The 71910-nt window shown below is 50.2% G+C and overlaps 2 long non-coding RNA genes across 2 annotated transcripts; both read left to right on the top strand.

Annotated features, from left to right (window-relative positions):
• Positions 1–10764: 10764 nt before the first annotated feature.
• Positions 10765–10979, top strand: LOC144329174 (uncharacterized). Its single transcript, XR_013394587.1, has 2 exons — positions 10765–10797; positions 10934–10979. It is a non-coding gene; the product is annotated as an uncharacterized LOC144329174 (long non-coding RNA).
• A 27288-nt stretch (positions 10980–38267) lies between these two features.
• On the top strand, positions 38268–38486 carry LOC144329173 (uncharacterized). Its single transcript, XR_013394586.1, has 2 exons — positions 38268–38305; positions 38441–38486. It is a non-coding gene; the product is annotated as an uncharacterized LOC144329173 (long non-coding RNA).
• The last annotated feature ends 33424 nt before the right edge of the window (positions 38487–71910 follow it).

Raw genomic sequence — 71910 nt, 5'->3', positions numbered from 1 at the left:
CCTTTTGACCGTTTCCTCGCTCTCTGATGCAGGCGTGGCTAACCCTGACTCATGTCCTTCCGCTGACGGAAAGCTGCCTGCTGCCGATGCCTGGGGCTCCTCCCCCCTACTGCTCTCCGGTGGGGAAGCTGGTCCCGATTTCCAGCTGCTGCTCTCTGAGTCCCCTCTGGCCCCTCCTTCCTGAGGTGTTCCCTCTGGCAACCCCCTAGCTCTGACCACGGGAGCCCCTTTCTGTGAATCCTCTGATTCGCTGGAGAGACTTAGAGACCTCGGACGGCTATCATCGCTGACCTCTCCCTCGGATTCCTCTCCCTCGGTCTCTAATTCCTCCCTTTCCTGTCCCTCTGCTCCTGAACCCCTGACATCCATCCCCCCCTCGAAGCCCCCCCTTCCCCCCTCCCCTCCTTCCGGTGTGGGTACTGGGTGCTCCGTAGTAGCGGGGGTGCGTGCAGGATACAGTTCGTCCCCCATGTACTCGTCGACGTCGCTCTCCTCTGCTTCCATCTCTCTGCCTCCTTGCTCGAACCCGTCTTCCCCCAACACGTCCATGTCCGTCTCGCCCCCGTTCCCCTCTGCGGGTGATTCCTGCCAAGGACCCCTCAGCCACTTCCTGCGCCACTGCTCCGCTGGTCGATCGTCCCACCAATAAGAGCGGTCTGAGGCAGACCCCGGTGGCGAACCCTCCGGGGAGCTTGTGACTGGGGCCTGTTCCTCGTCCGAGGCGAACCCCTGGAAGGTGCTGGCTGAAAGAGTGGGTGTGAAGAGCCAGTCGTCGAAATACTCGGCTGGCATGGGCCTGTGTGGGAAGAGGGCATGAAACTCCTCTTTGAGCAGAGGCTCCTCCAAGGCATAGTCCGGTACCCAGCTGTTGGCACTGGCCGAGGTACCCTCTCTGGCTAGGAGATATTCTACTCCCTCTTCCCCCCATCTCGAGTCTAAAATCTCTGTGACCTCGTTGATGTGCCCCCTTCTTGGCGACCCCCCCTTTCTGGGCCCTTCTCTGAGCGGGTCTGGTGCTGTGTCTGGCTCCTGAAATCTATGAGGTGCTTTGTAGGGCGTGAGCACCGATCTATGGAACACCGGATGCATTCTGGAACCCTCCGGAAGAGCCAACCGGAAGGCCACTGGATTGACCTGTGCCTGGACTTGGTAAGGTCCTAGCTGCTTATGTCCTAGCTTCTTCTTCGCTAACGATCTGGTCGGCACTGCTTGCGCTGCTAACCAGACCCAGTCTCCCACCTGTATGTCTTCCCCAACTCTTCTGTGTCTGTCGGCCTGCACTTTGCATGCGTGCTTTGCTAGTTCTAACTGCCTCCTAAGCTGTTCGTGAACTTCCTGCAACTCCGATGCGAAGGCTTCCGCTGCCTGTGGCTCCCCCTCCCCCACTCTCTCTAAACCCGGGAAGGTTCTGGGATGCCTCCCGTTGTTGGCGAAGAACGCCGTCACCCCCGTCGACACGTGCTTCGTATTGTTGTAAGCGAACTCGGCGAGTGGCAGGTAGTCCACCCATGTCGTGGGCTGCTGATTGGCGTAGCATCTCAGGTACTGCTGCATGATGGCGTTGACCCTCTCCGCTTGCCCGTTGGTCTGTGGGTGTCTCGCCGACGCTAAATTGACTTTGACGTTCAGAATGCCCATCAGCTTCTGCCAGAAGTTCGAGATGAACTGTCGCCCCCGGTCGGAGAGAATAGACCGTGGCAGACCGTGGACTTTGAACACGTGGTCTATGAACAGTTTGGCGGTCTGCTCTGCCGTGGCTACCTTCGCACACGGAATGAAGTGTGCCATTTTGGTAAACATGTCCACCACCACTAGCACTGCTGTCTTTCCCCTCGAACTGGGCAGATCCGTGATGAAGTCCAGGGCCACCCTCTCCCACGGTTCAGACGGTGTCTGCAGCGGTTCCAGCAGTCCCGCCGGCGGTTTGTGAACTGACTTGGCCCTTTGGCAGGTGTCACATCTCGAGACGTAATCCGCTACTTCCCCCCGCATCTTGGGCCACCAAAAGTCTCTGGCTACTAGTTCGACAGTCTTTTCTTTGCCAAAGTGCCCGGCGGTGGGAGCGTCGTGTAGCTGCTGCAGTACCCTTGCGCGGAGGTCGTCTCCCGGCACGTAGAGTGCTCCCTTGTGGAGGAGCAACCCATCGCGTATCTGGAACTCGTCGGCCTTCGCTGTGCCCCTCTGCACCTCCTCCATCTTGGCCTGTGCGAAGGGGTCTTCCCGCAGCGCGCGATGTACGGCGTCCAGGTCCACGGTTGCCGACGCGCATGCCCACGCTTCCGGTGCGAAAATGTGCTTGGCCGCCGACGGTGCCGCCTCCTCAAGGTATTGCGGCTTTCTGGACAATGCATCCGCCATCACGTTGTTGTCGCCTGGAATGTACTCTATCTTGAAGTCGAAGTCCGCGAAGAACTCTGCCCATCTAATGTGTCTCTGGTTGAGGAACCTAGCCGTGCGCCAGTACTCCAGATTCTTGTGGTCCGTGTGGACCTGCACTGTGTGTCTGGCTCCGATAAGGAAGTGCCGCCATGCCTTGAACGCTGCGTGGATGGCTAGCAACTCCCTGTCCCAGATGGTATAATTCTGCTCCGACTTGCTGAGCTTCCTCGAGTAGAAGGCGCACGGCCTCCAGTCCCCCTGCTGGTCTTGTTGCAACAGGACAGCTCCCACGGCTCTGTCTGAGGCGTCTGTCTCCACCCTCATGGGTCTGCTGGGATTCACATGCAGCAGCTGCTCTTCGGACGCGAAGAGACGCTTGAGTTTCTGAAAGGACTGCTCCGCTTGCTCCGTCCAGATGAATTTCTTCTTCTTGGAGCTGAGCGTGTCGGTGATGGCCGCTGTCTGCATGGCAAATCCCTTGATGAACTTGCGGTAAAAGTTGGCAAAGCCGACAAACCGCTGGACTTCCTTCCGATTGCGTGGGCTTTTCCAGTCTAAAACTGCGCGAACCTTGGCGCTGTCCATGGCGAGCCCCTTGTCCGACAACTTGTAGCCCAGGAAATCCACCTCCGACATGTCGAACTGGCACTTCTCCAGCTTGGCGTACAGCCTGTGCTCCTTCAGTCTCTGCAGAACTTCCCTGACATCCCTCTCGTGCGCCTCTCGCGATTCTGAAAAAATCAGGATGTCGTCCAGGAAGCATACGCACTTCTTGTAAAGGAGTCCCGCCAGCACATGATGCATAAAGGCTTGGAAACAGTGAGAGCCATTTTGTAATCCGAAGGGCATAACTCTGTATTCGTAGGTGCCCAGTGGCGTGAACATGGCCGTCTTCCACTCGTCGCCTTCGCGCATGCGAATCAGGTTGTACGCCCCACGTAGATCCAACTTGGTGAAAACGCGTCCTTTCCTCACCGTCGCGAGCAGGTCGTCTATCTTGGGCATGGGGAAGGCTGAGGGCTTGGTTTTCGAGTTTAAAATTCGATAGTCCACCACCAGCCTCTTTTGGGGCGTGTCCCGCTTCTTCACAAAGAATACTGGACTGCCTCCCACAGCTTTTGACTCCCGGATGAACCCACGCTTCAAATTGTGATCTATGAACTCCCTGAGTTCCTGCAGTTCATCCTCAGACATGGAGTACAGTTTCCCAGTTGGCAGCGTCGCCCCCGGCAGGAGGTCAATCTTGCAGTCATAGGGTCTGTGAGGAGGTAGCTTGTCCGCCTCCTTCTCGCAGAATACCTCCAAAAACTCCGCATACTTGAGGGGTACTGCTTGCAGCGTGCCCAACTGTAACTGCGGGTCTTCCTCTTCCCCTTCTGGGCTGGGTATAATGCAGTGTTCCGCACAGTAGGAGGAGCCAAAAGTCAGTTGGCGCTGGTACCAAGCCAATGCTGGGCTGTGCCTGTGCAGCCAACTCATGCCTAATACTACAGGCGTGTCCGACAGTTGGGTGACATTGAAGCTGATGACCTCCCGGTGATTCCCAATTTGCATCACCATCGGCGGCGTCTGCTGTACCACCTGCCCCCCTAGCAGTTCCCTGCCATCCACCGTGACAACCTTCAGGGGCAGCGTGGCTGGCAGTAGCGCTACGTTGTGTTGTTGAATGAACTCCATCCTATAAAGTCTGCATTACTGCCAGAGTCAATTGTAATAGGCACTTCTAAGGTGAGTCCATTGGGCAGCTGGAGCGATGCGGTGAGCTGCACCACTGGTTTGGGCGGGAGGGGGTCTGTGGGCTGCAAAATCTCTGGGGACTTCCTCACTGACTCGTCTGGCTGGGCCCCAGTGCCTCCGTTTCCAGCCAGACTCCGTCGTTTCCCTGCTGTGGTTCTCTCTGCTGAGTTGCTTCCATTACTGTCACTGAAGCTGCAGTGTGCTTGTGGAGCCTCTGGGGACACTCTTTCGCCATGTGCTGTCCACTATCACATATATAGCACTTCCTGTTCCCTCTAGGCAGCTTCGGTTTGACTGCTCCCGGTGTTAAGGCTCTGGTAGCTGAGTGAGCCCTAGCACCGCCAATCTCCATCGGCTCTTCGCCCCCTCCCTGTGGAGGCGTGGACTGCGCACGCGCTGCATCCCTGGGCAAGAGGGGGGGCACTCTCGCTGGTGTGCGTCCCCAACGCCCTTCTTCTTTGCTCCATGGGCGTTCTTCCTGCCTCACCCCAATCGTTAGCGCTCTTTCAACCACTTGCTGAGTGGTTTTGGGTCTCTCTCCCCGTGCCATCTCATCCTTGATCTGTGGGCTCAATCCCTCCAAAATAAGGTCTCTAACTGGCGGAGAATCCTTATCCCAATTCAGCGCGTGACCAATGCAAAAAACCGGGAATGATACTGCCTTACGCTGGCTTTCCCTTGTCTTAGCCCAAATATGTCTTTCCGGGCAATGTCAATGTCTATGTTTGATAAGAAACAGGAATCCATTGCCTTAATGAATGCATTTGCGCTTTGGAGCGCTGGATCCTTATCCCTCCACAGATTGCGCAGCCATGCTTTCGCGTCCCCATGCAAATGGGACAAGATAAACCCCACTTTCTCTTGCTCATCTCTAAAGTCTCTATCCAGCAGCTGCAGCGCAAACAGCACGTCTGCTCGGAAATTGGGGTACTGCTGTAAATTCCCATCAAAATGAGATACAATACTGCCTCCTCTCTTCCCCAACCCAATCCCCTCGGATCTGGGTCCCGGTAGCCCCTGCTTCGCAAGCCCTTCCAACCTGGCTTGAAGATCTTTGCAGGCAGCCGCCGCTTCTTCTTCTCTCTTCCTGGATGCGATTATTTCAGCGCTGAGTTGTGTCACCGCTTCTTGCAGGGAAGCTATTTTCTGTTCTGTAGTCATCTCGCCTGACTTTTGTGAGCTCGCAAGGCACCAGTCTTCTGCCCTCCCTGCCTCGCTCCCGTAGCGATGCTTGAGGCGAAGAAAACCGATGAAATGTGAGACGAGGCTTACTGTCAGAGACTGCCTCCAGGTCCCAGCTCACAGAAGACCAACGCTAGCCAGCAGAACTGTACAAAAGTCTTTATTGAAGTTTAGTTTCCATTTTCAAGCCCTAGCGTGCGTCTCTACGTCTAGACCCTAGACCAGCGAAGCCTCGTCTGAGTCTCCGCCCCCTGTACACCAGTTTAAGACTCTAGCCTTACTCCACCTTCTTCGTTTCTCCTTCCGCCTCTGGGTCCTACTACCCCCCGGGGTGCCTTCCTTCCTGGACGCCTCGGATGCGGACCCCTCGGACTCCTCCCCCTCTCTTCGGCGGGCTTTGGGACCCGGCTCCCTCTCCGGGCTGCTCATTGCGCCACCCTCTTGTACATTTGAACTTGGCGCGCGCTGCCCCTGACCTTCCTTTTGACCGTTTCCTCGCTCTCTGATGCAGGCGTGGCTAACCCTGACTCATGTCCTTCCGCTGACGGAAAGCTGCCTGCTGCCGATGCCTGGGGCTCCTCCCCCCTACTGCTCTCCGGTGGGGAAGCTGGTCCCGATTTCCAGCTGCTGCTCTCTGAGTCCCCTCTGGCCCCTCCTTCCTGAGGTGTTCCCTCTGGCAACCCCCTAGCTCTGACCACGGGAGCCCCTTTCTGTGAATCCTCTGATTCGCTGGAGAGACTTAGAGACCTCGGACGGCTATCATCGCTGACCTCTCCCTCAGATTCCTCTCCCTCGGTCTCTAATTCCTCCCTTTCCTGTCCCTCTGCTCCTGAACCCCTGACACATACACTTTGCGATTTCTGGGTTAATGTTGCATTAACACCAAAGAACACAACTTGAAAGAAGCGAAATCCAAGATTCTTCTTTCTATGTAGTTGGAAGGAAAACAACCTCTTTTGCGTAGTTTACACTTATTACACTTTGCTTTGCTATTTGTGAGTGAATGAACACTGAAAGAACAATTAAAGCTTGTTCTCCTCTTTCTATTGAGAGGGAACCAAGACACCTATGCTTGATTTGGGCTGATAACAAACATTTAACTCTGCGGTTTTTGGGTGAATGTGCATTCTATCCCCCAAAACAACAATTGGAAATGAGCCCAATCAGAGCTTTATCATCTTCATTTTATGTAGATGGAACCCAAAACACCTTTTTGCTTTCGTTGGGGGCTACTCTGGTGCACACCCAAAAACCACCATGCAATTTGAAATAAGCCCAATCAAAGCATATTCGTCTTTCTACGCATATGGAAGCGAAAAGACGGTGTTTTTTTATACTGGTCTCATTACATACCTTTTGCGATTTCTGGGTTAATGTTGCATTAACACCAAAGAACACAACTTGAAATAAGCGAAATCCAAGATTCTTCTTTCTATGTAGTTGGAACGCAAAACAACCTCTTTTGCCTAGACTTATTACACTTTGCTTTGCTATTTGTGGGTGAATGAACACCGAAAGAACAATTAAAGCTTGTTCGTCCTCTTTCTATTGCGATGGAACTAAAACACCTATGCTTGATTTGGGCTGATAACAAACATTTAACTGCGGTTTTTGGGTGAATGTGCATTCTATCCCCAAAAACACCAATTTGAAATAACCCCAATCAGAGCTTTAACATCTACTTTTATCCAGCTGGAACCCAAAACGCCTTTTTGCTTTTTGGGGGGGGTGATTCTGGTGCACACCCAAACAACACCATGCGAATTGAAATAAGCCAAATCAAACCTTATTCGTCTTCTTTCTACGCATATGGAAGCAAAAAGACAGTGTTTTGCTATACTGGTCTCATTACATTGTGATTTCTGGCTTAATGTTGCATTAACACCAAAGAACACAACTTGAAATAAGCGAAATCCAAGATTCTTCTTTCTATGTAGTTGGAAGGAAAAATTTGCTTTGCTATTTGTGGGTGAATGAACACCGAAAGAACAATTAAAGCTTGTTCTCCTCTTTCTATTGAGAGGGAACCAAAACACCTATGCTTGATTTGGGCTGATAACAAACATTTAACTCTGCGGTTTTTGGGTGAATGTGCATTCTATCCCCCAAAACAACAATTGGAAATAAGCCCATCTTCTTTTTAAGTAGTTGGAACCCAAAAATCCTTTCTGCTTTGGTTGGGGGTGATTCTGGTGCACACCCAAACACCATGCGAATTGAAATAAGCCAAATCAAACCTTATTCGTCTTCTTTCTACGCATATGGAAGCAAAAAGACAGTGTTTTGCTATACTGGTCTCATTACATACCTTTTGCGATTTCTGGGTTAATGTTGCATTAACACCAAAGAACACAACTTGAAATAAGCGAAATCCAAGATTCTTCTTTTTATGTAGACATCATGGTGGCTTTCCCCAGGGAAGCGATATCCCTGAGAAAGACTAATGCAAAAAAATTAATGGGCAACCTATAGAGAGTTGCTTATGGAAGTAGAGCAACCATTGAAATTGAAAAAGTTTTGAGGATATAAGACAGTAACAGACTGGTTGCAATATTAATTAAATGATGTTGTCAGAGACTGCCTATAGGTCCCAGCTCACAGAGGACCAACGCTAGCCAGTAGTAATGTACAAAAGTCTTTATTGCAGTACAGTTTCCATTTTCAAGCCCTAGCGTGCGTCTCTACGTCTAGAGACTAGACCGGTGAAGCTCCGTCTGAATCTCCGCCCCCTGTACACCAGCTTAAGACTCTAACCTTACTCCACCTCTTCCGTCTCTCCTTCCGCCTCTGGGTCCTACTACCCCCCGGGGTCCCTTCCTTCCTGGACGCTTCGGACGCGGACCCCTCTGACTCTTCCCCCTCCCTTCGGCGGGCTTTAGGACCTGGCTCCCTTTCCGGGCTGCTCACTGCGCCACCCTCTTGTACGTTTGAACTTGGCGCGCGCGCCCAGTCTCCAACCTTCCTTTTGACCGTTTCCTCGCTCTCTGATGCAGGCGTGGCCAATCCTGACTCATGTCCTTCCGCTGACGGAGAGCTGCCTGATGTCGATACCTGGGACTCCTCCCCCCTACTGCTCTTTGGTGGGGAAGCTGGTCCCGATTTCCAACTGCTGCTCTCTGAGTCCCCTCTGGCCCCTCCTTCCTGGGGTGTTCCCCTTGGCAACCCCTTTGCTCTGACCACGGGAGCCCCCTTCTGTGAATCCTCCGATTCACTGGAAAGACTTAGAGACCTAGGGCGGCTGTCATCGCTAACCTCTCCCTCGGATTCCTCCCCCTCGGTCTCTATCTCCTCCCTTTCCTGTGCCTCTGCTCCTGAACCCCTGACAGATGTGTTTAAAATAGATAAGAAAATTGGATTCAGTAAAGAAATTTCAAGGTTTGAAAAATCTTTAATGGAAAATAATGTGGTTACTTTCTAAAATGTATAAATTGTTGCTAAAGTGGCATACCAAAGATGAAAAAGTTAAATCGGTAATGATACATTTGGCACAAGATATTGGGCATAATATCCAATTTTCATCTTGGGAAAAATTATGGAGGGTTAGAACTGCTTCAATTGTTTGTTGGAAATGCAAAGAGAAAGAAATGTGGTAGACAAAAGCATTCTGAGAAATGATTTATAATAAATTGAAAAAAATGTTTAAAGTAACGTTTGTGAAAAATCCAGAGTCTTTTATTAGGTGTTAAATAGTGGGTAGACATAGCAGACAACACAGCAATTTCTCCAAAGCAGCTCTTTATTTGTAAGCTGGAACAGAACAGAATAGCAAACAGCTCAGCCGGCCTGCTTTTATAGGCAGCCGGCTGTCAACATTGTAGCAACAACAACCCAGGGTTTCCCGCCTAAAGTAACTGATGTGGATCTGTGTGAAAACTATATACTATACACGATACTCCAGGTGGCCAGGGTGAGAACTTCAATACATAACACCAGGTATTTTAGGTGCAGAAATTCCAAAGGAGCAGAAATGACTATTTATGTAGGCGATGACAGCAGTGTGGATACTATTGCAAAGAAGATAAAGTCCTGAGCAGAGATGAATGGTTGATATGGCGAAATTGGAAATTGACTGGGAAAATCAGAAACCAGGAAGAGACTAAATTTAAGAAAGAATAGGAAAAAATTATATTGTATAAGCTACTAAAAACTTTAGCAGGATTTGAGAAATGCTTGTAATGTACCAAAAAAATGGTAGAAAGATTGTTTTTATATTAAAAAAAGAGATAAAATAAAGGAAGCAGCTGGAGAGGGAGATTGATAATGGGAACCATGGAAGGGTGGAGGGGAGTCGAAGGATTCAGGGAATCCTAAATGATGATTAATGTCTGAATTTAAATTTGTTATGTAAAACTTAATAAAAATATGTTTTCATTTAAAAAAAGGATAATGTTCCAAGTATAATAATACTTTATTATAATAATAAAGTGCAAATATATGGATATAGCTAGCAGTATGCAGTAGAGCTGCATACCAAATTTGGTCAAATCCCAAACTCAATCAAACCAGTTCAAGGCACAGATCCACCTTCCCTGATAAGGGTTCCATGACAAATCTAAGCTCCAATTCCCTCCACACAAAGCAGCCCATCATATGCCCATCAAAGCACTTTGCCCATTCAGTGACCGGAATGGGATGCTCTATCCCATACCAATAGTCAACTGAGGGCCAGATAACAGTTGACCTTAACTGCATAGTTCTGTGCAGGTTTCTTTTCTTCATCCCTTCACAAACTGCAGATGCAGAGTTCCTGATTTAGTTTGCAAATTGAGCATATAGGAGGACCTTGCTGTGGCCCTGGCCCCTGACTCTGGGGTTGCGGCACTCATCTCGCTTTACTGGCTGAGGGAGCCAGCGTTTGTCTGCAGACAGCTTCCGAGTCATGTGGACAGCATGACAAAGCCGCTTCTGGCGAACCAGAGCAGCACACGGAAACGCCATTTACCTTCCTGCCGGAGTGGTACCTATTTATCTACTTGCACTTGACGTGCTTTCAATCTGCTAGGTTGGCAGGAGCAGGGACCGAGCAATGGGAGCTCACCCTGTCATGGGGATATGAACCACGGACCTTCTGATTGGCAAACCCTAGGCCCTGTGGTTTAGACCACAGCACCATCCATGTCCCAGTCCACCCTAACCTTATACCGTAACCCTAAACCCTACCCCCAACCTGACCCTAACTCCTAAACCGTAGGACACCCCTTACCCCCTAAACCACAGATACTTCTTGCACCATTAGGGTTAGGGTTGGGTTTGAGTTAGGGTTAGGGCCAGGGTTAGGGTAATGATTACAATCAGGGTTAGGGTTATGTTAAGAGTTAGGTTTAAATTAGAATTAGGGTTAAGGTTAGGTTTAGGGTTAAATTAGGCTTAGGTTTAGGCTTAGGCTTAAGTTTGGGTTAGGGTTAAGGTTAAGGTTCGGGATAGGGTTGGGTTTAAGTTAATATTAGTGAGCGCTAGGGTGAGGGTGAGGGTTAGGTTTGAGTTAGGGTGAGCATTAAGGTTAAGACAAAAAAAAATTCCTTCCAGTAGCACCTTAAAGACCAACTAAGTTAGTTCTTGCACACTTCTTCAGTGTGGAAGGAATTTTTTTTGTTTTGACTATGGCAGACCAACACGGCTACCTATCTGTATTAAGGTTAAGGTTTGGGATAGGGTTGGGTTTGAGTAAGAGAAGAACAGCAGCAGGAGCAATATAATTATATTATTTATACTCCACCCATCTGGCTGCGTTTCCCAAGTCACTTGTGGCCACTTTCACTAAAAGGTAAAAACATGAGCGGATGCTCATGAATTTAGAAACTCTCAATTCCCATAGAATTCCCAAAGAAGACCTGGGAATTGTAGCTCTGAGCTTCTTTACAGAGGGTTGGACTAGATGACCCTTGGTTTCCCTTCCATCTCTACCATTCCATCTCTACCATTCTAGGATGCTCCCTCTCTCTCTCTCGATGTTGGGCGAGGGCAGGGGTATCGGAAGGAGGTGCCGCCGGAGGAGAGGCAAGAGGACAGGAAGGGGAGGGAAACGGGCGAGGGCAGGGATACCGGAAGTAGGTTCCAACCGGAGAAGAGACGAGCGGAAAGGGAGGGGAAAGGGCGGAAGAGGCGCTGCGACGCTGGGCCAGCAGAAACGTGCCGAGCCAGGCTGGCCCTCTCTCTTTCTCCCAGCCGCTCTCTCTCGACCCCGCTCTCCCCAGGGTGCAGCCCTGCCCCCCGCCCCGCCCGCACCTGCCTTTCTCCCCCAGTGGCTTTCTTCTAGGGCCGCCATTTTGGGCTGTGCTGCCGCCATGTTGAGCGAGGGCAGGGGTACCGGAAGGAGGTGCCACAGGAGAGGCAAGAGGACAGGAAGGAGAGGGAACTGGGCGGAAGACGCTGTGCTGCCGCCATGTTGGGCGAGGGCAGGAGTACCGGAAGGAGGTGCCAGCGAAGGAGAGGCAAGAGGACAGGAAGGGGAGGGGAAAGGGGGGAAGAGGCGCTGCGACGTTGGGCCAGCAGAGACGTGCCGAGCCAGGCTGGCCCTCTCTCTTTCTCCCAGCCGCTCTCTCTCTCGACCCCGCTCTCCCCAGGGTGCAGCCCTGCCCCCCTCCTCGTCCTCACCTGCCTTTCTCCCCCAGTGGCTTTCTTCTAGGGCCGCCATTTTGGGCTGTGCTGCCGCCATGTTGGGCGAGGGCAGGAGTACCGGAAGGAGGTGCCACAGGAGAGGCAAGAGGACAGGAAGGGGAGGGGAAGGTGAGGGGAAAGGGGGGGGGGAGAGGCGCTGCGACGCTGGGCCAGCAGAGACGTGCCGAGCCAGGCTGGCCCTCTCTCTTTCTCCCAGCCGCTCTCTCTCGACCCCGCTCTCCCCAGGGGGCAGCCCTGCCCCCCGCCCCGCCCCCACCTGCCTTTCTCCCCCAGTGGCCTTCCTCTCGTGCCCATTTGTGGAGGGATGGTGCAGGTGGGCTGCGGAAGCCAAACGGAGCCTCTCGTGGGCGAGGAACTGCAGCTTGCCGCCCCTGCCTCACGCGCGACCACAACAGCAACACGCGCGAAGGTGGGGGCCGGCCTTCTCCCTCGCAGGAGAGAGCGACTCTGCGCGCGCATAGGGTTCGCGCATCTCATATATGCTTACACAGGAAGGGAGGTATTTTGTTAAGAGCATTCAAAAAATATGATGTCATGCCTACCAATGGAAGTGACACAGTCCAGAATCAAGCTACCTGCACCTGCCACCTCACTCTGGCAGGCTGGGGTGGGGAACCTGGGGTCCTCCAAAAGTCGCAGGACTAGGACTCCCATCAGCTTCAGCCAGCATGCTCAGTGGCCAGGGACAAATGGGAGATGCAGCGCCCAGAATTGCAGCTATGCATCTTTGGCTCGCCTGTCCATTGCCCCATCCCCATCCTCTTGCATGTCATCTTACCACATGTTACATGGACTGCCACTTTCACAAAGAAGTCAAACTACAACAATTGGAAATGAGCCCAATCAGAGCTTTATCATCTTCATTTTATGTAGATGGAACCCAAAACTCCTTTTTGCTTTCGTTGGGGGCTACTCTGGTGCACACCCAAAAACCACCATGCGATTTGAAATAAGCCCAATCAAAGCTTATTCGTCTTTCTACGCATATGGAAGCGAAAAGACGGTGTTTTGTTATTTTGGTATGCCTTTTGCGATTTGGTATGCCTAATTCACTCTGTGATTTCTGGGTGAATGTGCACTCTAACCAACAAAACAACAATTGGAAATGAGCCCAATCAGAGCTTTATCATCTTCATTTTATGTAGATGGAACCCAAAACACCTTTTTGCTTTCGTTTGGGGCTACTCTGGTGCACACCCAAAAACCACCATGCAATTTGAAATAAGCCCAATCAAAGCATATTCGTCTTTCTACGCATATGGAAGCGAAAAGACCGTGTTTTGTTATTTTGGTCTCATTACATACCTTTTCCGATTTCTGGGTTAATTTTGCATTAACACCAAAGAACACAACTTGAAATAAGCGAAATCAAGATTCTTCTTTCTACGGAATTGGAACGCAAAACAACCTCTTTTGCATAGTTTAGACTTATTACACTTTGCTGTTTGTGGGTGAATGAACAAAGAAAGAAAAATCAAAGCTGATTCGTCCACTTTCTATTGCGATGGAAACAAAACACCTATGCATGAATTTGGCTGATAACAAACATTTCACTCTGTGATTTCTTTGTGAATGTGCATTCTAACCCCAAAAACACCAATTTGAAATAACCCCAATCAGAGCTTTAACATCTACCTTTATGCAGATGGAACCCAAAACGCCTTTTTGCTTTGGTTGGGGGTGATTCTGGTGCACACCCAAACAACACCATGCGAATTGAAATAAGCCAAATCAAACCTTATTCGTCTTCTTTCTACACATATGGAAGCAAAAAGACGGTGTTTTGTTATACTGGTGTCATTACATACACTTTGCGATTTCTGGGTTAATGTTGCATTAACACCAAAGAACACAACTTGAAATAAGCGAAATCCAAGATTCTTCTTTCTATGTAGTTGGAACGCAAAACAACCTCTTTTGCCTAGTTTAGACCTATTACACTTTGCTTTGCTATTTGTGGGTTAATGAACACCGATAGAACGATTAAAGCTTGTTCATCCTCTTTCTATTGAGTTGGAACCAAAACACCTATTCTTGTTTTGGGCTGATAACAAACATTTAACTGCGGTTTTTGGGTGAATGTGCATTCCATCCCCCAAAACAACAATTGGAAATAAACCCACCTTCTTTTTATGTAGATGGAACCCAAAACTCCTTTTTGCTTTGGTTGGGGGCGATTCTGGTGCACACCCAGAAAGCACCATGCGAATTGAAATAAGCCAAATCAAACCTTATTCGTCTTCTTTCTACGCATATGGAAGCGAAGAGACGGTGTTTTGATATCTTGGTCCCATTACATACCTTTTGCGATTTCTGGGTCAATGTTGCATTAACACCAAAGAACACAACTTGAAATAAGCGAAATCCAAGATTCTTCTTTCTATGTAGTTGGAACGTAAAACAACCTCTTTTGCCTAGTTTAGACTTATTACACTTTGCTTTGCTATTTGTGGGTGAATGAACAAAGAAAGAACAATTAAAGCTTGTTCGTTCTCTTTCTATTGCGATGGAACTAAAACATCTATGCTTGATTTGGGCTGTTAACAGGCATTTCACTCTGCGATTTCTGGGTGAATGTGCATTCTAACCCCAAAAACACGAATTTGAAATAACCCCAATCAGAGCTTTAACATCTACCCCAATCAGAGCTTTAACATCTACTTTTATGCATATGGAACCCAAAACGCCTTTTTGCTTTGGTTGGGGGTGATTCTGGTGCACACCCAATCAACACCATGCGAATTGAAATAAGCCAAATCAAACCTTATTCGTCTTCTTTCTACGCATATGGAAGCAAAAAGACAGTGTTTTGCTATACTGGTCTCATTACATTGCGATTTCTGGCTTAATGTTGCATTAACACCAAAGAACACAACTTGAAATAAGCGAAATCCAAGATTCTTCTTTCTATGTAGTTGGAACGTAAAACAACCTCTTTTGCCTAGTTTATACCTCTTACACCTTGCTTTGCTATTTGTGGGTGAATGAACACCGATAGAACAATTAAAGCTTGTTCGTCCTCTTTCTATTGAGTTGGAACCAAAACACCTATTCTTGTTTTGGGCTGATAACAAACATTTAACTGCGGTTTTTGGGTGAATGTGCATTCCATCCCCCAAAACAACAATTGGAAATAAACCCACCTTCTTTTTATGTAGATGGAACTCAAAACTCCTTTTTGCTTTGGTTGGGGGCGATTCTGGTGCACACCCAGAAAGCACCATGCGAATTGAAATAAGCCAAAGCAAACCTTATTCGTCTTCTTTCTAGGCATATGGAAGTGAAAAGATGGTGTTTTGTTATTTTGGTCTCATTGCATACCTTTTGCGATTTCTGGGTCAATGTTGCATTAACACCAAAGAACACAACTTGCAATAAGCGAAATCCAAGATTCTTCTTTCTATGTAGTTGGAACGTAAAACAACCTCTTTTGCCTAGTTTAGACTTATTACACTTTGCTTTGCTATTTGTGGGTGAATGAACAAAGAAAGAACAATTAAAGCTTGTTCGTTCTCTTTCTATTGCGATGGAACTAAAACATCTATGCTTGATTTGGGCTGTTAACAGGCATTTCACTCTGCGATTTCTGGGTGAATGTGCATTCTAACCCCAAAAACACGAATTTGAAATAACCCCAATCAGAGCTTTAACATCTACCCCAATCAGAGCTTTAACATCTACTTTTATGCATATGGAACCCAAAACGCCTTTTTGCTTTGGTTGGGGGTGATTCTGGTGCACACCCAATCAACACCATGCGAATTGAAATAAGCCAAATCAAACCTTATTCGTCTTCTTTCTACGCATATGGAAGCAAAAAGACAGTGTTTTGCTATACTGGTCTCATTACATTGCGATTTCTGGCTTAATGTTGCATTAACACCAAAGAACACAACTTGAAATAAGCGAAATCCAAGATTCTTCTTTCTATGTAGTTGGAACGTAAAACAACCTCTTTTGCCTAGTTTATACCTCTTACACCTTGCTTTGCTATTTGTGGGTGAATGAACACCGATAGAACAATTAAAGCTTGTTCGTCCTCTTTCTATTGAGGTGGAACCAAAACACCTATTCTTGTTTTGGGCTGATAACAAACATTTAACTGCGGTTTTTGGGTGAATGTGCATTCCATCCCCCAAAACAACAATTGGAAATAAACCCACCTTCTTTTTATGTAGATGGAACTCAAAACTCCTTTTTGCTTTGGTTGGGGGCGATTCTGGTGCACACCCAGAAAGCACCATGCGAATTGAAATAAGCCAAAGCAAACATTCGTCTTCTTTCTAGGCATATGGAAGTGAAAAGATGGTGTTTTGTTATTTTGGTCTCATTGCATACTTTTTGCGATTTCTGGGTCAATGTTGCATTAACACCAAAGAACACAACTTGAAATAAGCGAAATCCAAGATTCTTCTTTCTATGTAGTTGGAACGTAAAACAACCTCTTTTGCCTAGTTTAGACTTATTACACTTTGCTTTGCTATTTGTGGGTGAATGAACAAAGAAAGAACAATTAAAGCTTGTTCGTTCTCTTTCTATTGCAATGGAACTAAAACATCTATGCTTGATTTGGGCTGTTAACAGGCATTTCACTCTGCGATTTCTGGGTGAATGTGCATTCTAACCCCAAAAACACGAATTTGAAATAACCCCAATCAGAGCTTTAACATCTACCCCAATCAGAGCTTTAACATCTACTTTTATGCATATGGAACCCAAAACGCCTTTTTGCTTTGGTTGGGGGTGATTCTGGTGCACACCCAATCAACACCATGCGAATTGAAATAAGCCAAATCAAACCTTATTCGTCTTCTTTCTATGCATATGGAAGCAAAAAGACAGTGTTTTGCTATACTGGTCTCATTACATTGCGATTTCTGGCTTAATGTTGCATTAACACCAAAGAACACAACTTGAAATAAGCGAAATCCAAGATTCTTCTTTCTATGTAGTTGGAACGCAAAACCTCTTTTGCCTAGTTTACACTTATTACACTTTGCTTTGCTATTTGTGGGTGAATGAACACCGAAAGAACAATTAAAGCTTGTTCGTCCTCTTTCTATTGCGATGGAACTAAAACACCTATGCTTGATTTGGGCTGATAACAAACATTTAACTGCGGTTTTTGGGTGAATGTGCATTCTATCCCCAAAACAACAATTGGAAATAACCCCATCTTCTTTTTATGTAGTTGGAACCCAAAACTCCTTTTTGCTTTGGTTGGGGGTGATTCTGGTGCACACCCAAACACCATGCGAATTGAAATAAGCCAAATCAAACTTTATTCGTCTTCTTTCTACGCATATGGAAGCGAAAAGACGGTGTTTTGCTATTTTGGTCTCACATACTGTCAGGGGTTCAGGAGCAGAGGCAAGGGCAAGGGAGGAAACAGAGAGCGAAGGGGAGGAGGCAGAAGAAAAGATGAGTGATGACGACGACCCGAGATCTCCGAGTCTTTCCAGTGAATCGGAGGATTCACAGAAAGGAGCACCAGTGGCCAAGGCAAGGGGGGAGTTTAGGGGGGCACCCCAGGAAGATAGAGCCAGAGGGGACTCAGAGGAGAGCAGTTGGAGATCGGGACCAGCGTCACCGCCAGAGAACAGGGAAGAAGAAGGGAGCCAGGGGGCAAGCGCTGGCAGCTCACAACAGGAGGGAGGGCACGAGTCAGGGGTGGCCACACCTCCATCTGGGAGCGAAGAGACGGTTAGACGGAAGGTGGAAGGTTGGGCGCGCGCGCCAAGTTCAAATGCACAGGAAGGCGGCGCAGTAGGCAGACCGGAAAGGGAGCCAGGTCCTAAAGCCCGGCGCAAGGAGACAGGAGGGTCCGGGGGGTCAGCGTCAGAAGAATCCCGGAAGGAAGAGACCCAGGGGGGCAGAGGGACCCAGAGAAGAACAGTCAGGCGGAAAAGGTGGAGCAGGGCTAGGATATTAAGTTGGTGTACAAGGGGCGGAGATTCAGACGGAGCTTCGCCGATCTAGCTACTAGACGTAGAGTTGCACGCAGCAGCTTGAGAATGGAAACTGTAACTCAATAAAGACTTTTACTTAATGACCGTTGGCTAGCGTGATCCTCTGTGAGCTAGGATCTTGAAGCAACTCTGACACATACACTTTGCGATTTCTGGCTTAATGTTGCATTAACACCAAAGAACACAACTTGAAAGAAGCGAAATCCAAGATTCTTCTTTCTATGTAGTTGGAACGCAAAACAACCTCTTTTGCCTAGTTTAGACTTATTACACTTTTGCTTTGTGGGTGAATAAACACCGAAAGAACAATTACAGCTTGTTCGTCCTCTTTGTATTGCGATGGAACTAAAACACCTATGCTTGATTTGGGCTGATAACAAGCATTTCACTCTACGATTTCTGGGTGAATGTGCATTCTAACCCCAAAAACACCAATTTGAAATAACCCCAATCAGAGCTTTAACATCTACTTTTATCCAGCTGGAACCCAAAACGCCTTTTGGTATTTTGGGGGTGATTCTGGTGCACACCCAAACAACACCATGCGAATTGAAATAAGCCAAATCAAACCTTATTCTTCTTCTTTCTACGCATATGGAAGCAAAAAGACAGTGTTTTGCTATACTGGTCTCATTACATACACTTTGCGATTTCTGGCTTAATGTTGCATTAACACCAAAGAACACAACTTGAAATAAGCGAAATCCAAGATTCTTCTTTCTATGTAGTTGAACGCAAAACAACCTCTTTTGCCTAGACATTACACTTTGCTTTGCTATTTGTGGGTGAATGAACACCGAACGAACAATTAAAGCTTGTTCGTCCTCTTTCTATTGCGATGGAACTAAAACACCTATGCTTGATTTGGGCTGATAACAAGCATTTCACTCTGCGATTTCTGGGTGAATGTGCATTCTAACCCCAAAAACACCAATCTGAAATAACCCCAATCAGAGCTTTAACATCTACTTTTATCCAGCTGGAACCCAAAACGCCTTTTTGCTATTTTGGGGGGTGATTCTGGTGCACACCCAAACAACACCATGCGAACTGAAATAAGCCAAATCAAACCTTATTCGTCTTCTTTCTACGCATATGGAAGCAAAAAGACAGTGTTTTGCTATACTGGTCTCATTACATTGCGATTTCTGGCTTAATGTTGCATTAACACCAAAGAACACAACTTGAAAGAAGCGAAATCCAAGATTCTTCTTTCTATGTAGTTGGAAGGAAAACAACCTCTTTTGCCTAGTTTACACTTATTACACTTTGCTTTGCTATTTGTGGGTGAATGAACACCGAAAGAACAATTAAAGCTTGTTCTCCTCTTTCTATTGAGAGGGAACCAAAACACCTATGCTTGATTTGGGCTGATAACAAACATTTAACTGCGGTTTTGGGGTGAATGTGCATTCTATCCCCCAAAACAACAATTGGAAATGAGCCCAATCAGAGCTTTATCATCTTCATTTTATGTAGATGGAACCCAAAACACCTTTTTGCTTTCGTTGGGGGCTACTCTGGTGCAAACCCAAAAACCACCATACAATTTGAAATAAGCCAAATCAAAGCATATTCGTCTTTCTACGCATATGGAAGCGAAAAGACGGTGTTTTGCTATACTGGTCTCATTACACTGCGATTTCTGGCTTAATGTTGCATTAACACCAAAGAACACAACTTTAAATAAGCGAAATCCAAGATTCTTCTTTCTATGTAGTTGGAAGGCAAAACAACCTCTTTTGCCTAGACTTATTACACTTTGCTTTGCTATTTGTGGGTGAATGAACACCGAAAGAACAATTAAAGCTTGTTCGTCCTCTTTCTATTGCGATGGACCTAAAACACCTATGCTTGATTTGGGCTGATAACAAGCATTTCACTGCGTTTTTTGGCTGAATGTGCATTCTAACACCAAAAACACCAATTGGAAATAACCCCAATCAGAGCTTTAACATCTACTTTTATCCAGCTGGAACCCAAAACGACTTTTTGCTTTGGGGGTGATTCTGGTGCACACCCAAACAACACCATGCGAATTGAAATAAGCCAAATCAAACCTTATTCGTCTTCTTTCTACGCATATGGAAGCAAAAAGACGGTGTTTTGTTATACTGGTCTCATTACATACACTTTGCGATTTCTGGCTTAATGTTGCATTAACACCAAAGAACACAACTTGAAATAAGCGAAATCCAAGATTCTTCTTTCTATGTAGTTGGAACGCAAAACAACCTCTTTTGCCTAGTTTAGACTTATTACACTTTGCTTTGCTATTTGTGGGTGAATGAACACCGAAAGAACAATTACAGCTTGTTCGTCCTCTTTCTATTGCGATGGAACTAAAACACCTATGCTTGATTTGGGCTGATAACAAGCATTTCACTCTGCGATTTCTGGGTGAATGTGCATTCTAACCCCAAAAACACCAATCTGAAATAACCCCAATCAGAGCTTTAACATCTACTTTTATCCAGCTGGAACCCAAAACGCCTTTTTGCTATTTTGGGGGTGATTCTGGTGCACACCCAAACAACACCATGCGAATTGAAATAAGCCAAATCAAACCTTATTCGTCTTCTTTCTACGCATATGGAAGCAAAAAGACAGTGTTTTGCTATACTGGTCTCATTACATTGCGATTTCTCGCTTAATGTTGCATTAACACCAAAGAACACAACTTGAAATAAGCGAAATCCAAGATTCTTCTTTCTATGTAGTTGGAAGGAAAACAACCTCTTTTGCTTATACACTTATTACACTTTGCTTTGCTATTTGTGGGTGAATGAACACCGAAAGAACAATTAAAGCTTGTTCGTCCTCTTTCTATTGCGATGGAACAAAAACACCTATGCTTGATTTGGGCTGATAACAAACATTTAACTGCGGTTTTTGGGTGAATGTGCATTCTATCCCCCAAAACAACAATTGGAAATAACCCCATCTTCTTTTTATGTAGTTGGAACCCAAAACTCCTTTTTGCTTTGGTTGGGGGTGATTCTGGTGCACACCCAAACACCATGCGAATTGAAATAAGCCAAATCAAACTTTATTCGTCTTCTTTCTACGCATATGGAAGCGAAAAGACGGTGTTTTGCTATTTTGGTCTCATTACATACACTTTGCGATTTCTGGCTTAATGTTGCATTAACACCAAAGAAAACAACTTGAAATAAGCGAAATCCAAGATTCTTCTTTCTATGTAGTTGGAACGCAAAACAACCTCTTTTGCCTAGTTTAGACTTATTACACTTTGCTTTGCTATTTGTGGGTGAATGAACACCGAAAGAACAATTACAGCTTGTTCGTCCTCTTTCTATTGCGATGGAACTAAAACACCTATGCTTGATAACAAACATTTCACTGCGATTTCTTTGTGAATGTACATTCTAACCCCAAAAACACCAATCTGAAGTAACCCCAATCAGAGCTTTAACATCTTTTATGCAGATGCAACCCAAAACGCCTTTTTGCTTTGGTTGGGGGTGATTCTGGTGCACACCCAAACAACACCATGCGATTTGAAATAAGCCAAATCAAACCTTATTCGTCTTCTTTCTACGCATATGGAAGCAAAAAGACAGTGTTTTGCTATACTGGTCTCATTACATTGCGATTTCTGGCTTAATGTTGCATTAACACCAAAGAACACAACTTGAAAGAAGCGAAATCCAAGATTCTTCTTTCTATGTAGTTGGAAGGAAAACCTCTTTTGCGTAGTTTACACTTATTACACTTTGCTTTGCTATTTGTGGGTGAATGAACACTGAAAGAACAATTAAAGCTTGTTCTCCTCTTTCTATTGAGAGGGAACCAAAACACCTATGCTTGATTTGGGCTGATAACAAACATTTAACTCTGCGGTTTTGGGGTGAATGTGCATTCTATCCCCCAAAACAACAATTGGAAATGAGCCCAATCAGAGCTTTATCATCTTCATTTTAGGTAGATGGAACCCAAAACACCTTTTTGCTTTCGTTGGGGGCTACTCTGGTGCACACCCAAAAACCACCATGCAATTTGAAATAAGCCAAATCAAAGCATATTCGTCTTTCTACGCATATGGAAGCGAAAAGACGGTGTTTTGCTATACTGGTCTCATTACACTGCGATTTCTGGCTTAATGTTGCATTAACACCAAAGAACACAACTTTAAATAAGCGAAATCCAAGATTCTTCTTTCTATGTAGTTGGAAGGCAAAACAACCTCTTTTGCCTAGACTTATTACACTTTGCTTTGCTATTTGTGGGTGAATGAACACCGAAAGAACAATTAAAGCTTGTTCGTCCTCTTTCTATTGCGATGGACCTAAAACACCTATGCTTGATTTGGGCTGATAACAAGCATTTCACTCTGCGTTTTTTGGCTGAATGTGCATTCTAACACCAAAAACACCAATTGGAAATAACCCCAATCAGAGCTTTAACATCTACTTTTATCCAGCTGGAACCCAAAACGACTTGTTGCTTTGTTTGGGGGTGATTCTGGTGCACACCCAAACACCATGCGAATTGAAATAAGCCAAATCAAACCTTATTCGTCTTCTTTCTACGCATATGGAAGCAAAAAGACGGTGTTTTGTTATACTGGTCTCATTACATACACTTTGCGATTTCTGGCTTAATGTTGCATTAACACCAAAGAACACAACTTGAAATAAGCGAAATCCAAGATTCTTCTTTCTATGTAGGAACGCAAAACAACCTCTTTTGCCTAGTTTAGACTTATTACACTTTGCTTTGCTATTTGTGGGTGAATGAACACCGAAAGAACAATTACAGCTTGTTCGTCCTCTTTCTATTGCGATGGAACTAAAACACCTATGCTTGATTTGGGCTGATAACAAGCATTTCACTCTGCGATTTCTGGGTGAATGTGCATTCTAACCCCAAAAACACCAATCTGAAATAACCCCAATCAGAGCTTTAACATCTACTTTTATCCAGCTGGAACCCAAAACGCCTTTTTGCTATTTTGGGGGTGATTCTGGTGCACACCCAAACAACACCATGCGAATTGAAATAAGCCAAATCAAACCTTATTCGTCTTCTTTCTACGCATATGGAAGCAAAAAGACAGTGTTTTGCTATACTGGTCTCATTACATTGCGATTTCTCGCTTAATGTTGCATTAACACCAAAGAACACAACTTGAAATAAGCGAAATCCAAGATTCTTCTTTCTATGTAGTTGGAAGGAAAACAACCTCTTTTGCTTATACACTTATTACACTTTGCTTTGCTATTTGTGGGTGAATGAACACCGAAAGAACAATTAAAGCTTGTTCGTCCTCTTTCTATTGCGATGGAACAAAAACACCTATGCTTGATTTGGGCTGATAACAAACATTTAACTGCGGTTTTTGGGTGAATGTGCATTCTATCCCCCAAAACAACAATTGGAAATAACCCCATCTTCTTTTTATGTAGTTGGAACCCAAAACTCCTTTTTGCTTTGGTTGGGGGTGATTCTGGTGCACACCCAAACACCATGCGAATTGAAATAAGCCAAATCAAACTTTATTCGTCTTCTTTCTACGCATATGGAAGCGAAAAGACGGTGTTTTGCTATTTTGGTCTCATTACATACACTTTGCGATTTCTGGCTTAATGTTGCATTAACACCAAAGAAAACAACTTGAAATAAGCGAAATCCAAGATTCTTCTTTCTATGTAGTTGGAACGCAAAACAACCTCTTTTGCCTAGTTTAGACTTATTACACTTTGCTTTGCTATTTGTGGGTGAATGAACACCGAAAGAACAATTACAGCTTGTTCGTCCTCTTTCTATTGCGATGGAACTAAAACACCTATGCTTGATAACAAACATTTCACTGCGATTTCTTTGTGAATGTACATTCTAACCCCAAAAACACCAATCTGAAGTAACCCCAATCAGAGCTTTAACATCTTTTATGCAGATGCAACCCAAAACGCCTTTTTGCTTTGGTTGGGGGTGATTCTGGTGCACACCCAAACAACACCATGCGATTTGAAATAAGCCAAATCAAACCTTATTCGTCTTCTTTCTACGCATATGGAAGCAAAAAGACAGTGTTTTGCTATACTGGTCTCATTACATTGCGATTTCTGGCTTAATGTTGCATTAACACCAAAGAACACAACTTGAAAGAAGCGAAATCCAAGATTCTTCTTTCTATGTAGTTGGAAGGAAAACCTCTTTTGCGTAGTTTACACTTATTACACTTTGCTTTGCTATTTGTGGGTGAATGAACACTGAAAGAACAATTAAAGCTTGTTCTCCTCTTTCTATTGAGAGGGAACCAAAACACCTATGCTTGATTTGGGCTGATAACAAACATTTAACTCTGCGGTTTTGGGGTGAATGTGCATTCTATCCCCCAAAACAACAATTGGAAATGAGCCCAATCAGAGCTTTATCATCTTCATTTTAGGTAGATGGAACCCAAAACACCTTTTTGCTTTCGTTGGGGGCTACTCTGGTGCACACCCAAAAACCACCATGCAATTTGAAATAAGCCAAATCAAAGCATATTCGTCTTTCTACGCATATGGAAGCGAAAAGACGGTGTTTTGCTATACTGGTCTCATTACACTGCGATTTCTGGCTTAATGTTGCATTAACACCAAAGAACACAACTTTAAATAAGCGAAATCCAAGATTCTTCTTTCTATGTAGTTGGAAGGCAAAACAACCTCTTTTGCCTAGACTTATTACACTTTGCTTTGCTATTTGTGGGTGAATGAACACCGAAAGAACAATTAAAGCTTGTTCGTCCTCTTTCTATTGCGATGGACCTAAAACACCTATGCTTGATTTGGGCTGATAACAAGCATTTCACTCTGCGTTTTTTGGCTGAATGTGCATTCTAACACCAAAAACACCAATTGGAAATAACCCCAATCAGAGCTTTAACATCTACTTTTATCCAGCTGGAACCCAAAACGACTTGTTGCTTTGTTTGGGGGTGATTCTGGTGCACACCCAAACACCATGCGAATTGAAATAAGCCAAATCAAACCTTATTCGTCTTCTTTCTACGCATATGGAAGCAAAAAGACGGTGTTTTGTTATACTGGTCTCATTACATACACTTTGCGATTTCTGGCTTAATGTTGCATTAACACCAAAGAACACAACTTGAAATAAGCGAAATCCAAGATTCTTCTTTCTATGTAGGAACGCAAAACAACCTCTTTTGCCTAGTTTAGACTTATTACACTTTGCTTTGCTATTTGTGGGTGAATGAACACCGAAAGAACAATTACAGCTTGTTCGTCCTCTTTCTATTGCGATGGAACTAAAACACCTATGCTTGATTTGGGCTGATAACAAGCATTTCACTCTGCGATTTCTGGGTGAATGTGCATTCTAACCCCAAAAACACCAATCTGAAATAACCCCAATCAGAGCTTTAACATCTACTTTTATCCAGCTGGAACCCAAAACGCCTTTTTGCTATTTTGGGGGGTGATTCTGGTGCACACCCAAACAACACCATGCGAATTGAAATAAGCCAAATTAAACCTTATTCGTCTTCTTTCTACGCATATGGAAGCAAAAAGACAGTGTTTTGCTATACTGGTCTCATTACATTGCGATTTCTCGCTTAATGTTGCATTAACACCAAAGAACACAACTTGAAATAAGCGAAATCCAAGATTCTTCTTTCTATGTAGTTGGAAGGAAAACAACCTCTTTTGCTTCTACACTTATTACACTTTGCTTTGCTATTTGTGGGTGAATGAACACCGAAAGAACAATTAAAGCTTGTTCGTCCTCTTTCTATTGCGATGGAACAAAAACACCTATGCTTGATTTGGGCTGATAACAAACATTTAACTGCGGTTTTTGGGTGAATGTGCATTCTATCCCCCAAAACAACAATTGGAAATAACCCCATCTTCTTTTTATGTAGTTGGAACCCAAAACTCCTTTTTGCTTTGGTTGGGGGTGATTCTGGTGCACACCCAAACACCATGCGAATTGAAATAAGCCAAATCAAACTTTATTCGTCTTCTTTCTACGCATATGGAAGCGAAAAGACGGTGTTTTGCTATTTTGGTCTCATTACATACACTTTGCGATTTCTGGCTTAATGTTGCATTAACACCAAAGAAAACAACTTGAAATAAGCGAAATCCAAGATTCTTCTTTCTATGTAGTTGGAACGCAAAACAACCTCTTTTGCCTAGTTTAGACTTATTACACTTTGCTTTGCTATTTGTGGGTGAATGAACACCGAAAGAACAATTACAGCTTGTTCGTCCTCTTTCTATTGCGATGGAACTAAAACACCTATGCTTGATAACAAACATTTCACTGCGATTTCTTTGTGAATGTACATTCTAACCCCAAAAACACCAATCTGAAATAACCCCAATCAGAGCTTTATCATCTTCATTTTAGGTAGATGGAACCCAAAACACCTTTTTGCTTTCGTTGGGGGCTACTCTGGTGCACACCCAAAAACCACCATGCAATTTGAAATAAGCCAAATCAAAGCATATTCGTCTTTCTACGCATATGGAAGCGAAAAGCCGGTGTTTTGCTATACTGGTCTCATTACATACACTTTGCGATTTCTGGCTTAATGTGACATTAACACCAAAGAACACAACTTTAAATAAGCGAAATCCAAGATTCTTCTTTCTATGTAGTTGGAAGGCAAAACAACCTCTTTTGCCTAGACTTATTACACTTTGCTTTGCTATTTGTGGGTGAATGAACACCGAAAGAACAATTAAAGCTTGTTCGTCCTCTTTCTATTGCGATGGACCTAAAACACCTATGCTTGATTTGGGCTGATAACAAGCATTTCACTCTGCGTTTTTTGGCTGAATGTGCATTCTAACACCAAAATCACCAATTGGAAATAACGCCAATCAGAGCTTTAACATCTACTTTTATCCAGCTGGAACCCAAAACGACTTTTTGCTTTGTTTGGGGGTGATTCTGGTGCACACCCAAACAACACCATGCGAATTGAAATAAGCCAAATCAAACCTTATTCGTCTTCTTTCTACGCATATGGAAGCAAAAAGACGGTGTTTTGTTATACTGGTCTCATTACATACACTTTGCGATTTCTGGCTTAATGTTGCATTAACACCAAAGAACACAACTTGAAATGAGCGAAATCCAAGATTCTTCTTTCTATGTAGTTGGAACGCAAAAAAATCTCTTTTGCCTAGTTTAGACTTATTACACTTTGCTTTGCTATTTGTGGGTGAATGAACACTGAAAGAACAATTAAAGCTTGTTCTCCTCTTTCTATTGAGAGGGAACCAAAACACCTATGCTTGATTTGGGCTGATAACAAACATTTAACTCTGCGGTTTTTGGGTGAATGTGCATTCTATCCCCCAAAACAACAATTGGAAATGAGCCCAATCAGAGCTTTATCATCTTCATTTTATGTAGATGGAACCCAAAACACCTTTTTGCTTTCGTTGGGGGCTACTCTGGTGCACACCCAAAAATCACCATGCAATTTGAAATAAGCCAAATCAAAGCATATTCGTCTTTCTACGCATATGGAAGCGAAAAGACGGTGTTTTGCTATTTTGGTCTCATTACATACACTTTGCGATTTCTGGCTTAGTGTTGCATTAACACCAAAGAACACAACTTGAAATAAGCGAAATCCAAGATTCTTCTTCCTATGTAGTTGGAAGGTAAAACAACCTCTTTTGCCTAGTTTAGACTTATTACACTTTGCTTTGCTATTTGTGGGTGAATGAACACCGAAAGAACAATTAAAGCTTGTTCGTCCTCTTTCTATTGCGATGGAACTAAAACACCTATGCTTGATTTGGGCTGATAACAAGCATTTCACTCTGTGTTTTTTGGCTGAATGTGCATTCTAACACCAAAAACACCTGTCAGGGGCTCAGGAGCAGAGGGGCAGGAAAGGGAGGGAGTAGAGACCGATGGGGAGGAATCCGAGGGAGAAGTGAGCGATGATAGCCGCCCGAGGTCTCTAAGTCTATCCAGCGAATCGGAGGATTCACAGAAAGGGGCTCCCGTGGTCAGAGCTAGGGGGGTGCCAAAGGGAACACCCCAGGAAGGAGGGGCCAGAGGGGACTCAGAGAGCAGCAGTTGGAAATCGGGACCAGCTTCCCCACCGCAGAGCAGTAGGGGGGAGGAGTCCCAGGCATCGGCACCAGGCAGCTCTCCGTCAGCGGAAGGACATGAGTCGGGGTTAGCCACGCCTGCGTCAGAGAGCGAGGAAATGGTCGAAAGGAGGGTCGGAGACAGCGCGCGTGCGCCAAGTTCAAATGTACAAGAGGGTGGCGCAATGAGCAGCCCGGAAAGGGAGCCAGGTCCCAAAGCCCGCCGAAAGGAGGGGGAGGAGTCCGAGGGGTCAGCGTCCGAAGCGTCCAGGAAGGAAGGGACCCCGGGGGGGTAGTAGGACCCAGAGGCGAAAGGAGAGACGGAAGAGGTGGGGTAAGGCGAGAGTCTTAAGCTGGTGTACAGGGGGCGGAGATTCAGACGGAGCTTCGCCGATCTAGGGTCTAGACGTAGAGACGCACGCTAGGGTTTGGAAATGGAAACTATACTTCAATAAAGACTTTTGTACAGTTCCACTGGCTAGCGTTGGTCCTCTGTGAGCTGGGACCTGGAGGCAGTCTCTGACAACACCAATTTGAAATAACCCCAATCAGAGCTTTAACATCTACTTTTATCCAGCTGGAACCCAAAACGCCTTTTTGCTTTTTTGGGGGGTGATTCTCGTGCACACCCAAACAACACCATGCGAATTGAAATAAGCCAAATCAAACCTTATTCGTTGTCAGGGGCTCAGGAGCAGAGGCACAGGAGAGGGAGGAAATAGAGACCGAGGGGGAGGAATCTGAAGGAAATGTTAGCGATGACAGCCGTCCGAGGTCTCGGAGTCTCTCCAGCGACTCGGAGGATTCACAGAAAGGGGCTCCCATGGTCAGAGCAAGGGGGGTGCCTAGGGGGACACCCCAGGAAGAAGGGGCAAGAGGGGACTCCGAGAGCAGCAGTTGGAAATCAGGACCAGCTTCTCCACCAGAGCGCCGTAGGGGGGAGGAGTCCCAGGCATCGGGATCAGGCGGCGCACCGCCAGCGGGAGGACATGAGTCAGGATTGGCCACACCTCCATCGGAGAGCGAGGAAACGGTCAAAAGGAAGGTCGGAGACTGGGCGCGCGCGCCAAGTTCAAATGTACAAGAGGGAGGCGCAGTGGGCAGCCCGGATAGGGAGCCAGGTCCTAAAGCCCGCCGAAAGGAGGGAGGAGACTCAGGGGGGTCAGCGTCAGAAGAGTCCAGGACGGAAGGGACCCCGGGGGGTAGAAGGACCCAGAGGAGAAAGGAGAGACGGAAGAGGTGGAGTAAGGTTAGAGTCTTAAACTGGTGTACAGGGGGCGGAGACTCAGATGGAGCTTCGCCGGTCTAACCTCTAGACGTAGAGATGCACGCTAGGGTTTGAAAATGGAAACTGTACTTCAATAAAGACTTTTGTACATTACTACCGGCTAGCGTTGGTCCTCTGTGAGCTGGGACCTGGAGGCAGTCTCTGACAGTAAGCTCCATCTCATTTCATCAGTTTTCTTCACCAAAAAACCTCGCTACGTGAGTGGACGCAGTGAGAGGAGAAGAAGATTGGTGCTTCGCGAGCTCACAAAAGTGGGGAGAGACCCACAAGCACTCAGGAAGTGGTTCAGAGAGCGCTAACGGTTGGGGTGCGGCTGGAAGAACGCCCATGGAGCAAAGAAGAAGGGCGTTGGGGACGCACACCAGCGAGAGTGCCCCCCCTCTTGCCCAGGGATGCAGCGCGTGCGCAGTCCACGCCTCCACAGGGAGGGGGCGAAGAGCCGATGGAGATTGGCGGTGCTAGGGCTCACTCAGCAACCAGAGCCTTAACACCGGGAGCAGTCAAAACGAAGCCGCCTAGAGGGAACAGGAAGTGCTATATCTGCGACAGTGGACAGCACATGGCGAAAGAGTGTCCCCAGAGGTTCCACAAGCACACTGCAGCTTCAGTGACAGTAATGGAAGCAACTCAGCAGAGAGAACCACAGCAGGGAAACGACGGAGTCTGGCTGGAAACGGAGGCACTGGGGCCCAGCCAGACGAGTCAGTGAAGCAGTCCCCAGAAATATTGCAGCCCACAGACCCCCTCCCGCCCAAACCAGTGGTGCAACTCACCGCATCGCTCCAGCTACCCAATGGACTCACCTTAGAAGTGCCTATTACGATTGACTCTGGCAGTAATGCAGACTTTATAGGACTGGAGTTCATTCAACAACACGACATAGCGCTACTGCCAGCCACGCTGCCCCTGAAGGTTGTCACGGTGGATGGCAGGGAACTGCTGGGGGGGGCAGGTGGTACAGCAGACGCCACCTATGGTGATGCAAATTGGGAATCACCGGGAAGTCATCAGCTTCAATGTCACCCAATTGTCGGACACGCCTGTAGTTTTGGGCATGAGTTGGCTGTACAGGCACAGTCCAGCATTGGCTTGGTACCAACGCCAACTGACTTTTGGCTCCTCCTACTGTGCGGAACATTGCATTATACCTAGCCCAGAAGGGGAAGAGGATGACCCGCAGGTACATTTGGGCACGCTGCAAGCAGTGCCCCTCAAGTTTGCGGAGTTTTTGGAGGTGTTCTGCGAAAAGGAGGCGGACAAGCTACCTCCTCACAGACCCTATGACTGCAAGATTGACCTCCTGCCGGGGGCGACGCTGCCAACCGGGAAACTGTATTCCATGTCTGAGGATGAACTGCAGGAACTCAGGGAGTTCATAGATCACAATTTGAAGCGCGGGTTCATCCGGGAGTCGAAAGCTGTGGGGGGCAGCCCAGTATTCTTTGTGAAGAAGCGGGACACGCCCCAAAAAAGACTTGTGGTGGACTATAGAATTTTGAACTCGAAAACCAAGCCCTCGGCCTTCCCCATGCCCAAGATAGACGACCTGCTCGCGACGGTGAGGAAAGGACGCGTTTTTACCAAGTTGGATCTGCGCGGGGCGTACAACCTGATTCGCATGCGGGAAGGCGACGAGTGGAAGACGGCCATGTTCACGCCACTGGGCACCTACGAATACAGAGTTATGCCCTTCGGATTACAAAATGGCTCTCACTGTTTTCAAGCCTTCATGCATCATGTGTTGGCGGGACTCCTTTACAAGAAGTGCGTATGCTTCCTGATATTTTCTGAGTCGCGAGAGGCGCACGAGAGGGATGTCAGGGAAGTTCTGCAGAGACTGCAGGAGCACAGACTGTACGCCAAGCTGGAGAAGTGCCAGTTCGACATGACGGAGGTGGATTTCCTGGGCTACAAATTGTCGGACAAGGGGCTCGCCATGGACAGCGCCAAGGTTCGCGCAGTATTGGACTGGAAAAGCCCACGCAATCGGAAGGAAGTCCAGCGGTTTGTCGGCTTTGCCAACTTTTACCGCAAGTTCATCAAGGGGTTCGCTATGCAGACGGCGGCCATCACCGACACGCTCAGCTCCAAGAAGAAGAAATTCATCTGGACGGAGCAAGCGGAGCAGTCCTTTCAGAAACTCAAGCGTCTCTTCGCGTCCGAAGAGAAGCTACTGCATGTGAATCCCAGCAGACCGATGAGGGTGGAGACAGACGCCTCAGACAGGGCCGTGGGAGCTGTCCTGTTGCAACAAGACCCACATGGGGACTGGAGACCGTGCGCCTTCTACTCCAGGAAGCTCAGCAAGTCAGAGCAGAACTACACCATCTGGGACAGGGAGTTGCTAGCTATTCATGCAGCGTTCAAGGTATGGCGGCACTTCCTTATCGGAGCCAAACACACAGTGCAGGTCCGCACGGACCACAAGAACCTGGAGTACTGGCGCACGGCAAGGTTCCTGAACCAGAGGCACATATGATGGGCGGAATTCTTCGCGGACTTCGACTTCAGGATAGAGTACATCCCAGGCGACAACAACGTCATGGCGGATGCACTGTCCAGGAAGCCGCAATACCTCGAGGAGGCGGCACCGTCGGCGGCCAAGCACATTTTCGCACCGGAAGCGTGGGCATGCGCTTCGGCAACCGTGGCCCCGACGCCGTACGTCGCGCGCTGCAGGAGGACCCCTTCGCACAAGCCAAGATGGAGGAGGTGCACAGGGGCAAGGCGAAGGACGACGAGATCCAAATACGCGACTGTCAGGGGTTCAGGAGCAGAGGCAAGGGCAAGGGAGGAAACAGAGAGCGAAGGGGAGGAGGCAGAAGAAAAGATGAGCGATGACGACGACCCGAGATCTCCGAGTCTTTCCAGTGAATCGGAGGATTCACAGAAAGGAGCACCAGTGGCCAAGGCAAGGGGGGAGTTTAGGGGGGCACCCCAGGAAGATAGAGCCAGAGGGGACTCAGAGGAGAGCAGTTGGAGATCGGGACCAGCGTCACCGCCAGAGAACAGGGAAGAGGAAGGGAGCCAGGGGGCGAGCGCTGGCAGCTCACAACAGGAGGGAGGGCACGAGTCAGGGGTGGCCACACCTCCATCTGGGAGCGAAGAGACGGTTAGACGGAAGGTGGAAGGTTGGGCGCGCGCGCCAAGTTCAAATGCACAGGAAGGCGGCGCAGTAGGCAGCCCGGAAAGAGAGCCGGGTCCTAAAGCCCGGCGCAAGGAGACAGGAGGGTCCGGGGGGTCAGCGTCAGAAGAATCCCGGAAAGAAGAGACCCAGGGGGGCAGAGGGACCCAGAGAAGAACAGTCAGGCGGAAAAGGTGGAGCAGGGCTAGGATATTAAGTTGGTGTACAAGGGGCGGAGATTCAGACGGAGCTTCGCCGATCTAGCTACTAGACGTAGAGTTGCACGCAGCAGCTTGAGAATGGAAACTGTAACTCAATAAAGACTTTTACTTAATGACCGTTGGCTAGCGTGATCCTCTGTGAGCTAGGATCTTGAAGCAACTCTGACAGCGACGGATTACTCATCCGCAAGGGGGCACTCTACGTACCGGGAGACGACCTCCGCGCAAGGGTACTGCAGCAGTTACATGACGCTCCCACCGCCGGGCACTTTGGCAAAGAGATGACTGTAGAATTAGTAGCCAGAGAGTTTTGGTGGCCCAAGATGCGGGGGGAAGTCGCGGATTACGTCTCGAGGTGCGACACCTGCCAGAGGGCCAAGTCAGTGCACAAACCGCCGGCGGGACTGCTGGAACCGCTGCAGACACCGCTCGAACCGTGGGAGAGGGTGGCCCTGGACTTTGTCACGGATCTGCCCAGCTCGAGGGGCAAGACAGCAGTGCTAGTGGTGGTGGACATGTTCACCAAAATGGCCCACTTCATTCCGTGCGCGAAGGTGGCCACGGCCGAACAGACCGCCAAACTGTTCATAGACCACGTGTTCAGGGTTCACGGCCTACCACGGTCTATCCTGTCCGACCGGGGGCGACAGTTCATCTCGAACTTCTGGCAGAAGCTGATGGGCTTCCTGAACGTCAAGATCAACCTAGCGTCGGCGAGATACCCGCAGACCAACGGACAAGCGGAGCGGGTCAACGCCATCATGCAGCAGTACCTGAGATGCTACGCAAATCAGCAGCCCGCAACATGGGTGGACTACCTGCCGCTCGCCGAGTTCGCCTACAACAACACGAAGCACGTGTCCACGGGAGTGACACCGTTCTTCGCCAACAACGGGAGGCATCCCAGAACTTTCCCGGGATTAGAGAGAGTGGGGGAGGGGGAGCCACGGGCAGCGGAAGCCTTAGCATCAGAGTTGCAGGAGGTCCACGAACAGCTTAGGAGGCAGTTAGAACTAGCAAAGCACGCATACAAACTGCAGGCTGACAGACACAGAAGGGTTGGGGAAGACATACAGGTGGGAGACTGGGTTTGGTTAGCAGCTCAGGCAGTGCCGGCCAGATCGTTAGCCAAGAAGAAGCTCGGACATAAGCAGCTAGGGCCTTACCAAGTCGAGGCACAGGTCAATCCAGTGGCCTTCCGGTTGACACTTCCGGAGGGATCCAGAATGCACCCGGTGTTCCATAGATCAGTGCTCACGCCCTATAAAGCACCTCACAGATTTCAGGAGCCAGGCACGGCACCAGACCCGCTCAGGGAAGCGCCCACAAAGAGGGGGTCGCCAAGGGGGGAACCCATCAACGAAGTCACGGAGATTTTAGACTCGAGATGGGGGGAAGAGGGAGTAGAATATCTCCTCGCCAGAGAAGGTACCCCGGCCAGCGCCAACAGCTGGGTGCCGGATTATGACTTGGAGGAACCTCTGCTCAAAGAAGAATTTCATGCCCTCTTCCCACACAGGCCCATGCCAGCCGAGTATTTCGACGACTGGCTTTTCACACCCACACTTTCAGCCAGCACATTCCAGGGGTTCGCCTCGGACGAGGAACCGGCACCAGACACACGCTCTCCGGAGGGATCACCCTCGGGGTCTGCCTCAGACCGCTCTTATTTGTGGGACGATCAACCAGAGGAGCAGTGGCGCAGGAAGTGGCTGGGGGGTCCTTGGCAGGCAACACCCTCAGATAAGAAAGGGGGAGAGACGGACATGGACGTGTTGGGGGAGGACGTTGGGTTCAAGCACGGAGGCAGAGAGATGGAGGCAGAGGAGATCGACGTCGGCGAGAGCATGGAGGACGAGCCGGACTTATCCGGCTGGATGTACGACAAGGGGGACGAACTGTATCCGGCACTCACCCCCACAACGACGGAGCACCCAGTACCCACACCGGAAGGAGGGGAGGGGGGAAGGGGGGGCTTCGAGGGGGGATGGATGTCAGGGGCTCAGGAGCAGAGGCACAGGAGAGGGAGGAAATAGAGAGCGAGGGGGAGGAATCTGAAGGAAATGTTAGCGATGACAGCCGTCCGAGGTCTCGGAGTCTCTCCAGCGACTCAGAGGATTCACAGAAAGGGGCTCCCATGGTCAGAGCAAGGGGGGTGCCTAGGGGGACACCCCAGGAAGAAGGGGCAAGAGGGGACTCCGAGAGCAGCAGTTGGAAATCAGGACCAGCTTCTCCACCAGAGCGCCGTAGGGGGGAGGAGTCCCAGGCATCGGGATCAGGCGGCGCACCGCCAGCGGGAGGACATGAGTCAGGATTGGCCACACCTCCATCGGAGAGCGAGGAAACGGTCAAAAGGAAGGTCGGAGACTGGGCGCGCGCGCCAAGTTCAAATGTACAAGAGGGAGGCGCAGTGGGCAGCCCGGATAGGGAGCCAGGTCCTACAGCCCGCCGAAAGGAAGGAGGAGACTCAGGGGGGTCAGCGTCAGCGTCAGCGTCAGAAGAGTCCAGGACGGAAGGGACCCCGGGGGGTAGAAGGACCCAGAGGAGAAAGGAGAGACGGAAGAGGTGGAGTAAGGTTAGAGTCTTAAACTGGTGTACAGGGGGCGGAGACTCAGATGGAGCTTCGCCGGTCTAACCTCTAGACGTAGAGATGCACGCTAGGGTTTGAAAATGGAAACTGTACTTCAATAAAGACTTTTGTACATTACTACCGGCTAGCGTTGGTCCTCTGTGAGCTGGGACCTGGAGGCAGTCTCTGACACATACACTTTGCGATTTCTGGCTTAATGTTGCATTAACACCAAAGAACACAACTTGAAATAAGCGAAATCCAAGATTCTTCTTTCTATGTAGTTGGAAGGATAACAACGTCTTTTGCGTAGTTTACACTTATTACACTTTTCTTTGCTATTTGTGGGTGAATGAACACCGAAAGAACAATTAAAGCTTGTTCGTCCTCTTTCTATTGCGATGGAACTAAAACACCTATGCTTGATTTGGGCTGATAACAAACATTTAACTCTGTGGTTTTTGGGTGAATGTGCATTCTATCCCCCCAAACAACAATTGGAAATAAGCCCATCTTTTTTTTTTTTTTTATGTAGTTGGAACCCAAAACTCCTTTTTGCTTTGGTTGGGGGCGATTCTGGTGCACACCCAAAAAACACCATGCGAATTCAAATGAGCCAAATCAAACCTTATTCGTCTTCTTTCTACGCATATGGAAGCGAAAAGACGGTGTTTTGCTATTTTGGTCTCATTACATACCTTTTGCGATTTCTGGGTTAATGTTGCATTAACACCAAAGAACACAACTTGAAATAAGCGAAATCCAAGATTCTTCTTTCTATGTAGACATCATGGTGGCTTTCCCCAGGGAAGCGATATCCCTGAGAAAGACTAATGCAAAAAATGAATGGGCAACCTATAGAGAGTTGCTTATGGAAGTAGAGCAACCTTTGAAATTGAAAAAGTTTTGAGGATATAAGACAGTAACAGACTGGTTGCAATATCAATTAAATGATGTGTTTAAAATAGATAAGAAAATTGGATTCAGTAAAGAAATTTCAAGGTTTGAAAAATCTTTAATGGAAAATAATGTGGTTACTTTCTAAAATGTATAAATTGTTGCTAAAGTGGCATACCAAAGATGAAAAAGTTAAATCGGTAATGATACATTTGGCACAAGATATTGGGCATAATATCCAATTTTCATCTTGGGAAAAATTATGGAGGGTTAGAACTGCTTCAATTGTTTGTTGGAAATGCAAAGAGAAAGAAATGTGGTGGACAAAAGCATTCTGAGAAATGATTTATAATAAATTGAAAAAAATGTTTAAAGTAACGTTTGTGAAAAATCCAGAGTCTTTTATTAGGTGTTAAATAGTGGGTAGACATAGCAGACAACACAGCAATTTCTCCAAAGCAGCTCTTTATTTGTAAGCTGGAACAGAACAGAATAGCAAACAGCTCAGCCGGCCTGCTTTTATAGGCAGCCGGCTGTCAACATTGTAGCAACAACAACCCAGGGTTTCCCGCCTAAAGTAACTGATGTGGATCTGTGTGAAAACTATATACTATACACGATACTCCAGGTGGCCAGGGTGAGAACTTCAATACATAACACCAGGTATTTTAGGTGCAGAAATTCCAAAGGAGCAGAAATGACTATTTATGTAGGCGATGACAGCAGTGTGGATACTATTGCAAAGAAGATAAAGTCCTGAGCAGAGATGAATGGTTGATATGGCAAAATTGGAAATTGACTGGGAAAATCAGAAACCAGGAAGAGACTAAATTTAAGAAAGAATAGGAAAAAATTATATTGTATAAGCTACTAAAAACTTTAGCAGGATTTGAGAAATGCTTGTAATGTACAAAAAAAATGGTAGAAAGATTGTTTTTATATTAAAAAAAGAGATAAAATAAGGGAAGCAGCTGGAGAGGGAGATTGATAATGGGAACCATGGAAGGGTGGAGGGGAGTCGAAGGATTCAGGGAATCCTAAATGATGATTAATGTCTGAATTTAAATTTGTTATGTAAAACTTAATAAAAATATGTTTTCATTTTAAAAAAGGATAATGTTCCAAGTATAATAATACTTTATTATAATAATAAAGTGCAAATATATAGATATAGCTAGCAGTATGCAGTAGAGCTGCATACCAAATTTGGTCAAATCCCAAACTCAATCAAACCAGTTCAAGGCACAGATCCACCTTCCCTGATAAGGGTTCCATGACAAATCTAAGCTCCAATTCCCTCCACACAAAGCAGCCCATCATATGCCCATCAAAGCACTTTGCCCATTCAGTGACCGGAATGGGATGCTCTATCCCATACCAATAGTCAACTGAGGGCCAGATAACAGTTGACCTTAACTGCATAGTTCTGTGCAGGTTTCTTTTCTTCATCCCTTCACAAACTGCAGATGCAGAGTTCCTGATTTAGTTTGCAAATTGAGCATATAGGAGGACCTTGCTGTGGCCCTGGCCCCTGACTCTGGGGTTGCGGCACTCATCTCGCTTTACTGGCTGAGGGAGCCAGCGTTTGTCTGCAGACAGCTTCCGAGTCATGTGGACAGCATGACAAAGCCGCTTCTGGTGAACCAGAGCAGCACATGGAAACGCCATTTACCTTCCTGCCGGAGTGGTACCTATTTATCTACTTGCACTTGACGTGCTTTCAATCTGCTAGGTTGGCAGGAGCAGGGACCGAGCAATGGGAGCTCACCCTGTCATGGGGATATGAACCACGGACCTTCTGATTGGCAAACCCTAGGCCCTGTGGTTTAGACCACAGCACCATCCATGTCCCAGTCCACCCTAACCTTATACCGTAACCCTAAACCCTACCCCCAACCTGACCCTAACTCCTAAACCGTAGGACACCCCTTACCCCCTAAACCACAGATACTTCTTGCACCATTAGGGTTAGGGTTGGGTTTGAGTTAGGGTTAGGGCCAGGGTTAGGGTAATGATTACAATCAGGGTTAGGGTTAAGAGTTAGGTTTAAATTAGAATTAGGGTTAAGGTTAGGTTTAGGGTTAAATTAGGCTTAGGTTTAGGTTTAGGCTTAAGTTTGGGTTAGGGTTAAGGTTAAGGTTCGGGATAGGGTTGGGTTTAAGTTAATATTAGTGAGAGCTAGGGTGAGGGTGAGGGTTAGGTTTGAGTTAGGGTGAGCATTAAGGTTAAGACAAAAAAAATTCCTTCCAGTAGCACCTTAAAGACCAACTAAGTTAGTTCTTGCACACTTCTTCAGTGTGGAAGGAATTTTTTTTGTTTTGACTATGGCAGACCAACACGGCTACCTATCTGTATTAAGGTTAAGGTTTGGGATAGGGTTGGGTTTGAGTAAGAGAAGAACAGCAGCAGGAGCAATATAATTATATTATTTATACTCCACCCATCTGGCTGCGTTTCCCAAGTCACTTGTGGCCACTTTCACTAAAAGGTAAAAACATGAGCGGATGCTCATGAATTTAGAAACTCTCAATTCCCATAGAATTCCCAAAGAAGACCTGGGAATTGTAGCTCTGAGCTTCTTTACAGAGGGTTGGACTAGATGACCCTTGGTTTCCCTTCCATCTCTACCATTCCATCTCTACCATTCTAGGATGCTCCCTCTCTCTCTCTCGATGTTGGGCGAGGGCAGGGGTATCGGAAGGAGGTGCCGCCGGAGGAGAGGCAAGACGAAAGGGAGGGGAGGGAAACGGGCGAGGGCAGGGATACCGGAAGTAGGTTCCAACCGGAGGAGAGACGAGCGGAAAGGGAGGGGAAAGGGCGGAAGAGGCGCTGCGACGCTGGGCCAGCAGAGACGTGCCGAGCCAGGCTGGCCCTCTCTCTTTCTCCCAGCCGCTCTCTCTCTCGACCCCGCTCTCCCCAGGGTGCAGCCCTGCCCCCCGCCCCGCCCTCACCTGCCTTTCTCCCCCAGTGGCTTTCTTCTAGTGCCGCCATTTTGGGCTGTGCTGCCGCCATGTTGAGCGAGGGCAGGGGTACCGGAAGGAGGTGCCACAGGAGAGGCAAGAGGACAGGAAGGAGAGGGAACTGGGCGGAAGAGGCTGTGCTGCCGCCATGTTGGGCGAGGGCAGGAGTACCGGAAGGAGGTGCCAGCGGAGGAGAGGCAAGAGGACAGGAAGGGGAGGGGAAAGGGGGGAAGAGGCACTGCGACGCTGGGCCAGCAGAGACGTGCCGAGCCAGGCTGGCCCTCTCTCTTTCTCCCAGCCGCTCTCTCTCGACCCCGCTCTCCCCAGGGTGCAGCCCTGCCCCCCTCCTCGTCCTCACCTGCCTTTCTCCCCCAGTGGCTTTCTTCTAGGGCCGCCATTGTGGGCTGTGCTGCCGCCATGTTGGGCGAGGGCAGGGGTACGGGAAGGAAGTGCCACCGGAGGAGAGGCAAGAGGACAGGAAGGGGAGGGGAAGGTGAGGGGAAAGGGGGGGAAGAGGCGCTGCGACGCTGGGCCAGCAGAGACGTGCCGAGCCAGGCTGGCCCTCTCTCTTTCTCCCAGCCGCTCTCTCTCGACCCTGCTCTCCCCAGGGTGCAGCCCTGCCCCCCGCCCCGCCCCCACCTGCCTTTCTCCCCAGTGGCGTTCCTCTCGTGCCCCTTTGTGGAGGGATGGTGCGGGTGGGCTGCGGAAGCCAAACGGAGCCTCTCGTGGGCGAGGAACTGCAGCTTGCCGCCCCTGCCTCACGCGCGACCACAACAGCAACACGCGCGAAGGTGGGGGCCGGCCTTCTCCCTCGCAGGAGAGGGACTCTGCGCGCGCATAGGGTTCGCGCATCTCATATATGCTTACATAGGAAGGGAGGTATTTTGTTAAGAGCATTCAAAAAATATGATGTCATGCCTACCAATGGAAGTGACAAGAATCAAGCTACCTGCACCTGCCACCTCACTCGGCTGGCTGGGGTGGGGAACCTGGGGTCCTCCGAAAGTCGCAGGACTAGGACTCCCATCAGCTTCAGCCAGCATGCTCAGTGGCCAGGGACAAATGGGAGATGCAGCGCCCAGAATTGCAGCTATGCATCTTTGGCTCGCCTGTCCATTACCCCATCCCCATCCTCTTGCATGTCATCTTACCACATGTTACATGGACTGCCACTTTCACAAAGAAGTCAAACTACAACAATTGGAAATGAGCCCAACCAGAGCTTTATCATCTTCATTTTATGTAGATGGAACCCAAAACTCCTTTTTGCTTTCGTTGGAGGCTACTCTGGTGCACACCCAAAAACCACCATGCGATTTGAAATAAGCCCAATCAAAGCTTATTCGTCTTTCTACGCATATGGAAGCGAAAAGACGGTGTTTTGTTATTTTGGTATGCCTTTTGCGATTTGGTATGCCTAATTCACTCTGTGATTTCTGGGTGAATGTGCACTCTAACCAACAAAACAACAATTGGAAATGAGCCCAATCAGAGCTTTATCATCTTCATTTTATGTAGATGGAACTCAAAACACCTTTTTGCTTTTGTTGGGGGCTACTCTGGTGCACACCCAAAAACCACCATGCAATTTGAAATAAGCCCAATCAAAGCATATTCGTCTTTCTACGCATATGGAAGTGAAAAGACCGTGTTTTGTTATTTTGGTCTCATTACATACCTTTTCCGATTTCTGGGTTAATTTTGCATTAACACCAAAGAACACAACTTGAAATAAGCGAAATCCAAGATTCTTCTTTCTACGGACTTGGAACGCAAAACAACCTCTTTTGCATAGTTTAGACTTATTACACGTTGCTGTTTGTGGGTGAATGAACAAAGAAAGAAAAATCAAAGCTGATTCGTCCACTTTCTATTCCGATGGAAACAAAACACCTATGCATGAATTGGGCTGATAACAAACATTTCAGTCTGCGATTTCTAACCCCAAAAACACCAATTTGAAATAACCCCAATCAGAGCTTTAACATCTACTTTTATGCAGATGGATCCCAAAACGCCTTTTTGCTTTGGTTGGGGGTGACTCTTGTGCACACCCAAACAACACAATACGAATTGAAATAAGCCTAAACATAGCTTATTTGTGTTCTTTCCACGCATATGGAAGTGAAAAGATGGTGTTTTGTTATTTTGGTCTCATTACATACCTTTTGCGATATCTGGGTTAATGTTGCATTAACACCAAAGAACACCAAATTTGAAATAACCCCAATCAGAGCTTTAACATCTACTTTTATCCAGCTGGAACCCAAAACGCCTTTTTGGTATTTTGGGGGTGATTCTGGTGCACACCCAAACAACACCATGCGAATTGAAATGAGCCAAATCAAACCTTATTCTTCTTCTTTCTACGCATATGGAAGCAAAAAGACAGTGTTTTGCTATACTGGTCTCATTACATACACTTTGCGATTTCTGGCTTAATGTTGCATTAACACCAAAGAACACAACTTGAAATAAGCGAAATCCAAGATTCTTCTTTCTATGTAGTTGAACGCAAAACAACCTCTTTTGCCTAGACTTATTACACTTTGCTTTGCTATTTGTGGGTGAATGAACACCGAACGAACAATTAAAGCTTGTTCGTCCTCTTTCTATTGCGATGGAACTAAAACACCTATGCTTGATTTGGGCTGATAACAAGCATTTCACTCTGCGATTTCTGGGTGAATGTGCATTCTAACCCCAAAAACACCAATCTGAAATAACCCCAATCAGAGCTTTAACATCTTTTATGCAGATGCAACCCAAAATGCCTTTTTGCTTTGGTTGGGGGTGATTCTGGTGCACACCCAAACAACACCATGCGAATTGAAATAAGCCAAATCAAACCTTATTCGTCTTCTTTCTACGCATATGGAAGCAAAAAGACAGTGTTTTGCTATACTGGTCTCATTACATTGCGATTTCTGGGTTAATGTTGCATTAACACCACAACTTGAAATAAGCGAAATCCAAGATTCTTCTTTCTATGTAGTTGGAAGGAAAACAACCTCTTTTTCGTAGTTTACACTTATTACACTTTGCTTTGCTATTTGTGGGTGAATGAACACTGAAAGAACAATTAAAGCTTGTTCTCTTTCTATTGAGAGGGAACCAAAACACCTATGCTTGATTTGGGCTGATAACAAACATTTAACTGCGGTTTTTGGGTGAATGTGCATTCTATCCCCCAAAACAACAATTGGAAATGAGCCCAATCAGAGCTTTATCATCTTCATTTTATGTAGATGGAACCCAAAACACCTTTTTGCTTTCGTTGGGGGTGATTCTGGTGCACACCCAAAAACCACCATGCAATTTGAAATAAGCCAAATCAAAGCATATTCGTCTTTCTACGCATATGGAAGCGAAAAGACGGTGTTTTGCTATTTTGGTCTCATTACATACACTTTGCGATTTCTGGCTTAATGTTGCATTAACACCAAAGAACACAACTTGAAATTAGCGAAATCCAAGATTCTTCTTTCTATGTAGTTGGAACGCAAAACAACCTCTTTTGCCTAGTTTAGACTTATTACACTTTTGCTTTGTGGGTGAATAAACACCGAAAGAACAATTACAGCTTGTTCGTCCTCTTTCTATTGCGATGGAACTAAAACACCTATGCTTGATTTGGGCTGATAACAAGCATTTCACTACGATTTCTGGGTGAATGTGCATTCTAACCCCAAAAACACCAATTTGAAATAACCCCAATCAGAGCTTTAACATCTACTTTTATCCAGCTGGAACCCAAAACGCCTTTTTGCTTTTTTGGGGGGTGATTCTGGTGCACACAAAAACAACACCATGCAATTTGAAATAAGCCAAATCAAAGCATATTCGTCTTTCTACGCATATGGAAGCGAAAAGACGGTGTTTTGCTATTTTGGTCTCATTACATACACTTTGCGATTTCTGGCTTAATGTTGCATTAACACCAAAGAACACTTGAAATTAGCGAAATCCAAGATTCTTCTTTTTATGTAGTTGGAACGCACAACAACCTCTTTTGCCTAGTTTAGACTTATTACACTTTGCTTTGCTATTTGTGGGTGAATGAACACCGAAAGAACAATTAAAGCTTGTTCGTCCTCTTTCTATTGCGATGGACCTAAATCACCTATGCTTGATTTGGGCTGATAACAAGCATTTCACTCTGCGTTTTTTGGCTGAATGTGCATTCTAACACCAAAAACACCAATTGGAAATAATCCCAATCAGAGCTTTAACATCTACTTTTATCCAGCTGGAACCCAAAACGACTTTTTGCTTTGGTTGGGGGTGATTCTGGTGCACACCCAAACAACACCATGCGAATTGAAATAAGCCAAATCAAACCTTATTCGTCTTCTTTCTACGCATATGGAAGCAAAAAGACGGTGTTTTGTTATACTGGTCTCATTACATACATTTTGCGATTTCTGGCTTAATGTTGCATTAACACCAAAGAACACAACTTGAAATAAGCGAAATCCAAGATTCTTCTTTCTATGTAGTTGGAACGCAAAACAACCTCTTTTGCCTAGTTTAGACTTATTACACTTTGCTTTGCTATTTGTGGGTGAATGAACACCGAAAGAAGAATTACAGCTTGTTCGTCCTCTTTCTATTGCGAAGGAACTAAAACACCTATGCTTGATTTGGGCTGATAACAAGCATTTCACTCTGCGATTTCTGGGTGAATGTGCATTCTAACCCCAAAAACACCAATCTGAAATAACCCCAATCAGAGCTTTAACATCCTTTATGCAGATGCAACCCAAAACGCCTTTATGCTTTTTTGGGGGGTGATTCTGGTGCACACCCAAACAACACCATGCGAATTGAAATAAGCCAAATCAAACCTTATTCGTCTTCTTTCTACGCATATGGAAGCAAAAAGACAGTGTTTTACTATACTGGTCTCATTACATTGCGATTTCTGGCTTAATGTTGCATTAACACCAAAGAACACAACTTGAAAGAAGCGAAATCCAAGATTCTTCTTTCTATGTAGTTGGAAGGAAAACAACCTGTTTTGCGTAGTTTACACTTATTACATTTTGCTTTGCTATTTGTGGGTGAATGAACACCGAAAGAACAATTAAACTTGGTCGTCCTCTTTCTATTGCGATGGAACAAAAGAACCTATGCTTGATTTGGGCTGATAACTGCGGTTATCTTGATTTGGGCTGATAACTGCGGTTAACTGCGGTTTTTGGGTGAATGTGCATTCTATCCCCCAAAACAACAATTGGAAATAACCCCATCTTCTTTTTATGTAGTTGGAACCCAAAACTCCTTTTTGCTTTGGTTGGGGGTGATTCTGGTGCACACCCAAACACCATGCGAATTGAAATAAGCCAAATCAAACTTTATTCGTCTTCTTTCTACGCATATGGAAGCGAAAAGACGGTGTTTGGCTATTTTGGTCTCATTACATACACTGCGATTTCTGGGTTAATGTTGCATTAACACCAAAGAACACAACTTGAAATTAGCGAAATCCAAGATTCTTCTTTCTATGTAGTTGGAACACAAAACAACCTCTTTTGCCTAGTTTAGACTTATTACACTTTTGTTTTGTGGGTGAATAAACACCGAAAGAACAATTACAGCTTGTTCGTCCTCTTTCTATTGCGATGGAACTAAAACACCTATGCTTGATTTGGGCTGATAACAAGCATTTCACTCTACGAATTCTGGGTGAATGTGCATTCTAACCCCAAAAACACCAATTTGAAATAACCCCAATCAGAGCTTTAACATCTACTTTTATCCAGCTGGAACCCAAAACGCCTTTTTGCTTTTTTGGGGGGTGATTCTGGTGCACAGCCAAACAACACCATGCGAATTGAAATACGCCAAATCAAACCTTATTCTTCTTCTTTCTACGCATATGGAAGCAAAAAGACAGTGTTTTGCTATACTGGTCTCATTACATTGCGATTTCTGGCTTAATGTTGCATTAACACCAAAGAACACAACTTGAAAGAAGCGAAATCCAAGATTCTTCTTTCTATGTAGTTGGAAGGAAAACAACCTGTTTTGCGTAGTTTACACTTATTACATTTTGCTTTGCTATTTGTGGGTGAATGAACACCGAAAGAACAATTAAAGCTTGTTCGTCCTCTTTCTATTGCGATGGAACAAAAGAACCTATGCTTGATTTGGGCTGATAACTGCGGTTATCTTGATTTGGGCTGATAACTGCGGTTAACTGCGGTTTTTGGGTGAATGTGCATTCTATCCCCCAAAACAACAATTGGAAATAACCCCATCTTCTTTTTATGTAGTTGGAACCCAAAACTCCTTTTTGCTTTGGTTGGGGGTGATTCTGGTGCACACCCAAACACCATGCGAATTGAAATAAGCCAAATCAAACTTTATTCGTCTTCTTTCTACGCATATGGAAGCGAAAAGACGGTGTTTGGCTATTTTGGTGTCATTACATACACTGCGATTTCTGGGTTAATGTTGCATTAACACCAAAGAACACAACTTGAAATTAGCGAAATCCAAGATTCTTCTTTCTATGTAGTTGGAACACAAAACAACCTCTTTTGCCTAGTTTAGACTTATTACACTTTTGTTTTGTGGGTGAATAAACACCGAAAGAACAATTACAGCTTGTTCGTCCTCTTTCTATTGCGATGGAACTAAAACACCTATGCTTGATTTGGGCTGATAACAAGCATTTCACTCTACGATTTCTGGGTGAATGTGCATTCTAACCCCAAAAACACCAATTTGAAATAACCCCAATCAGAGCTTTAACATCTACTTTTATCCAGCTGGAACCCAAAACGCCTTTTTGCTTTTTTGGGGGGTGATTCTGGTGCACAGCCAAACAACACCATGCGAATTGAAATACGCCAAATCAAACCTTATTCTTCTTCTTTCTACGCATATGGAAGCAAAAAGACAGTGTTTTGCTATACTGGTCTCATTACATACACTTTGCGATTTCTGGCTTAATGTTGCATTAACACCAAAGAACACAACTTGAAATAAGCGAAATCCAAGATTCTTCTTTCTATGTAGTTGGAACGCAAAACAACCTCTTTTGCCTAGTTTAGACTTATTACACTTTGCTTTGCTATTTGTGGGTGAATGAACACCGAAAGCACAATTACAGCTTGTTCGTCCTCTTTCTATTGCGATGAAACTAAAACACCTATGTTTGATTTGGGCTGATTACTGCGGTTATCTTGATTTGGTCTGATAACTGCGGTTAACTGCGGTTTTTGGGTGAATGTGCATTCTATCCCCCAAAACAACAATTGGAAATAACCCCATCTTCTTTTTATGTAGTTGGAACCCAAAACTCCTTTTTGCTTTGGTTGGGGGTGATTCTGGTGCACACCCAAACACCATGCGAATTGAAATAAGCCAAATCAAACTTTATTCGTCTTCTTTCTACGCATATGGAAGCGAAAAGACGGTGTTTGGCTATTTTGGTCTCATTACATACACTGCGATTTCTGGGTTAATGTTGCATTAACACCAAAGAACACAACTTGAAATTAGCGAAATCCAAGATTCTTCTTTCTATGTAGTTGGAACACAAAACAACCTCTTTTGCCTAGTTTAGACTTATTACACTTTTGTTTTGTGGGTGAATAAACACCGAAAGAACAATTACAGCTTGTTCGTCCTCTTTCTATTGCGATGGAACTAAAACACCTATGCTTGATTTGGGCTGATAACAAGCATTTCACTCTACGATTTCTGGGTGAATGTGCATTCTAACCCCAAAAACACCAATCTGAAATAACCCCAATCAGAGCTTTAACATCTTTTATGCAGATGCAACCCAAAACGCCTTTTTGCTTTGGTTGGGGGTGATTCTGGTGCACACCCAAACAACACCATGCGAATTGAAATAAGCCAAATCAAACCTTATTCGTCTTTGTCAGGGGTTCAGGAGCAGAGGGACAGGAAAGGGAGGAATTAGAGACCGAGGGAGAGGAATCCGAGGGAGAGGTCAGCGATGATAGCCATCCGAGGTCTCTAAGTCTCTCCAGCGAATCAGAGGATTCACAGAAAGGGGCTCCCGTGGTCAGAGCTAGGGGGTTGCCAGAGGGAACACCTCAGGAAGGAGGGGCCAGAGGGGACTCAGAGAGCAGCAGCTGGAAATCGGGACCAGCTTCCCCACCGGAGAGCAGTAGGGGGGAGGAGTCCCAGGCATCGGCAGCAGGCAGCTTTCCGTCAGCGGAAGGACATGAGTCAGGGTTAGCCACGCCTGCATCAGAGAGCGAGGAAACGGTCAAAAGGAAGGTCAGGGGCAGCGCGCGCGCGCGCCAAGTTCAAATGTACAAGAGGGTGGCGCAATGAGCAGCCCAGAGAGGGAGCCGGGTCCCAAAGCCCGCCGAAGAGAGGGGGAGGAGTCCGAGGGGTCCGCATCCGAGGCGTCCAGGAAGGAAGGCACCCCGGGGGGTAGTAGGACCCAGAGGCGGAAGGAGAAACGTAGAAGGTGGAGTAAGGCTTAAACTGGTGTACAGGGGGCGGAGACTCAGACGAGGCTTCGCTGGTCTAGGGTCTAGACGTAGAGACGCACGCTAGGGCTTGAAAATGGAAACTAAACTTCAATAAAGACATCGGCAGCAGGCAGCTTTCCGTCAGCGGAAGGACATGAGTCAGGGTTAGCCACGCCTGCATCAGAGAGCGAGGAAACGGTCAAAAGGAAGGTCAGGGGCAGCGCGCGCGCGCGCCAAGTTCAAATGTACAAGAGGGTGGCGCAATGAGCAGCCCAGAGAGGGAGCCGGGTCCCAAAGCCCGCCGAAGAGAGGGGGAGGAGTCCGAGGGGTCCGCATCCGAGGCGTCCAGGAAGGAAGGCACCCCGGGGGGTAGTAGGACCCAGAGGCGGAAGGAGAAACGTAGAAGGTGGAGTAAGTCTTAAACTGGTGTACAGGGGGCGGAGACTCAGACGAGGCTTCGCTGGTCTAGGGTCTAGACGTAGAGACGCACGCTAGGGCTTGAAAATGGAAACTAAACTTCAATAAAGACTTTTGTACAGTCCTGCTGGCTAGCGTTGGTCTTCCGTGAGCTGGGACCTGGAGGCAATCTCTGACAGTAAGCCTCGTCTCTCATTTCATCGGTTTTCTTCGCCTCAAGCATCGCTACGGGAGCGAGGCAGGGAGGGCAGAAGACTGGTGCCTTGCGAGCTCACAAAAGTCAGGCGAGATGACTACAGAACAGAAAATAGCTTCCCTGCAAGAAGCGGCGACACAAGTCAGCGCTGAAATAATCGCATCCAGGAAGAGAGAAGAAGAAGCGTCGGCTGCCTGCAAAGATCTTCAAGCCAGGTTGGAAGGGCTTGCGAAGCAGGGGCTACCTGGACCCAGATCCGAGGGGATTGGGTTGGGGAAGAGAGGAGGCAGCATTGTATCTCATTTTGATGGGAATTTGCAGCAGTACCCCAATTTCCGAGCAGACGTGCTGTTTGCGCTGCAGCTGCTGGATAGAGACTTTAGAGATGAGCAAGAGAAAGTGGGGTTTATCTTGTCCCATTTGCATGGGGACGTGAAAGCATGGCTGCGTGTCAGAGACTGCCTCCAGGTCTCAGCTCACAGAAGACCAACGCTAGCCAGTAGAACTGTACAGAAGTCTTTATTGACATTTAGTTTCCATTTTCAAGCACTAGCGTGCGTCTCTACGTCTAGACCCTAGACCAGCGAAGCCTCGTCTGAGTCTCCGCCCCCTGTACACCAGCTTAAGACTCTAGCCTTACTCCACCTTCTACGTTTCTCCTTCCTCCTCTGGGTCCTACTACCCCCCTGGGTGCCTTCCTTCCTGGATGCCTCGGAAGCGGACCCTTCGGACTCCTCCCCTTCTCTCCGGCGGGCTTTGGGACCCGGCTCTCTCTCCGGACTGCCCATTGCGCCCCCCTCTTGTACATTTGAACTTGGCGCGCGCGCGCTGCCCCTGACCTTCCTTTTGACCGTTACCTCGCTCTCTGATGCAGGCGTGGCTAACCCTGACTCCTGTCCTTCCGCTGACGGAATGCTGCCTGCTGCCGATGTTTGGGACTCCTCCCCCTTACTGCTCTCCGGTGGAGAAGCTGGTCCCGATTTCCAGCTGCTGCTCTCTGAGTCCCCTCTGGCCCCTCCTTCCTGGGGTGTTCCCTCTGGCAACCCCCCGGCTCTGACCACTGGAGCCCCTTTCTGTGAATCCTCTGATTCACTGGAGAGACTTAGAGACCTCGGATGGCTATCATCGCTGACTTCTCCCTCCGAACCCTCTCCCTCGGTCTCTAATTCCTCCCTTTCCTGTCCCTCTGCTCCTGAACCCCTGACATCCATCCCCCCCTCGAAGCCCCCCCTTCCCCCCTCCCCTCCTTCCGGTGCGGGTACTGGGTGCTCCGTCGTAGCGGGGGTGTTTGCAGGTGTCAGGGGTTCAGGAGCAGAGGCAAGGGCAAGGGAGGAAACAGAGAGCGAAGGGGAGGAGGCAGAAGAAAGGATGAGCGATGACGACGACCCGAGATCTCCGAGTCTCTCCAGTGAGTCGGAGGATTCACAGAAAGGAGCACCAGTGGCCAAGGCAAGGGGGGAGTTTAGGGGGGGCACCCCAGGGAGATAGAGCCAGAGGGGAATCAGAGGAGAGCAGTTGGAGATCGGGTCCAGCGTCACCGCCAGAGAACAGGGAAGAGGAAAGGAGCCAGGGGGCAAGCGCTGGCAGCTCACAGCAGGAGGGAGGGCACGAGTCAGGGGTGGCCACACCTCCATCTGGGAGCGAAGAAACGGTTAGACGGAAGGTGGAAGGTTGGGCGCGCGCGCCAAGTTCAAATGCACAGGAAGGAGGCGCAGTAGGCAGCCCGGAAAGAGAGCCGGGTCCTAAAGCCCGGCGCAAGGAGACAGGAGAGTCCGGGGGGTCAGCGTCCGAAGAATCCCGGAAGGAAGAGACCCAGGGGGGCAGAGGGACCCAGAGAAGAACAGTCAGGCGGAAAAGGTGGAGCAGGGCTAGGATATTAAGTTGGTGTACGAGGGGCGGAGATTCAGACGGAGCTTCGCCGATCTAGCTACTAGACGTAGGGTTGCACGCAGCAGCTTGAGAATGGAAACTGTAACTCAATAAAGACTTTTACTTAATGACCGTTGGCTAGCGTGATCCTCTGTGAGCTAGGATCTTGAAGCAACCCTGACAGTAAGCTCCGTCTGCTGTATTGTGGGCATCTACAGCCTCGAGGAGAGGAGAGAAGCAGGTGCCTACTAGTGAGCTCACGAACGGCAGCCGACATGACGGCTGAACAGCAGATAGCGGAACTCAGAGAAGCAGTGTCACAGCTGAATGCCGAGGCTCTCGCATCCAGGAAGAGAGAGGAGGACGCAGCTGCCGCCTACAGGGATCTCCAGGTCAGGTTGGAAGTGCTTACGAAGCAAGGGCAACAGACACCCAAACCAGAGGGGATTGGGTTGGGGAGACGCACAGGCGGTCTGGTCTCTCACTTCGATGGGAACCTGCAACAGTATCCCAATTTTAAAGCAGACGTACTGTGTGCACTGCAGCTGCTGAGTAAAGATTTTAGAGATGAGCAAGAGAAAGTGGGATTCATCATGTCTTATCTGCATGGGGATGCCAGAGCATGGCTGCGCAATTTATGGAGGGATAACGATCCGGCGCTCCAAAATGTGAATGCCTTTATTAAAGCGATGGATGCGTGTTTTTTATCAAGCATTGACGTGGATCTTGCTCGGCAACAGATTCATGGACTGAAGCAGGGAAGGGCCAGCGTACGGCAGTACCATGCCCGCTTTTTCGCCTTGGCCAGTGCCCTAGAATGGGACAGAGATGCGACCCCTGTAAGAGACCTTTTCTGGGAGGGACTAAACAGCTCTGTAAAAGATGAGATTGCGAGGGGGGAGAGACCCCGGACCACCCAGGAGGTCGTGCAGAGGGCGCTGGCAGTGGGGGTACGGCTGGAAGGACGTCCGTGGAGCAGGGACGAAGGGCGTGGAGGGCGCGAACCAGCCAGGGGCTCCTCCTTCTTTCCCAGAGAAGCAGCACGTACGCAATCCACGCCTCCGCCAGGGGGAGGAGCTGAACCGATGGAGGTTGGAGGTGCCAGGGCTCAGTCAGCAACCAGAGCCCTAGCACCAGCAGCAGTGAAAGCGAAGCCTCCTAGAGGGAACAGGAAGTGTTACGTCTGTGAGGAGCCAGGGCATATGGCGAAAGAGTGTCCCCAGAGGCTCCACAAGCTCACTGCAGCCTCAGCAATGGCGACTGCAGCAACGCAGCAAGGAGAACCACAGCAGGGAAACGACGCTGTCTGGCTGGAGGAAGAGGCACTGGGGCCCAGCCAGACGTATTAATGATGCAGTCCCCAGAGATTTTACAGCCCGTGAACCCCCTCCCGCCCAAACCAGTGGTGAGGCTCACCGCGTCGCTCCAGCTGCCCAATGGCATCACCATGGACGTGCCAATCACCATTGACTCAGGCAGCAATGCGGACTTTATGGGGCAGGACTTTGTCAACCAGCATGCTATACAGTTGCTGCCGGCCACACTGCCCCTGCAGGTGGTCACGGTGGATGGCAGGGAGCTGCTAGGAGGGCAAGTGGTGCAGCAGACGCCACCGATGGTGATGCGACTTGGGAATCACCAAGAAGTCATCAGCTTCAACGTCACTCAATTGTCGGACACGCCCATTGTGTTGGGCATGAGTTGGCTGGACAAACACAGCCCAACGCTGGCTTGGTACCAGAGGCAGCTGACCTTCGGCTCTTCCTTTTGTGCTGAACACTGCATCGTGCCCAGGCAGGAAGGAGAGGAAGAGGAGTCACAGCTACTGCTAGGCACGCTGCAAGCGATTCCCCACAAGTACGCAGAATTTTTGGAAGTTTTCTGCGAGAAGGAGGCAGACAGGCTACCCCCTCACAGGCCATATGACTGCAAGATTGACCTGCTGCCAGGGGCGGCGCTGCCTAAGGGGAGACTGTATTCCATGTCAGAGGACGAGCTGCAAGAACTCAAGGAGTTCATAGATCATAATTTGGAGCGCGGTTTCATCCGAGAGTCCAAGGCGGTGGGAGGCAGCCCGGTGTTCTTCGTTAAGAAGCGGGATACGCCCCAAAAGAGGCTCGTAGTGGATTACAGGATCTTGAACAGTGTGACTAAGCCGTCGGACTTCCCCATGCCCCGAATTGACGACCTCCTCGCAAAGGTGCGGAAGGGCAGAGTGTTCACCAAATTGGATCTGCGAGGTGCGTACAACCTCATTCGCATGCGGGAGGGAGACGAGTGGAAAACAGCCATGTTCACGCCACTGGGGACCTACGAATATAGAGTTATGCCTTTTGGATTGCAAAATGGCTCCCACGTTTTTCAAGCATTCATGCATCACGTGTTGGCGGGACTTCTCTACAAGACGTGCGTCTGTTTCTTAGATGACATCCTGATCTTTTCGGAGTCGCAACAGGAGCATGACAAACACGTCAAGGAAGTACTGAACAGGCTGAAGCACCATAGGCTCTACGCCAAGCTGGAGAAGTGCCAATTTGACGTGACGGAGGTGGATTTTCTGGGCTACAAGCTGTCTGACAAGGGGCTCGCCATGGACAGCGCCAAGGTTCGAGCGGTGTTGGATTGGAAGAGCCCGCGCAACCGGAAGGAGGTCCAACGGTTTGTCGGCTTTGCGAACTTCTATCGCAAGTTTATCAAGGGCTTCGCTATGCAGACGGCGGCCATCACTGACACGCTTAGCTCCAAGAAGAAGAAGTTCATTTGGACAGAGCAGGCGGAACAGTCCTTTCAGGCACTCAAGCGTCTCTTCGCGTCGGAAGAGCAGCTGCTTCATGTCAACCCCAGCAAGCCGATGAGGGTGGAGACTGACGCCTCGGACAGAGCCGTGGGGGCGGTCCTGCTGCAGAAAGACCCGCAGGGGGTGTGGCGACCGGGAGCGTTTTCCTCCAGGAAGCTCAGCAAGTCCGAGCAGAACTACACCATATGGGACAGGGAGTTGCTGGCCATTCATGCAGCGTTCAAGGCGTGGAGGCACTTTCTGATCGGCGCCAAGCACACGGTGCAGGTTTGCACGGACCACAAGAACCTAGAGCACTGGCGCACGGCACAGTTCCTGAACCAAAGGCAGATACGTTGGGCTGAGTTCTTTGCGAACTTCGACTTCCGAATAGAGTATGTCCCGGGGGACACCAACATCATGGCGGACGCTCTCTCCCGCAAGCCACAGTATCTGGAGGAAGCAACGCCAGCGGCCGCCATGCACATCTTCGCACCAACAGTGTGGGCGTGCGCCGCGGCAACCGTGGATCTGGAGGCGGTGCGACGAGCGTTGCAGGGGGACTCCTTCGCGCAAGCAAAGATCTCAGAGGTGCAAAGGGGCAAAGCAGCGGCCGACGGTTTCCAGCTAAGAGATGGATTGCTCATCCGTAAAGGGGCCATCTACGTGCCGGGAGACGAACTTCGCGCCAAGGTGCTGCAGCAGCTGCACGACGCGCCCACTGCAGGGCACTTCGGCAAGGAGAAGACGGTGGAACTAGTAGCCAGGGATTTCTGGTGGCCTGGAATGAGAAGGGAGGTCGCGGACTACGTGGCGAGGTGTGACACCTGCCAGAGGGCGAAGCCAGTGCTTAGACCGCCGGCCGGACTGTTGGAACCGCTGCAAACTCCGGCCGAACCTTGGGAGAGAGTGGCCCTGGACTTTGTCACGGATCTGCCCAGCTCGAGGGGCAAGACGGCAGTGCTGGTGGTGGTGGACTTGTTCTCCAAGATGGCACATTTCATTCCGTGTGCGAAGGTGGCCACGGCGGAACAAACCGCCAAACTGTTCATAGACCACGTGTTCAAGGTTCACGGTCTGCCACGGTCTATTCTGTCCGACCGGGGGCGGCAGTTCATCTCAAATTTCTGGCAGCGGCTGATGGGCTTCCTGAACGTCAAGATCAACCTGGCGTCGGCGAGACACCCGCAAACCAACGGGCAAGCAGAGCGGGTCAATGCCATCATGCAGCAGTACTTGAGGTGTTATGCAAATCAACAGCCTGCGACGTGGGTGGATTACCTGCCGCTCGCCGAGTTCGCTTACAACAACACGAAGCACGTGTCCACGGGGGTCACACCGTTCTTCGCCAACAACGGGAGGCACCCCAGAACCTTCGCGGGACTGGAAAGGCTGGGGGAAGGGGAGCCGCAGACGGCAGATGCTTTCGCGTCGGAACTGCAGGAAGTCCACGATCAGCTGAGGCGCCACCTGGAGCTGGCCAAGCACGCATACAAGGTACAAGCGGACAAACGCAGAAGGGTTGGCGAAGAGCTACACGTGGGGGACTGGGTCTGGTTAGCAGCCCACGCAGTGCCGGCCAGGTCGTTGGCCAAGAAGAAACTAGGGCATAAGCAACTGGGGCCCTATCAAGTCGAAGAGCAGGTCAACCCGGTGGCCTTCAGGCTGGCGCTTCCGGAGGGTTCCAGAATGCATCCGGTATTCCACAGATCGGTGCTCACTCCCTACAAGGCACCGCACAGGTTTCAGGAACCCGGAACGGCGCAGAGTCCGGCCAGAGACAGAACAGGGCACGCAGGAGTGGCACAGAAGGAGCGCATCAACGAAGTCACAGAGATTTTGGATTCCAGATGGGGGGAAGAAGGGGTAGAATACTTTCTCGCCAGGGAGGGCACCCCGGCCAGTGCGAACAGTTGGGTGCCGGACTACGCCTTGGACGAACCTCTGCTCAAAGACGAGTTTCATGCCCTCTTCCCACATAGACCGATGCCAGCAGACTTTTTCGACGACTGGCTTTTCACACCCACGCTTTCGGGCAGCACGTTCCGGGGGTTCGACTCGGACGAGGACCCGATACGAGACGTCCGTTCCCCGGAGGGGTCGCCCTCGGGATCTGCCTCAGAACCCTCGTATTGGTGGGACGACAAACCAGAGGAACAGTGGCGCAGGAAGTGGCAAGAAGGTCCAGGCCGAGCAACGCCGCCTGGAGGAAGCGAGGGAGAGACGGACATGGACATTTTCGGGGACGATCCAGGTTTCGAGCACGGCGGCACAGAGATGGAAGCAGAGGTGACCGTCGTCGACGAGAGAAGGGAGGAAGAACCGGAAGACTTCGGAGGGAGGCCCGCTACGGGAACCGAACGGTACCCGACATTCGTCTCCTTGACGCAGCAGCACCCAGCTCCAGCACCGGAAGGAGGGGAAGGGGGAGTGGGGGGCTTCGAGGGGGGGATGGATGTCAGGGGTTCAGGAGCAGAGGCAAGGGCAAGGGAGGAAACAGAGAGCGAAGGGGAGGAGGCAGAAGAAAGGATGAGCGATGACGACGACCCGAGATCTCCGAGTCTCTCCAGTGAGTCGGAGGATTCACAGAAAGGAGCACCAGTGGCCAAGGCAAGGGGGGAGTTTAGGGGGGCACCCCAGGGAGATAGAGCCAGAGGGGAATCAGAGGAGAGCAGTTGGAGATCGGGTCCAGCGTCACCGCCAGAGAACAGGGAAGAGGAAAGGAGCCAGGGGGCAAGCGCTGGCAGCTCACAGCAGGAGGGAGGGCACGAGTCAGGGGTGGCCACACCTCCATCTGGGAGCGAAGAAACGGTTAGACGGAAGGTGGAAGGTTGGGCGCGCGCGCCAAGTTCAAATGCACAGGAAGGAGGCGCAGTAGGCAGCCCGGAAAGAGAGCCGGGTCCTAAAGCCCGGCGCAAGGAGACAGGAGAGTCCGGGGGGGTCAGCGTCCGAAGAATCCCGGAAGGAAGAGACCCAGGGGGGCAGAGGGACCCAGAGAAGAACAGTCAGGCGGAAAAGGTGGAGCAGGGCTAGGATATTAAGTTGGTGTACGAGGGGCGGAGATTCAGACGGAGCTTCGCCGATCTAGCTACTAGACGTAGGGTTGCACGCAGCAGCTTGAGAATGGAAACTGTAACTCAATAAAGACTTTTACTTAATGACCGTTGGCTAGCGTGATCCTCTGTGAGCTAGGATCTTGAAGCAACCCTGACAGCAGGATACAGTTCGTCCCCCATGTACTCGTCAACGTCGCTGTCAGGGGTTCAGGAGCAGAGGCAAGGGCAAGGGAGGAAACAGAGAGCGAAGGGGAGGAGGCAGAAGAAAGGATGAGCGATGACGACGACCCGAGATCTCCGAGTCTCTCCAGTGAGTCGGAGGATTCACAGAAAGGAGCACCAGTGGCCAAGGCAAGGGGGGAGTTTAGGGGGGCACCCCAGGGAGATAGAGCCAGAGGGGAATCAGAGGAGAGCAGTTGGAGATCGGGTCCAGCGTCACCGCCAGAGAGCAGGGAAGAGGAAAGGAGCCAGGGGGCAAGCGCTGGCAGCTCACAGCAGGAGGGAGGGCACGAGTCAGGGGTGGCCACACCTCCATCTGGGAGCGAAGAAACGGTTAGACGGAAGGTGGAAGGTTGGGCGCGCGCGCCAAGTTCAAATGCACAGGAAGGAGGCGCAGTAGGCAGCCCGGAAAGAGAGCCGGGTCCTAAAGCCCGGCGCAAGGAGACAGGAGAGTCCGGGGGGTCAGCGTCCGAAGAATCCCGGAAGGAAGAGACCCAGGGGGGCAGAGGGACCCAGAGAAGAACAGTCAGGCGGAAAAGGTGGAGCAGGGCTAGGATATTAAGTTGGTGTACGAGGGGCGGAGATTCAGACGGAGCTTCGCCGATCTAGCTACTAGACGTAGGGTTGCACGCAGCAGCTTGAGAATGGAAACTGTAACTCAATAAAGACTTTTACTTAATGACCGTTGGCTAGCGTGATCCTCTGTGAGCTAGGATCTTGAAGCAACCCTGACAGTAAGCTCCGTCTCCTGTATTGTGGGCATCTACAGCCTCGAGGAGAGGAGAGAAGCAGGTGCCTACTAGTGAGCTCACGAACGGCAGCCGACATGACGGCTGAACAGCAGATAGCGGAACTCAGAGAAGCAGTGTCACAGCTGAATGCCGAGGCTCTCGCATCCAGGAAGAGAGAGGAGGACGCAGCTGCCGCCTACAGGGATCTCCAGGTCAGGTTGGAAGTGCTTACGAAGCAAGGGCAACAGACACCCAAACCAGAGGGGATTGGGTTGGGGAGACGCACAGGCGGTCTGGTCTCTCACTTCGATGGGAACCTGCAACAGTATCCCAATTTTAAAGCAGACGTACTGTGTGCACTGCAACTGCTGAGTAAAGATTTTAGAGATGAGCAAGAGAAAGTGGGGTTCATCATGTCTTATTTGCATGGGGATGCCAGAGCATGGCTGCGCAATTTATGGAGGGATAACGATCCGGCGCTCCAAAATGCGAATGCCTTTATTAAAGCGATGGATGCGTGTTTTTTATCAAGCATTGACGTGGATCTTGCTCGGCAACAGATTCATGGACTGAAGCAGGGAAGGGCCAGCGTACGGCAGTACCATGCCCGCTTTTTCGCCTTGGCCAGTGCCCTAGAATGGGACAGAGATGCGACCCCTGTAAGAGACCTTTTCTGGGAGGGACTAAACAGCTCTGTAAAAGATGAGATTGCGAGGGGGGAGAGACCCCGGACCACCCAGGAGGTCGTGCAGAGGGCGCTGGCAGTGGGGGTACGGCTGGAAGGACGTCCGTGGAGCAGGGACGAAGGGCGTGGAGGGCGCGAACCAGCCAGGGGCTCCTCCTTCTTTCCCAGAGAAGCAGCACGTACGCAATCCACGCCTCCGCCAGGGGGAGGAGCTGAACCGATGGAGGTTGGAGGTGCCAGGGCTCAGTCAGCAACCAGAGCCCTAGCACCAGCAGCAGTGAAAGCGAAGCCTCCTAGAGGGAACAGGAAGTGTTACGTCTGTGAGGAGCCAGGGCATATGGCGAAAGAGTGTCCCCAGAGGCTCCACAAGCTCACTGCAGCCTCAGCAATGGCGACTGCAGCAACGCAGCAAGGAGAACCACAGCAGGGAAACGACGCTGTCTGGCTGGAGGAAGAGGCACTGGGGCCCAGCCAGACGTATTAATGATGCAGTCCCCAGAGATTTTACAGCCCGTGAACCCCCTCCCGCCCAAACCAGTGGTGAGGCTCACCGCGTCGCTCCAGCTGCCCAATGGCATCACCATGGACGTGCCAATCACCATTGACTCAGGCAGCAATGCGGACTTTATGGGGCAGGACTTCGTCAACCAGCATGCTATACAGTTGCTGCCGGCCACACTGCCCCTGCAGGTGGTCACGGTGGATGGCAGGGAGCTGCTAGGAGGGCAAGTGGTGCAGCAGACGCCACCGATGGTGATGCGACTTGGGAATCACCAAGAAGTCATCAGCTTCAACGTCACTCAATTGTCGGACACGCCCATTGTGTTGGGCATGAGTTGGCTGGACAAACACAGCCCATCGCTGGCTTGGTACCAGAGGCAGCTGACCTTCGGCTCTTCCTTTTGTGCTGAACACTGCATCGTGCCCAGGCAGGAAGGAGAGGAAGAGGAGTCACAGCTACTGCTAGGCACGCTGCAAGCGATTCCCCACAAGTACGCAGAATTTTTGGAAGTTTTCTGCGAGAAGGAGGCAGACAGGCTACCCCCTCACAGGCCATATGACTGCAAGATTGACCTGCTGCCAGGGGCGGCGCTGCCTAAGGGGAGACTGTATTCCATGTCAGAGGACGAGCTGCAAGAACTCAAGGAGTTCATAGATCATAATTTGGAGCGCGGTTTCATCCGAGAGTCCAAGGCGGTGGGAGGCAGCCCGGTGTTCTTCGTTAAGAAGCGGGATACGCCCCAAAAGAGGCTCGTAGTGGATTACAGGATCTTGAACAGTGTGACTAAGCCGTCGGACTTCCCCATGCCCCGAATTGACGACCTCCTCGCAAAGGTGCGGAAGGGCAGAGTGTTCACCAAATTGGATCTGCGAGGTGCGTACAACCTCATTCGCATGCGGGAGGGAGACGAGTGGAAAACAGCCATGTTCACGCCACTGGGGACCTACGAATATAGAGTTATGCCTTTTGGATTGCAAAATGGCTCCCACGTTTTTCAAGCATTCATGCATCACGTGTTGGCGGGACTTCTCTACAAGACGTGCGTCTGTTTCTTAGATGACATCCTGATCTTTTCGGAGTCGCAACAGGAGCATGACAAACACGTCAAGGAAGTACTGAACAGGCTGAAGCACCATAGGCTCTACGCCAAGCTGGAGAAGTGCCAATTTGACGTGACGGAGGTGGATTTTCTGGGCTACAAGCTGTCTGACAAGGGGCTCGCCATGGACAGCGCCAAGGTTCGAGCGGTGTTGGATTGGAAGAGCCCGCGCAACCGGAAGGAGGTCCAACGGTTTGTCGGCTTTGCGAACTTCTATCGCAAGTTTATCAAGGGCTTCGCTATGCAGACGGCGGCCATCACTGACACGCTTAGCTCCAAGAAAAAGAAGTTCATTTGGACAGAGCAGGCGGAACAGTCCTTTCAGGCACTCAAGCGTCTCTTCGCGTCGGAAGAGCAGCTGCTTCATGTCAACCCCAGCAAGCCGATGAGGGTGGAGACTGACGCCTCGGACAGAGCCGTGGGGGCGGTCCTGCTGCAGAAAGACCCGCAGGGGGTGTGGCGACCGGGAGCGTTTTACTCCAGGAAGCTCAGCAAGTCCGAGCAGAACTACACCATATGGGACAGGGAGTTGCTGGCCATTCATGCAGCGTTCAAGGCGTGGAGGCACTTTCTGATCGGCGCCAAGCACACGGTGCAGGTTTGCACGGACCACAAGAACCTAGAGCACTGGCGCACGGCACAGTTCCTGAACCAGAGGCAGATACGTTGGGCTGAGTTCTTTGCGAACTTCGACTTCCGAATAGAGTATGTCCCGGGGGACACCAACATCATGGCGGACGCTCTCTCCCGCAAGCCACAGTATCTGGAGGAAGCAACGCCAGCGGCCGCCATGCACATCTTCGCACCAACAGTGTGGGCGTGCGCCGCGGCAACCGTGGATCTGGAGGCGGTGCGACGAGCGTTGCAAGGGGACTCCTTCGCGCAAGCAAAGATCTCAGAGGTGCAAAGGGGCAAAGCAGCGGCCGACGGTTTCCAGCTAAGAGATGGATTGCTCATCCGTAAAGGGGCCATCTACGTGCCGGGAGACGAACTTCGCGCCAAGGTGCTGCAGCAGCTGCACGACGCGCCCACTGCAGGGCACTTCGGCAAGGAGAAGATGGTGGAACTAGTAGCCAGGGATTTTTGGTGGCCTGGAATGAGAAGGGAGGTCGCGGACTACGTGGCGAGGTGTGACACCTGCCAGAGGGCGAAGCCAGTGCTTAGACCGCCGGCCGGACTGTTGGAACCGCTGCAAACTCCGGCCGAACCTTGGGAGAGGGTGGCCCTGGACTTTGTCACGGATCTGCCCAGCTCGAGGGGCAAGACGGCAGTGCTGGTGGTGGTGGACTTGTTCTCCAAGATGGCACATTTCATTCCGTGTGCGAAGGTGGCCACGGCGGAACAAACCGCCAAACTGTTCATAGACCACGTGTTCAAGGTTCACGGTCTGCCACGGTCTATTCTGTCCGACCGGGGGCGGCAGTTCATCTCAAATTTCTGGCAGCGGCTGATGGGCTTCCTGAACGTCAAGATCAACCTGGCGTCGGCGAGACACCCGCAAACCAACGGGCAAGCAGAACGGGTCAATGCCATCATGCAGCAGTACTTGAGGTGCTATGCAAATCAACAGCCTGCGACGTGGGTGGATTACCTGCCGCTCGCCGAGTTCGCTTACAACAACACGAAGCACGTGTCCACGGGGGTCACACCGTTCTTCGCCAACAACGGGAGGCACCCCAGAACCTTCCCGGGACTGGAAAGGCTGGGGGAAGGGGAGCCGCAGACGGCAGATGCGTTCGCGTCGGAACTGCAGGAAGTCCACGATCAGCTGAGGCGCCACCTGGAGCTGGCCAAGCACGCATACAAGGTACAAGCGGACAAACGCAGAAGGGTTGGCGAAGAGCTACACGTGGGGGACTGGGTCTGGTTAGCAGCCCACGCAGTGCCGGCCAGGTCGTTGGCCAAGAAGAAACTAGGGCATAAGCAACTGGGGCCCTATCAAGTCGAAGAGCAGGTCAACCCGGTGGCCTTCAGGCTGGCGCTTCCGGAGGGTTCCAGAATGCATCCGGTATTCCACAGATCGGTGCTCACTCCCTACAAGGCACCGCACAGGTTTCAGGAACCCGGAACGGCGCAGAGTCCGGCCAGAGACAGAACAGGGCACGCAGGAGTGGCACAGAAGGAGCGCATCAACGAAGTCACAGAGATTTTGGATTCCAGATGGGGGGAAGAAGGGGTAGAATACTTTCTCGCCAGGGAGGGCACCCCGGCCAGTGCGAACAGTTGGGTGCCGGACTACGCCTTGGACGAACCTCTGCTCAAAGACGAGTTTCATGCCCTCTTCCCACATAGACCGATGCCAGCAGACTTTTTCGACGACTGGCTTTTCACACCCACGCTTTCGGGCAGCACGTTCCGGGGGTTCGACTCTGACGAGGACCCGATACGAGACGTCCGTTCCCCGGAGGGGTCGCCCTCGGGATCTGCCTCAGAACCCTCGTATTGGTGGGACGACAAACCAGAGGAACAGTGGCGCAGGAAGTGGCAAGAAGGTCCAGGCCGAGCAACGCCGCCTGGAGGAAGCGAGGGAGAGACGGACATGGACATTTTCGGGGACGATCCAGGTTTCGAGCACGGCGGCACAGAGATGGAAGCAGAGGTGACCGTCGTCGACGAGAGAAGGGAGGAAGAACCGGAAGACTTCGGAGGGAGGCCCGCTACGGGAACCGAACGGTACCCGACATTCGTCTCCTTGACGCAGCAGCACCCAGCTCCAGCACCGGAAGGAGGGGAAGGGGGAGTGGGGGGCTTCGAGGGGGGGATGGATGTCAGGGGTTCAGGAGCAGAGGCAAGGGCAAGGGAGGAAACAGAGAGCGAAGGGGAGGAGGCAGAAGAAAGGATGAGCGATGACGACGACCCGAGATCTCCGAGTCTCTCCAATGAGTCGGAGGATTCACAGAAAGGAGCACCAGTGGCCAAGGCAAGGGGGGAGTTTAGGGGGGCACCCCAGGGAGATAGAGCCAGAGGGGAATCAGAGGAGAGCAGTTGGAGATCGGGTCCAGCGTCACCGCCAGAGAGCAGGGAAGAGGAAAGGAGCCAGGGGGCAAGCGCTGGCAGCTCACAGCAGGAGGGAGGGCACGAGTCAGGGGTGGCCACACCTCCATCTGGGAGCGAAGAAACGGTTAGACGGAAGGTGGAAGGTTGGGCGCGCGCGCCAAGTTCAAATGCACAGGAAGGAGGCGCAGTAGGCAGCCCGGAAAGAGAGCCGGGTCCTAAAGCCCGGCGCAAGGAGACAGGAGAGTCCGGGGGGTCAGCGTCCGAAGAATCCCGGAAGGAAGAGACCCAGGGGGGCAGAGGGACCCAGAGAAGAACAGTCAGGCGGAAAAGGTGGAGCAGGGCTAGGATATTAAGTTGGTGTACGAGGGGCGGAGATTCAGACGGAGCTTCGCCGATCTAGCTACTAGACGTAGGGTTGCACGCAGCAGCTTGAGAATGGAAACTGTAACTCAATAAAGACTTTTACTTAATGACCGTTGGCTAGCGTGATCCTCTGTGAGCTAGGATCTTGAAGCAACCCTGACAGTCGCTCTCCTCTGCTTCCATCTCTCTGTCTTCGTGCTCGAACCCCACGTTGTCCCCCAACACGTCCACATGCGTCTCGCCCCTCTCCCCCTCTTCGGGTGGTCCCATCCAAGGACCCCTCAGCCACTTCCTGCGCCACTGCTCCTCTGGTTGATCGTCCCACCAATACGAGTGGTCTGAGGCAGACCCCGGTGGCGAACCCACCTGGGAGCTGGGGACTGGTGCCTGTTCCTCGTCCGAGTCGAACCCCAGGAATGTGCTGGCTGAAAGAGTGGGTGTGAAGAGCCAGTCGTCGAAATACTCTGCTGGCATGGGCCTGTGCGGGAAGATGGCATGAAACTCCTCTTTGAGCAGAGGCTCCTCGAAGGCATAGTCCGGTACCCAGCTGTTGGCAGTGGCCGGGGTACCCTCTCTGGCTAGGAAATATTCTACTCCCTCTTCCCCCCATCTCGAGTCTAAAATCTCTGTGACCTCGTTGATGTGCCCCCTCCTAGGCGACCCCCCCTCTCTGGGCCCTTCTCTGAGCGGGTCTGGTGCTGTGTCTGGCTCCTGAAACCTATGAGGTGCTTTGTAGGGCGTGAGCACCGATCTATGGAACACCGGATGCATTCTGGAACCCTCCGGAAGAGCCAATCGGAAGGCCACTGGATTGACCTGTGCCTGGACTTGGTAAGGTCCTAGCTGCTTGTGCCCTAGCTTCTTCTTCGCTAACGATCTGGTCGGCACTGCTTGCGCTGCTAACCAGACCCAGTCTCCCACCTGTATGTCTTCCCCAACTCTTCTGTGTCTGTCAGCCTGCACCTTGTATGCGTGCTTTGCTAGTTCTAACTGCCTCCTGAGTTGTTCGTGGACTTCCTGCAACTCCGACGCTAAGGCTTCCGCTGCCTGTGGCTCCCCCTCCCCCACTCTCTCTAAACCCGGGAAGGTTCTGGGATGCCTCCCGTTGTTGGCGAAGAACGGCGTCACCCCCGTCGACACGTGCTTCGTATTGTTGTAAGCGAACTCGGCGAGCGGCAGGTAGTCCACCCATGTCGTGGGCTGCTGATTGGCGTAGCATCTCAGGTACTGCTGCATGATGGCGTTGACCCTCTCCGCTTGCCCGTTGGTCTGTGGGTGTCTCGCCGACGCCAAATTGACTTTGACGTTCAGAATGCCCATCAGCTTCTGCCAGAAGTTCGAGATGAACTGTCGCCCCCGGTCGGAGAGAATAGACCGTGGCAGACCGTGGACTTTGAACACGTGGTCTATGAACAGTTTGGCGGTCTGCTCTGCCGTGGCTACCTTCGCACACGGAATGAAGTGTGCCATCTTAGTAAACATGTCCACCACCACTAGCACTGCTGTCTTTCCCCTCGAGCTGGGCAGATCCGTGACGAAGTCCAGGGCCACCCTCTCCCACGGTTCAGACGGTGTCTGCAGCGGTTCCAGCAGTCCCGCCGGCGGTCTGTGAACTGACTTGGCCCTTTGGCAGGTGTCACATCTCGAGACGTAATCCGCTACTTCCCCCCGCATCTTGGGCCACCAAAAGTCTCTGGCTACTAGTTCGACAGTCTTTTCTTTGCCAAAGTGCCCGGCGGTGGGAGCGTCGTGTAGCTGCTGCAGGACCCTTGCGCGGAGGTCGTCTCCCGGCACGTAGAGTGCTCCCTTGTGGAGGAGCAACCCATCGCGTATCTGGAACTCGTCGGCCCTCGCAGTGCCCCTGTGCACCTCCTCCATCTTGGCCCGTGCGAAGGGGTCTTCCCGCAGCGCGCGACGTACGGCGTCCAGGTCCACGGTTGCCGACGCGCATGCCCACGCTTCCGGTGCGAAAATGTGCTTGGCCGCCGACGGTGCCGCCTCCTCCAGGTATTGCGGCTTTCTGGACAATGCATCCGCCATCACGTTGTTGTCGCCTGGGATGTACTCTATCTTGAAGTCGAAGTCCGCGAAGAACTCTGCCCATCTAATGTGTCTCTGGTTGAGGAACCTAGCCGTGCGCCAGTACTCCAGATTCTTGTGGTCCGTGTGGACCTGCACTGTATGTCTGGCTCCGATGAGGAAGTGCCTCCATGCCTTGAATGCTGCATGTATGGCTAGCAACTCCCTGTCCCAGATAGTGTAATTCTGCTCCGACTTGCTGAGCTTCCTCGAGTAGAAGGCGCACGGCCTCCAGTCCCCCTGCTGGTCTTGTTGCAACAGGACAGCTCCCACGGCTCTGTCTGAGGCGTCTGTCTCCACCCTCATGGGTCTGCTGGGATTCACATGCAGCAGCTGCTCTTCGGACGCGAAGAGACGCTTGAGTTTCTGAAAGGACTGCTCCGCTTGCTCCGTCCAGATGAATTTCTTCTTCTTGGAGCTGAGCGTGTCGGTGATGGCCGCTGTCTGCATGGCAAATCCCTTGATGAACTTGCGGTAAAAGTTGGCAAAGCCGACAAACCGCTGGACTTCCTTCCGATTGCGTGGGCTTTTCCAGTCCAAAACTGCGCGAACCTTGGCGCTGTCCATGGCGAGCCCCTTGTCCGACAACTTGTAGCCCAGGAAATCCACCTCCGTCACGTCGAACTGGCACTTCTCCAGCTTGGCGTACAGCCTGTGCTCCTTCAGTCTCTGCAGAACTTCCCTGACATCCCTCTCGTGCGCCTCTCGCGATTCTGAAAAAATCAGGATGTCGTCCAGGAAGCATACGCACTTCTTGTAAAGGAGCCCCGCCAGCACGTGATGCATAAAGGCTTGGAAAGTGTGAGAACCATTTTGTAATCCGAAGGGCATAACTCTGTATTCGTAGGTGCCCAGTGGCGTGAACATGGCCGTCTTCCACTCGTCGCCGTCGCGCATGCGAATCAGGTTGTACGCCCCACGTAGATCCAGCTTGGTGAAAACGCGTCCTTTCCGCACCGTCGCGAGCAGGTCGTCTATCTTGGGCATGGGGAAAGCTGACGGCTTGGTTTTCGAATTTAAGATTCTGAAGTCCACCACCAGCCTCCGTTGGGGCGTGTCCCGCTTCTTCACAAAGAATACGGGACTGCCTCCCACCGCTTTCGACTCCCGGATGAACCCACGCTTCAAATTGTGATCTATGAACTCCCTGAGTTCTTGCAGTTCATCCTCAGACATGGAGTACAGTTTCCCAGTTGGCAGCGTCGCCCCCGGCAGGAGGTCAATCTTGCAATCATAGGGTCTGTGAGGGGGTAGCTTGTCCGCCTCCTTCTCGCAGAATACCTCCAAAAACTCCGCATACTTGTGGGGTACTGCTTGCAGCGTGCCCAACTGTAACTGCGGGTCCTCCTCTTCCCCTTCCGGGCTGGGTATAATGCAGTGTTCTGCACAGTAGGAGGAGCCAAAAGTCAGTTGGCGCTGGTACCAAGCCAATGCTGGGCTGTGTCTGTGCAGCCAACTCATGCCTAATACTATAGGCGTGTCGGACAGTTGGGTGACATTGAAACTGATGACTTCCCGGTGATTCCCAATTTGCATCACCATAGGCGGCGTCTGCTGCACCACCTGCCCCCCTAGCAGTTCCCTGCCATCCACCGTGACAACCTTCAAGGGCAGTGTGGCTGGCAGTAATGCTACGTTGTGTTGTTGAATGAACTCCAATCCTATAAAGTCTGCGTTACTGCCAGAGTCAATTGTAATAGGCACTTCTAAGGTGAGTCCATTGGGCAGCTGAAGCGATGCGGTTAGCTGCACCACTGGCTTGGGCGGGAGGGGGTCTGTGGGCTCCAAAATCTCTGGGGACTTCCTCACTGACTCGTCTGGCTGGGCCCCAGTGCCTCCTCTTCCAGCCAGACTTGGTCGTTTCCCTGCTGTGGTGCTCTCTGCTGAGTTGTTTCCAATACTGTCACTGAAGCTGCAGTGTGCTTGAGGATCCTCTGGGGACACTCTTTCGCCATGTGCTCTGCACTCTCACATATATAACACTTCCTGTTCCTTCTAGGCAGCTTCGATTTTACTGCTCCCGGTGTTAAGGCTCTGGTAGCTGAGTGAGCCCTAGCACCGCCAATCTCCATCTGCTCCTCTCCCCCTCCCTGTGGAGGCGTGGACTGCGCACGCGCTGCCTCTCTGGGCAAGAGGGAGGGCACTCTCGCTGGTGAGCGTCCCCAACGCCCTTCTTCTTTGCTCCACGGGCGTTCTTCCTGCCTCACCCCAATAGACAACGCTCTTTCAACCACTTGTTGAGTGGTTGTGGGTCTCTCTCCCCTTGCCATCTCATCCTTGATCTGTGCATTCAGACCCTCCCAAAAAAGGTCTCTAACCGGCGGAGAATCCTTATCCCAATTCAGCGCGTTGACCAATGCAAAAAACCGGGAATGATACTGCCTTACGCTGGCTTTCCCTTGTCTTAGCCCAAATATGTCCCTCCGGGCAATGTCAAGGTCTATTTTGGATAAGAAACAGGAGTCCATCGCCTTAATGAACGCATCTGCGCTTTGGAGCGCTGGATCCTTATCCCTCCACAGGTTGCGCAGCCATGCTTTCGCGTCCCCATGCAGATGAGACAAAATAAACCCCACTTTCTCCCGCTCATCTCTAAAGTCTCTTTCCAGCAGCTGCAGCGCAAACAGCACATCTGCTCAGAAATTGGGGTACTGCTGCAAATTCCCATCAAAATGAGATACAATGCTGCCTCCTCTCTTCCCCAAACCGATCCCCTCGGATCTGGGTACTGGGATCCCCTGCTTTACAAGCCCTTCCAACCTGACTTGAAGATCTCTGCAGGCAGCTGCCGCTTCTTCCTCTCTCTTCCTGGATGCGATTATTTCAGCGTTGAGTAGTGTCACCGCTTCTTGCAGGGAAGCTATTTTCTGTTCTGTAGTCATCTTGCCTGACTCTTGTGAGCTCGCAAGGCACCAGTCTTCTACCCTCCCTGCCTCGCTTCCTTAGCGATGCTTGAGGCGAAGAAAACCGATGATACGTGAGACGAGGCTTACTGTCAGAGACTGCCTCCAGGTCTCAGCTCACAGAAGACCAACGCTAGCCAGTAGAACTGTACAGAAGTCTTTATTGACATTTAGTTTCCATTTTCAAGCACTAGCGTGCGTCTCTACGTCTAGACCCTAGACCAGCGAAGCCTCGTCTGAGTCTCCGCCCCCTGTACACCAGCTTAAGACTCTAGCCTTACTCCACCTTCTACGTTTCTCCTTCCTCCTCTGGGTCCTACTACCCCCCTGGGTGCCTTCCTTCCTGGATGCCTCGGAAGCGGACCCTTCGGACTCCTCCCCTTCTCTCCGGCGGGCTTTGGGACCCGGCTCTCTCTCCAGACTGCCCATTGCGCCCCCTCTTGTACATTTGAACTTGGCGCGCGCGCGCTGCCCCTGACCTTCCTTTTGACCGTTACCTCGCTCTCTGATGCAGGCGTGGCTAACCCTGACTCCTGTCCTTCCGCTGACGGAATGCTGCCTGCTGCCGATGTTTGGGACTCCTCCCCCTTACTGCTCTCCGGTGGAGAAGCTGGTCCCGATTTCCAGCTGCTGCTCTCTGAGTCCCCTCTGGCCCCTCCTTCCTGGGGTGTTCCCTCTGGCAACCCCCCGGCTCTGACCACTGGAGCCCCTTTCTGTGAATCCTCTGATTCACTGGAGAGACTTAGAGACCTCGGATGGCTATCATCGCTGACTTCTCCCTCCGAACCCTCTCCCTCGGTCTCTAATTCCTCCCTTTCCTGTCCCTCTGCTCCTGAACCCCTGACACTGCGCAATCTGTGGAGGGATAAGGATCCAGCGCTCCAAAGCGCAAATGCATTCATTAAGGCAATGGATTCCTGATCCTTATCAAACATAGACATTGACATTGCCCGGAAAGACATATTTGGGCTAAGACAAGGGAAAGCCAGCGTAAGGCAGTATCATTCCCGGTTTTTTGCATTGGTTAACGCGCTGAATTGGGATAAGGATTCTCCGCCAGTTAGAGACCTTTTTTTGGAGGGATTGAGCCCACAGATCAAGGATGAGATGGCACGGGGAGAGAGACCCAAAACCACTCAGCAAGTGGTTGAAAGAGCGCTAACGATTGGGGTGAGGCAGGAAGAACGCCCATGGAGCAAAGAAGAAGGGCGTTGGGGACGCACACCAGCGAGAGTGCCCCCCCTCTTGCCCAGGGATGCAGCGCGTGCGCAGTCCACGCCTCCACAGGGAGGGGGCGAAGAGCCGATGGAGATTGGCGGTGCTAGGGCTCACTCAGCTACCAGAGCCTTAACACCGGGAGCAGTCAAACCGAAGCTGCCTAGAGGGAACAGGAAGTGCTATATATGTGATAGTGGACAGCACATGGTGAAAGAGTGTCCCCAGAGGCTCCACAAGCACACTGCAGCTTCAGTGACAGTACTGGAAACAACTCAGCAGAGAGAACCACAGCAGGGAAACGACGGAGTCTGGCTGGAAACGGAGGCACTGGGGCCCAGCCAGACGAGTCAGTGAGGAAGTCCCCAGAGATTTTGCAGCCCACAGACCCCCTCCCGCCCAAACCAGTGGTGCAGCTCACCGCATCGCTCCAGCTGCCCAATGGACTCACCTTAGAAGTGCCTATTACAATTGACTCTGGCAGTAATGCAGACTTTATAGGACTGGAGTTCATTCAACAACACAACGTAGCGCTACTGCCACGCTGCCCCTGAAGGTGGTCACGGTGGATGGCAGGGAACTGCTAGGGGGGCAGGTGGTACAGCAGACGCCGCCAATGGTGATGCAAATTGGGAATCACCGGGAGGTCATCAGCTTCAATGTCACCCAACTGTCGGACACGCCTGTAGTATTAGGCATGAGTTGGCTGCACAGGCACAGCCCAGCATTGGCTTGGTACCAGCGCCAACTGACTTTTGGCTCCTCCTACTGTGCGGAACACTGCATTATACCCAGCCCAGAAGGGGAAGAGGAAGACCCGCAGTTACAGTTGGGCACGCTGCAAGCAGTACCCCTCAAGTATGCGGAGTTTTTGGAGGTATTCTGCGAGAAGGAGGCGGACAAGCTACCTCCTCACAGACCCTATGACTGCAAGATTGACCTCCTGCCGGGGGCGACGCTGCCAACTGGGAAACTGTACTCCATGTCTGAGGATGAACTGCAGGAACTCAGGGAGTTCATAGATCACAATTTGAAGCGTGGGTTCATCCGGGAGTCAAAAGCTGTGGGAGGCAGTCCAGTATTCTTTGTGAAGAAGCGGGACACGCCCCAAAAGAGGCTGGTGGTGGACTATCGAATTTTAAACTCGAAAACCAAGCCCTCAGCCTTCCCCATGCCCAAGATAGACGACCTGCTCGCGACGGTGAGGAAAGGACGCGTTTTCACCAAGTTGGATCTACGTGGGGCGTACAACCTGATTCGCATGCGCGAAGGCGACGAGTGGAAGACGGCCATGTTCACGCCACTGGGCACCTACGAATACAGAGTTATGCCCTTCGGATTACAAAATGGCTCTCACTGTTTCCAAGCCTTTATGCATCATGTGCTGGCGGGACTCCTTTACAAGAAGTGCGTATGCTTCCTGGACGACATCCTGATTTTTTCAGAATCGCGAGAGGCTCACGAGAGGGATGTCAGGGAAGTTCTGTAGAGACTGAAGGAGCACAGGCTGTACGCCAAGCTGGAGAAGTGCCAGTTCGACATGACGGAGGTGGATTTCCTGGGCTACAAGTTGTCGGACAAGGGGCTTGCCATGGACAGCGCCAAGGTTCGCGCAGTTTTAGACTGGAAAAGCCCACGCAATCGGAAGGAAGTCCAGCGGTTTGTCGGCTTTGCCAACTTTTACCGCAAGTTCATCAAGGGATTTGCCATGCAGACAGCGGCCATCACCGACACGCTCAGCTCCAAGAAGAAGAAATTCATCTGGACGGAGCAAGCGGAGCACTCCTTTCTGAAACTCAAGCATCTCTTCGCGTCCGAAGAGCAGCTGCTGCATGTGAATCCCAGCAGACCCATTAGGGTGGAGACAGACGCCTCAGACAGAGCCGTGGGAGCTGTCCTGTTGCAACAAGACCAGCAGGGGGACTGGAGGCCGTGCGCCTTCTACTCGAGGAAGCTCAGCAAGTCGGAGCAGAATTATACCATCTGGGACAGGGAGTTGCTAGCCATCCATGCAGCGTTCAAGGCATGGCGGCACTTCCTTATCGGAGCCAGACACACAGTGCAGGTCCACACGGACCACAAGAATCTGGAGTACTGGCGCACGGCTAGGTTCCTCAACCAGAGACACATTAGATGGGCAGAGTTCTTCGCGGACTTCGACTTCAAGATAGAGTACATTCCAGGCGACAACAACGTGATGGCGGATGCATTGTCCAGAAAGCCGCAATACCTTGAGGAGGCGGCACCGTCGGCGGCCAAGCACATTTTCGCACCGGAAGCGTGGGCATGCGCGTCGGCAACCGTGGACCTGGACGCCGTACGTCGCGCGCTGCGGGAAGACCCCTTCGCACAGGCCAAGATGGAGGAGGTGCACAGGGGCACAGCGAAGGCCGACGAGTTCCAGATACGCGATGGGTTGCTCCTCCACAAGGGAGCACTCTACGTGCCGGGAGACGACCTCCGCGCAAGGGTACTGCAGCAGCTACACGACGCTCCCACCGCCGGGCACTTTGGCAAAGAAAAGACTGTCGAACTAGTAGCCAGAGACTTTTGGTGGCCCAAGATGCGGGGGGAAGTAGCGGATTACGTCTCGAGATGTGACACCTGCCAAAGGGCCAAGTCAGTTCACAAACCGCCGGCGGGACTGCTGGAACCGCTGCAGACACCGTCTGAACCGTGGGAGAGGCTGGCCCTGGACTTCGTCACGGATCTGCCCAGTTCGAGGGGAAAGACAGCAGTGCTAGTGGTGGTGGACATGTTTACCAAAATGGCACACTTCATTCCGTGTGCGAAGGTAGCCACGGCAGAGCAGACCGCCAAACTGTTCATAGACCACGTGTTCAAAGTCCACGGTCTGCCACGGTCTATTCTCTCCGACCGGGGGCGACAGTTCATCTCGAACTTCTGGCAGAAGCTGATGGGCATTCTGAACGTCAAAGTCAATTTAGCGTCGGCGAGACACCCACAGACCAACAGACAAGCGGAGAGGGTCAACGCCATCATGCAGCAGTACCTGAGATGCTACGCCAATCAGCAGCCCACGACATGGGTGGACTACCTGCCACTCGCCGAGTTCGCTTACAACAATACGAAGCACGTGTCGACGGGGGTGACGCCGTTCTTCGCCAACAATGGGAGGCATCCCAGAACCTTCCCGGGTTTAGAGAGAGTGGGGGAGGGGGAGCCACAGGCAGCGGAAGCCTTAGCATCGGAGTTGCAGGAAGTTCACGAACAGCTTAGGAGGCAATTAGAACTAGCAAAGCACGCATACAAAGTGCAGGCCGACAGACACAGAAGAGT

Source organism: Podarcis muralis, chromosome 11 (genome assembly GCF_964188315.1).
Source record: "Podarcis muralis chromosome 11, rPodMur119.hap1.1, whole genome shotgun sequence".
NCBI lineage: Eukaryota > Metazoa > Chordata > Lepidosauria > Squamata > Lacertidae > Podarcis > Podarcis muralis.
Note: the sequence above shows the minus strand (reverse complement) of the source record. Positions and strands in the feature narration are given on the sequence as shown.